General features: G+C 42.7%; 1 protein-coding gene across 1 annotated transcript; it reads left to right on the forward strand.

The window, feature by feature from the left end:
• The first annotated feature begins 15,885 nt into the window (after nucleotides 1-15,885).
• Nucleotides 15,886-44,138, forward strand: LOC120025722 (hamartin-like). The gene is made up of 22 exons (XM_038970307.1): nucleotides 15,886-15,997; nucleotides 25,786-26,032; nucleotides 26,191-26,294; nucleotides 26,471-26,623; nucleotides 26,803-26,947; nucleotides 27,726-27,880; nucleotides 28,032-28,105; nucleotides 28,256-28,434; nucleotides 28,746-28,864; nucleotides 30,007-30,172; nucleotides 31,602-31,717; nucleotides 31,845-31,938; nucleotides 32,089-32,190; nucleotides 32,374-33,001; nucleotides 33,659-33,702; nucleotides 37,247-37,413; nucleotides 37,762-37,944; nucleotides 38,051-38,161; nucleotides 38,364-38,486; nucleotides 39,514-39,701; nucleotides 39,925-40,098; nucleotides 40,466-44,138. Exons 2-22 carry the CDS (start codon nucleotides 25,924-25,926, stop codon nucleotides 41,148-41,150), a joined length of 3,819 nt encoding a protein of 1,272 aa, XP_038826235.1. The 5' UTR covers nucleotides 15,886-15,997; nucleotides 25,786-25,923; the 3' UTR covers nucleotides 41,151-44,138.
• Nucleotides 44,139-72,089: the final 27,951 nt, after the last annotated feature.

Genomic DNA, 72,089 nt, shown 5'->3' on the forward strand with positions numbered 1-72,089 from the left:
ACGGGTCAATGACCCGCCCGTGCACGGTATTTCGGCGTGGTACCTTCGGACGGCAGGGACAGTTATTGGGATCCGGCTCGAAGGACCAAATGTTAGGAGAATTTTGTTCTCATGTTCATTAACCAATTCAATTAAAATACTCTGTCTGTTACTAAGAATTTGTAAGGTTCTTATTAAAATGAAACAGACAGAGGCCAGTATACTTAGTCAGCAGGTTTATTTACGAGAGCTCTGCTTATCATTTCCTGTACATTAATCTATATACCTCACATTTCGTCATAAATGTCCCTCCTCCTCTCAGAAACAATGACAATATAGTTCACATTTCCTCTCCTTCTCATACATTGCCTGTCACCTGTTATACAATCTACTACAAGCCCAAGGTCTCTCCCCTCCCTGGGTGGGGACATAATGTCCTGAAAGGAACACAGTAGCACGGCTTGTCTGTCGATAGCTCCTCTTATCTCATACATTGTCTCACACTTGCACCCTGCTTACATACTAAAAAGGAACAAAAAGTCCTTGTACTAGTTCTGACTAAAACTACACACATCAGATTTAGATTTATGATTCTAATAAATTTCATACAATCATACAGTGACAGGGTAGAATTCTGTTAGTTATAGTTCTACGTTAAATGTATACATCATTTAGTCATTATTCATAAAATTCATAACACAAGTGTGTTTGGGAAGCCCGCAAATTGGGTAGTTGCGTCTGTCAGTGAAAAACATCTAAAATATGAGTGAAGATCATGTGTCTTGAGTATAATTAAAAATGTTGCATCAAGAAGAAGGGGGGGGGGGGTGCAAAGATATGGTGCATCTCTCTCCAGAATGTATATGTAGGAAGGGGCCCATTTGTCAATGTCTCATTTCTGATTGTCTTAACTCACCACGTTCACCACTCATTGGAAACGTCATAAAAATAGCTTTCTGTCCCGAGCTCACTGGTGCAGGAAACTTTGAGAGCCCGGAATAGGCTAGTTGATACAATGTTGCAAGTTCATTAGCAACAGCTTCTGGCTGGACCCTGTGATGATTTGATGCAATGTTGAACTTCACTAGCAATAGCTCAAGTCAAGACAGATAGAAAGGGAGGCGGAGAAGGCGGAAAAGAGAGATGCATGTGATTGAAAGAACCAGAATTTTCATCAGGATATTTTCTACTGTTTTTATTTGTCGGCTTTAGGCCTATGTATTTTAGTTAGTTGATGATGGAAGTTATGAGCCTACTGCTGCATTGGCCTATAGGCTATCTCTGAGTTCTATGCTCTCATTTCTTTAGCCGCCAATGGATCACAGAGGATTAATGCGTTCATATGGCAGAGTCAAGTGCTCTCACCATAGTTGCATTTTTACTTTCGATTTTACTTCAGATCTGTATGATTAACCACGTGACAATGATTTTGAGAAACAAAAATGTGAGGCCCTATTATTGAAATGAAACTGTTCCACGAAAATGTGCATATAAAAATAATCATACCTGGCATGCATGGTAGAAATGGTAGGATAAATCAAATCCCCAAACTTGAAACTCATGAGCTGCCTATTTTCTTGTACTATTATACCCATTTAAAAAACACGTGCACACATAGGAGGTCGCGTGGAAAAATGGGCCCGCCTATGGAAATCAAAGGCACATCCAACTGAATCGTTCTGACGCCGGGTCTGCATGCCTCCCAAACGGTAGGAAGCACATTCCTCCCAGGAGGTAGTTCGGTTAGTCCCTATTTAGTGATTGAGATTGCACATAACTATGATTGCATTTGGAAATCATGAAATAGGTCAGAAAAACAGTCTAGCAACAAATAAACATCTAAGCACTTTATAAAGGCACAGATCTGATACAAATCATATTCTGATTAATAAAGCCATGATTAGATTGTTATAATGATTATAAACTATTGTCAAATATGATACTGTATACTATTTCAATGGTTATGATTTTAATTGAATAGTTCAATATTCAAATATATTACCAATATAAGTAATTACTGGGTTAGTTTAATCTCATATGTATGACATATTGGAAACTCAAAGAACATTTAGCATACTATTTCAAATATGTACTATTTTGAAAATATCACATAGGTAATAATGGAATTTATCCCATATTGGAGACTTAATTAAAGGACATTTTCAAATACTTAGTCAGCAACTACTCATACAACTACTCAATCAATCAATTAATCACATTTATTTTATAAAGCCCTTTTTACATCAGCAGTTGTCACTAAGTGCTTATAAACATACCCAGCCTAAAACTCCAAAGAGCAAGCAATGCAGATGTACAAGCACAGTGGCTAGGAAAAACTTCCTAGAAAATAAGGAACCTAAGAAGAAACCTAGAGAGGAACCAGGCTCTGAGGGGTGACCAGTCCTCTTCTGACTGTGCCAGGAGGAAATTATAAGAGTACATGGTCATTAAGGCCAGATCGTTCTTCAAGATGTTCAAACATTCATAGATGACCAGCAGGGTAAAATAATAATCACAGTGGTTAAAACTTCTTAGAGCTGCAATCCCGTTAACTTCTTATGGCTGCAGGGGCAGTATTGAGTAGCTTGGATGAAAGGTGCACAGAGGTGCCCAGAGTAAACGGCCTGCTCCTCAGTCATAGTTGCTTATATATGCATATTATTATTAGTATTGGATAGAAAACACTCTAAAGTTTCTAAAACTGTTTGAATTATGTCTGTGAGTATAACAGAATTCATATGGCAGGCAAAAACCTGAGAAAAAATCCAAACAGGAAGTGGAAATTCTGAAGCTGGTGGATTTTCAACCAAGATCCCATTGAAATTACAGCGAGATATGAATGGGTTTGCACTTCCTACGGCTCCCACTAGATGTCAACAGTCTGTAGAAATTTGTCTGATGACTCCACTGTGAAGGGGGGTCGAATGAGAGAAGAATTAGTCACCACTGCCATGAGGTGACCATTCTTTGACCATGTGCGTTCACATGAGAGTGAGTTCCGTTCCATCGCTCATCTGAAGTCAATGTAATTCTCCGGTTGGAACGTTATTCAAGATTTATGTTAACAACATTCTAAAGATTGATTCAATACATCGTTTGACATGTTTCTACTGACTGTTATGGAACTTTTGGACATTTCATCACGTTTTAGTGAACGCGCTTCGTGACTTTGGAATTGTTTACCAAACGCGCTAACCAAAGTAGCTAATTGGACATAAATAACGGACATTATCGAACAAATCAAGCATTTATTGTGGACCTGGGAGTCCTGGGAGTGCATTCTGATGAAGATCATCAAAGGTAAGGGAATATTTATCATGTCATTTCTGGTTTCTGTTGACTAAAACATGGCGGCTAATTTGACTATTGTTCTGAGCGCAGTCTCAGATTATTGCATGGTTTGCTTTTTCCGTAAAGTTTTTTTGAAATCTGAAAGTTGGAAGGTTTGGTTTTGCTCTTGCGATAGACTTAAAGTGGAGCTCGGTTTGAGTAGAGGGTAAGTTGCAGGAGGCAGGTTGGTTTGTTGCTAACAAACCTTGTGATATCATTGAGTAATAACGTAAAACTGTGTCATTACGTAGAATACACAATAACGTTACTCAAATTGATTTGACAGTTGTTCGGGTACAGACTCCCACTCTTTTCTGTACTTCTGGCAGTACAATTTTGATTGAGAGATGTTGATTGATGTTGTAAGTTCTGTTCAAGATCAAACATTCATGACCAACTATATTCCTTGGGTTTAGCTTGTCGAACCCGTACTACTGCTGCTGCAGTCAGCCAACAATGATTTGCAATTCGCTGAAATTGCTGCTGCCTGGGCACGGGCTGAGCGCCTACTGCTGACATCACTCACAATGCACTTTTGCAGCCAGGTAATGATGTTGTGACTGAGAGTGGGACAGAGAAAATTGTTTGTGTCATTCAGAGGGAAAAATGCGTGCATTATAGCTTTGAGTCACTTTTCAAAAGTTGCTAAAAGTTCCAAATACAATTTGAAAAAGTAGCTAAATTTGTCGGGGTAGTCGGAAAAGATGCTAAATCTAGCAACAAAATGGCTAGGTGGGCATCACTGGTTGGTTGTGGCTCACTGGTTGGTTGTGGCTCACTATTTGGCTGTAAGCGATTCAGGTCTGGGAAAAGGAATGCTTCATTGTCCTTCTTTGTAAATGTTTTCCGGGGCTGTTATCTTGAAGGGGGCGAGTGAGACAGAGGCATGTTTCTACCAAAATTGCAAAGGCCTGGATATGTTTGTTTTTAGCCTTTGGGTTTGAGGAGATTTCCATTTTCCTAGAGACACGATATCTTAAAGGTGTACACACATGTGGAATATCAGAAGTTTTATTTTCTGAGTCTTAAGTAAACACGTGAATTCTTTTGATAAGGGAAGGTTCTGGGAATCTGGGATACAACATGTAGAAAATGTTGGAGGGGTTTTCTTTAATTTGTATAATATAAATTGAGTAACACGACTGTAAAAGGGTGGTATGACTCTTACATTTACATTTAAGTCATTTAGCAGACGCTCTTATCCAGAGCGACTTACAAATTGGTGCATACACCTAATGATATCCAGTGGAACAACCACTTTACAATAGTGCATCTAAATCAATAGTGCATCTCTTGACCTCTATCATGGCTTTCCCTTGTGGTCTGATCAGCCTCATGGGAAGGCCATTTGGATAATGAATTTGAGGTCATTTGTGATACTGATTTTAAGGTAAATTGAGTAATTGATAATTATGAATGAGTTTATAGTTCTTTGACATAGTTGTAATTTGAACCAATGAGAAGAAAGAAAAGGCATAGCCTTGGATTAATGGTAGACTTAGGTTAAGTATTTAGAACCTAATCCAGACCAACAGGACAGGGATATATGACATCTGTGGTGATTCAGAATTATAGAGAACATCGAGATAAACTTAATCAACCTATGTAATTACTTTAGAGATGGCCATCATAGACAGGTAATTTTTCCAAAATCTATGAGTTCAGACAGTGAGACACTGACTATTATGAGAAAGAGTGACAGACAGATAGGAGAAAGGGCAGACGGAGGAGCCCTCCCTGCACTGCTGAGACCTTGAAGGTTTGGGAGCAGAGAAGAGAAGGTGGGGAAGGGGGGCCAGGAAATCAGCAAGATAGGAGTGACACAGAATGGGTCACGGTTACTGAGTGGAGGCAAAAGGGGAATGAAAGCTTAGTAGGTTTCTGGAAATAAGGTGTTTAACACGGAAGCATTGCCCAGAAATTATTCGGCACAACAGGCCGAAATAGTAGCATTGACTAGGGCCTGTGAAATAAAAAAGGAGAGAAAGGTTACTGGTTACAAAGCAGCACACATAACTCTTAGAGTAGATAAGACACTTGACAGAGAATTGTTTAGATTTGATACAAGGGCGGAGCCATGTATCACAGGGGGGATGGAATAGGACACTTTGTGGCCTATTGGATAATAATAATAAATAAATATTTAAAAAAATATATATATAGCGTTCCCAACTTACTTGGCGGACACAATTATGGTAACTGAAATATTAGGTCAAGATACTATCCCTAGAGTTGGTTTACTAGGATAATAATGGGTGACATTCTAGCTAATCAGATAGAACAAATAGAATGACAGAGTGAGGTTCTAGCAGAACACATGAGAAGACTGTTTATTAACCAAACCCGTATGTCCAAGATTTTATGCTCTACAGGTGAATTACAGGAAAAGGTGATTCACTCAATCCAGTCCCTGAGGAGAACAGGGGAAGCAGCCCCGTTGGGAGGGGCCATACCAAGTACTCCTGGTGACAGCCTTCACAGTGAGAATAGCTGAAAGAGCTACCTGGGGCATATCACACATTGCAGGAGGGTAAGACACACTGACACTGCCGAACAATCACAGTGTTAGAAGAACCGAAACCAATAAGGTTCGGGGGTCACCTCTCTAACGAAGATTCCCTGACCCCGCCCTGTCCTCCCTGTGTGCGTTCATAGAAGTGAAAGTATGGGCTGGCCTCTAGATGATGATATGCTGTTCCCCGGGAAAGGGTGGGGCTTTACAGGAGTGCTGATTGGTCGGAGGTGTCTTATTATGGGAGCAATATTCCTAAATACACCATGACCCATCCGAGAATGCAGAAGGTGGTAACTTGACCCATAGTTTAGACGATGAGGATTTTGTATTAACCAAGCATAAGAGATCACTTGTTCTGGATAAACAGGAAGTTAGAGTGGAGATTGGGAAGGATGTCTCAGTGGAGTTCTATGTAGACCAAATGGGGTCTCTGACTCCTTGGCAGTCTAGGACTATGAGCCATTATGGAATATATCTGTGCAGGTCCCCGTGTAGTTCATGGACACAGGTCATAGCTCACACACAGAGAGAGAGGGCTATATAAATCCACATACCCAGTATGGACGGAGGTGGAGTATAGTGAAGGTGAGGGTTTTTGACTGCAATCCGGAGCAAGAGAAGTATTGCATAAAGGTAATGAAAGAGGATCTAGGGTTATGGTATGTTGGATTTGACCAGGTTTCGGTTGATACCCTAGTGCCATTCCGGGTAGAGGAGGTTAGGGCAGGTGATAGCTCTATAGTAAGCCAGAATACAAGCAGAGCCCCTGACAAAACAGATACTGACAGCAGAGTAGTCCAGAGCCAAGGACCGGTGAGGATATACCAAACAAGATCTTAAGGAAGTGATTGAGGTGGAAACTGGTTATGGGGATTCTAACCTATGGTTAGAATGGATTCAGTATACAGCCAGATCAGTAGCGAAAGAAGACGGTTATGCCTGCGCCACAGCAAAACCTCAGTTGACAACCATTCCCTTTCCATTTGATGGAATTGATACATCCAGGTGAATGGCATGTATGGTAAAGCTGTTCATGAAGGCAGGGAAGCCAGACAATGACAGTTGCATTGATCTGCATTATCTGTATCCCCATGTGCCCATTACATCCAGACTTCCCCCTTTCACAGTTACAGGAAGACACTATTATTGTATGGCTCACTACATCACACACGGATGGGATGTAGAGGAAGTAAGAACATGCAATAGGACAGAGAATGTTACAACTGACAAGACAATGAGGGACCTGACTGGCAGATGAAAAGGCCTAGAGCGGATGTCTGGTGGGTTGTGGAAAGGTGAGGCGGTGGCCTGACCTTCCTACCAATTGGACCGGTAGTTGTGCACTAGTGCAGTTAGGCATGCCCTTCACCCTTATCAAACACTAGAACCTAGAGCCAGGTAGAAGAGAGAGAGAAGGAGTGATCCGTCCGGATCTTTTGACAATAGAATTTACATAGGATAGTATTGGATATGTTACTGGCTGGAAGGGTGGTGTGTGTGATATTCGGAGTAGAATGTTGTACCTTCATCCCAAATAACACATATCAGACGGATCAGTGACCAAGGCCCTGGCTGGTTTAACTAGCAGAAATCTCTGGGGTAGATACTTCTTGGACGAGTTGGTTTGACAGTGTGTTTGGGAAATGGAAAAATGTCATGATCACTGTATTGTGGGCAACCTTCACCTGTGTGACTGTGTTAGTTTTGTGCGGATGTTGCGTGAGAGGTCTCATTTCCAGGACTCTGGAGAAATCGATGACGCAACAGATGGTGAGATACGGACCGATTCCGAGCTCTGACCAGTGGAATGATGAATAAATGACCCCAGACCTAGTAGATGGACCAGGCTCCTGCACTTATGAGGAGCTTATGTTACATGAGACCATTTTTAATGTTTAGGTTTCTTCTTGTTTTTATGTTTAGACTGTTCTTTGATGAAGATTTTAACGAAAATCCTGATAAGAAGAGTTATGATTCTGATGTAGGCTTAGAACAGTCATTGTAAATACATATATTGGTTTGTGTGTGGTTGATTTTGTGGTTGATTATTGATTTAGATTTTTTGGGTATAATTGATATTCCTAATAAAAAATAGATGTGGGATTGTGTGAATAATATTTAGTCATAGGGTGGATTGTTATGAATTTTATGAATAATGACTAAATAATGTATACATTTAACGTAGAACTATAACTAACAGAATTCTACCCTGTCACTGTATGATTGTATGAAATTTATTAGAATCATAAATCTAAATCTGATGTGTGTAGTTTTAGTCAGAACTAGTACAAGGACTTTTTGTTCCTTTTTAGTATGTAAGCAGGGTGCAAGTGTGAGACAATGTATGAGATAAGAGGAGCTATCGACAGACAAGCCGTACTACTGTGTTCCTTTCAGGACATTATGTCCCCACCCGGGGAGGGGAGAGACCTTGGGCTTGTAGTAGATTGTATAACAGGTGACAGGCAATGTATGAGAAGGAGAGGAAATGTGAACTATATTGTCATTGTTTCTGAGAGGAGGGACATTTATGATGAAATGTGAGGTATATAGATTAATGTACAGGAAATGATAAGCAGAGCTCTCGTAAATAAACCTGCTGACTAAGTAGACTGGCCTCTGTCTGTTTCATTTTAATAAGAACCTTACAAATTCTTAGTAACAGACAGAGTATTTTAATTGAATTGGTTAATGAACATGAGAACAAAATTCTCCTAACAACTTGTGATTTGAAACAATCCACAGCTATTTTTTTTAAATAAGCTAATGAACCTCTGTGTCTAAGTCATGCTCCCTGGTGAAGTATTTTTAAAGATTTTATTTAGACAGGAGTAATTATATAATTTTGGCGGAACAATTTATTTTAGGGCATTCCAGCATCCTAACAGGGCACACTGTGCACCCGGCAACTTTCCTTTCTAATTCGCAAGAGGCTGAAACCAGAGATTTTTGTATATAATGACGAGATGCTCATGTATCCGCCCTAACAATGGGAGTCATTGTCCCAAAGGTGGGAAGGCAGGCGACAAGCTTAAGTCTGCGTATTATTCCTATAAAAATGCATTGGGCTTATATTGGACAAATTTTAGCGAGAGTGAGCTCTCTCGCTTTGCCTCTTCCTCTCCGCTGAAACTATATCACCGGAGAAATCGCCTCTTCCTCTCTGCTGAAACTATATCACCGGAGAAAGCATCCAAGCGAACGAAACAGCGCCCCTCTATATGTAGCCCATGTATCTGATGCTGTCTGGTCAGAAATGGTATGACATGCCAAGATATTTTGGTCCAGACCGTATCAGATACAAGGTCTACACATACTGAGACAGCGGGGCACTGTTTCGCTTGTTCGGATGATTTAACTGAGATTGATGCGTCTTTCTGTCTGCGCACGTCTCGGTCAAATAAGTTATCAATATTTGAATATTTTATTTCGATGGGCAAGGAGGTACGGTAGGGCGGGCCAGGAACCCTAAAGCCCGCCCTTAAATCCGACACTGGAGGCATGTGCTTCCAGGGATGATGCATGATACTACCAAACTGAAATCAAAAGAGTTTGAATAAAGTCAATACAATTTGCCTCACTTTTTGAATGAAGTTACTGGGTATAAACATCACATCATCATCATCACACAATTCACTGCTGTCAATTATAAATTACTCCTGTCAAGCTTATTCCCCGTGATACCATAATGTGCAGTGCATGCGCGCACACTAATTCTACAGTGCGGATGGCTTGATCGATCATTTTCGTTTGCAGGATAGGTTGACCGCTGTTGGCTATTGTTGAGGGTAAAACAGATATTTGCTTGCAAACATTTGAGTCTGCTTTATTGCTCTGTGTATAGACTATTGAATTGGTTACAGAGCAATAGGCCTATAAATCAATCCATAAAAGTGAACTCATAGTTTTAAGAGGCTTGATGACTAGTAGCCTACAATTTTGAGTTAGTTGCAGGGTGGTTTGACTGACACAATGTCTGAAGAATGTTGGGGAAGGAAGCATTGTGAGATTAGGCCTTCATCAAGAGAAATAGGCCCAGCCTACATGACGTCTTAGGTGCCTTGTATTTCTATTGCCATGCTCAGTTAGGACATGTCATGGGAACAACAATTATCCTGGGTGGTTGATTGTAAAGGTGACCAAGTCCCAAGGGGAAGTGTAGGCTATCACAGTATATTACTGCTTAATGCAGGGTTCTACATAATTGAAGCATAGGGTAATTGTGGATGTGTAACCTTATTTTTTAAATAAGATTCCATGCTTAAACCAGATAATTATTGATTGGTTAATAATGGTATGGTCCTATTGATTGAGTGTTCCAGCTATGCTATTAACCCCAGGTCATTCCCTTTCTGATGATACAGGGGTAACGTTGCCATACACAGGGTATGTTTCAGGCATGATTGAAGCCTGTTTGATTTATTGACTGGTCAACTTGTTTTTTAGTTTATCTTGAGTGTACTCTGTGTCCTTTCATAGTCCTGTTTGTTATTTTTGTTTTAAACGTGTGTAGTTTGTCGCCTTTAATTCTTCACTAATAAAAGTGATGGTGCTATCCCATACAAGTCATTAAAATCCAGACGGAAAATATTTACACAAGAAGCAAATCATTAAAAATCATTAAAATCCAGACGGAAAATATTTACACAAGAAGCAACCTAATATCACACAGTCAAACTCTTCAGTCATTTAGTAAGTTCACCATTCTGCGATTCTCACCGTTAAACATCGCACGGTGTTTCAACACAACGGCTCTTTATGTCATCATTTTATCACTGGATCCATCCATTTGTATGCCTCCACTGAAACCTCCACCGCCAACAGTGCCTCTGTCACAGAGTCAATGTTTTTATTGACAATATCTTCATCATCTTGGGATATTTTTTGGTCCCAGAAGAGGGCAGTGCAAGCGTATTGAATGGTTTGACTGGGTTTATCAAGGGGCATTTTGGGGCAGTAGCGCCCCAATGTGCAAGCCAATAATGTACTATTGGGTTTTGGTATCTCCTGTATTATTTTAAGCTTCTTTTTAAATCTACAAATTCATAAACAATATAAACAACATTATGCTGCCATTATTTGTTCACTAATACATGTAGCCCTTGCCTACTGTGCACTTTTCACGACAACATTTAGTTAATCAAATGTAATGTCCATAGAAAGCTACTAATAGGCTAGAAAGAAGGGAGGCATGGTTTTATAGTGAGGCAACATCTGATGGAACAGTTAAACAATGCCTCCCATAAAACCATGTCTCCCCTCTCTCCAGCAAAACCTGGGATCTCCTACATTAGGTTTATGTTCACAAATCTTTCTTTATCTAAACTAATAGCTGTGGTCAAGGAAATCATATTGATAGTTAAACTGCTTTGAGTGGTAAATAAGTTAAGAGATGCTTGGTTTGTATAATGTAATAACACCATCAGCTAACATTTAGAAAATATTTCTGTGTTGCACATTTCAATTTGTGAGCACAAGAATCGGCTATGATTCATTGATTGGATAATATTCCAGAAATGTTTTAAAAATAAGAAAGTTTGACCTGCCTATTATTATGATTATGGTCTTTCCGGGATCCTTGGGATAGCGCCATACCCTAAACCCTAACCTTATCCTAACCATAACCATAACTTTAACCATTTTACATTTCTACTTCAATGGGAATCGGAACTAGGAAACTCGTACATTTCCGACTTGCTAACTGCTTGTTATTATACACGTGCGGCGTTCAATCAGTTAGCAAGTCTGGAATTTCCGAGTTTCGACTAGCTAGAGACCCCGGCATTACTGAGGGGATTCTTTTAATGTAGCCCGGGAGTGTTTTGCAACGGGTGAACATTGATTGTATTTATTTTGTAACCGGGTGTCACGCCCTGGCCATAGAGAGGCTTTTATTCTCTATTTTGATTAGGCCATGGTGTGACTAGGGTGGGAATTCTAGTTTCTTTATTTCTATGTTTCTATGTTCTATGTATGGTTCTCAATCAGGGACAGCTGTCTATCGTTGTCTCTGATTGGGAATCATACTTAGGCAGACTTTTTCCCTTTGGTGTTTGTGGGTAGTTATCTTTGTTAGTGGCACTAATGCCCTGTTAAGCTTCACGGTCGGTTCTTTGTTTTCTTGTTTTGTTGGCGACATTTACTATAATAAAAGAAAATGTACGCTCACCACACTGCACCTTGGTCTCCTTCTGACGACGGCCGTGACAGAACTACCCACCACAAACGGACCAAGCAGCATGGTAAGGAGGAATGGACGTGGGAGGACATTTTGAATGGGAAAGGATCCTGGACGTGGGAGGAGATCCTGGCGGGGAGGGATCGCCTGCCCTGGGAGCAGGTGGAAGCAGCGTGTCACGGCCGTCAAAGAGAGGAGACCAAAGCGCAGCGTGGGATGCGTACATACTAATTTATTTAAAGAACGAACACTAAACAAACTAACAAAATAACAAGCGAACTGTGAAGCTATACAAAAATGAGTGCTGACAGGCAACAACACATAGACAACTACCCACAAATACAGGTGGGAAAAGGCAACCTAAGTATGGTTCTCAATCAGAGACAACGATAGCCAGCTGCCTCTGATTAAGAACCACACCCGGCCAAACACACAGAAATACAAATCATAGAAAAAGGAACATAGAATGCCCACCCAAATCACACCCTGACCAAACCAAAATAGAGACATAAAAAGCTCTCTACGGTCAGGGCGTGACACAGCGAGGAAAGCGGAGGCAGCTAGAAAAAGGGCCCAGGATTACACAGGGTCACGGCTGGCACTAAAGACCGAGAGGCCACTCCCCACTTTTTTTTGGGGGGGGCACATGAATAGATTGGCTGAGTCAGGTTGGAGACCTGAGCCAACTCCTCGTGCTTACCGTAGGGAGCGTGGTACTGGTCAGGCACCGTGTTATGCGGTGGAGCGCACAGTGTCTCCAGTGCGCGTTCACAGCCCGGTGCGCTATATTCCAGCTCCCCGCATCGGCCGGGCCAGAGTGGGCATCCAGCCAGGACGGATGGTGCTGGCTCAGCGCATCTGGCCGCCAGTGCGTCTCTACGGCCCAGGATATCCTGCGTCGGCTCCTCGCACTGTGTCTCGGGTGCGTCTGCACAGCCCAGTGCGTCCTGTGCCAGCGCCTTGCCTTTGCCGGGCGAAGGTAACCATCCAGCCAGAACGGGTTGTGCAGGCTCTACGCTCGAGACCTCCAGTGCGCCTCCACGGCCCAGTGTATCCGGTGCCTGCTCCAAGAACCAGGCCTCCAGTATGTCTCCCCAGCCTGGTGAGTCCTGTGCCTGCTCCCAGAACCAGGCCTCCAGTATGTCTCCCCAGCCTGGTGAGTTCTGTGCCTGCTCCCAGTACCAGGCCTCCTGTATGTCTCCCCAGCCTGGTAAGCCCAGTGGCAGCTCCACGCACCAGGCTGTCCATACGTCTCCTCACTCCAGTGATGATCCATGGCACGAAGCCTCCAGCGATGATCCATGGCACGAAGCCTCCAGTGGTGATCCATGGCACGAAGCCTCCAGCGATGATCCATGGCATGAAGCCTCCAACGATGATCCATGGCACGAAGCCTCCAGCGATGATTCATGGCACGAAGCCTCCAGCGATGATCCATGGCCCGGAGCCTGCAGCAAGGATCCATGGCACGAAGCCTCCAGCAACGGTCCCCTGTCCGGAGCCTCCAGCGACGGTCCCCAGTCCGGAGCCTCCAGCGGCGGTCCCCAGTCCGGAGCCTCCAGCGACGGTCCCCAGTCCGGGGCCTCCAGCGACGGTCCCCAGTCCGGGGCCTGCAACGAGGGTCCCCAGTCCGGGGCCTGCAACGAGGGTCTCCAGTCCGGGGTCTGCAACGAGGGTCCCCAGTCCGGGGCCTGCAGCGAGGGTCCCCAGTCCGGGGTCGGCGACGAGAGTCCCCGCACCAGAGGCGCCACCAAAGTGGGGGGAGCCAGAGGTGGAGCGGGGTCTACGTCCCACACCGGAGCCGCCGCCGTGAATAGATGCCCACTCGGACCCTCCCCCATAGAGTCAGGTTTTGCGGCCGGAGTTTACACCTTTGGGGGGGGGGGGGGGGGGGGGGCCATAGAGAGGCTTTAATTCTCTATTTTGGTTAGGCCAGGGTGTGACTAGGGTGGGCATTCTAGTTTCTTTATTTCTATGTTTTGTATTTCTATGTTTTGGCCGGGTATGGTTCTCAATCAGGGACAGCTGTCTATCGTTGTCTCTGATTGGGAATCATATTTAGGCAGCCTTTTTTCCTTTGGTGTTTGTGGGTAGTTATCTTTGTTAGTGGCACTAATGCCCTGTTAAGCTTCACGGTCGGTTCTTTGTTTTCTTGGCGACATTTACTATAATAAAAGAAAATGTACGCTCACCACGCTGCACCTTGGTCTCCTTCCGACGACGGCCGTGACACCGGGCTGCCTCCCGGGTGTGAACCAGGTGCCCCGTTCAAATCCCATGGCGAAATTGACTCAAACAAAAGTGGCGTAGTTAAGAACATGGAGTACCCTAATTAGTAGGATTCTGTGTTTTCACATGCATGTGATTGCTTTTTATAAAACACGTTATCTGCCTTCCTAACGAAAATTTAGTTGAAAATTCAAACATGGATTTTATGGACAAGAGATGTTTCAGGACGATGCACCATGCTGCCTTTTTGACGGAGATACGCAGATTAGAGATCGGTGCTCCTCCTTCACCGCTTTTGCCCGTTCACGTCACGGGCCATTGAACGGTGCCATGAAGGATTGGGTTTTTCTCCAAACAGATATTGTATATGGAATAATGGGGACATATTGTAAAAAAAATACTTCTTCGTTTTTAGAATATTGGTTCTGAAATGATATCCTATTGGTGAGCCAACTGGTAAATGCAGAGGGTCTTTTACTTCATTATAGGGCATTCTTATCACTTCACAAGATCCTTGCAACACCTAAAGATTTTGCAATTGTTTTAGATGCCATTCCCTCAGGTGCAACCCTGTTGACTCATCAGTAGGAAAGATTTAGTTTTTCTTTAAGTCCATTCAACAACAATAGAGCTATACCAGCCTTGTTTCAACAGGATGTTGTATCTATCAATACATTATGTCATGCCTTATTGGAATGGTTTTATTGATAATATCTGTTGGGGAAAAGTGTGGATGTTGCCACACACATACCTACTTTTTAAACAAATGAAGGAAGTTTCCTTTAAAATTATTCATAAATATTATCCTGCCAACCACTACATGAAGATGTTTAAAAAAAACACAAATTAAAATTGTACCTTTTGTGATGACCACACAGAAACAGTGTTTCATCTTTTTTGGCATTGTATTAATGTAAGGAATCTGTGGCATGACATCAGTACATTTATAATTGAATACATTTATGAAGATTTTACAATATTATGGAAAGATGTAGTGATTGGATTCTTTACTTACGATAGAAATAAGTTGAAACAATCTTATGTAATTAATTTCATTATTCTTTTGGACAAATTTCATATTCACTAATGTACATTTACAAACAATTCACCACATTTTGTTATCTTGCAAAAATACATTTAACTATATTTTAAGACAATGAAATACTCTGCCAACAAAAAAGCTGTTAGAATTATAAATGTGTGTATGTCCCTTAAGGTCCTTGTGTAATGGGATATTGTACCCCCTAGCACAGATGTCCTTTGTATATTCTTTATACATACTTGTGTTCCCCATGTACTTTTTGTATTGATTTGTTGTTAATAAAAAATAAAAGGTTTGGAAACTATTTCAAACTGGGAAGATTTTTAAATGAGACTGTGTTTTAGCATAATCGAATCCGGCCATTCTTAGAAAGTTGCCATTCTATTCAGCGCATGCGCTCATTACCTGACTCATGCCCGTCACGCGAAAACCGCAGTACACATACATTCATCCCTCCACCTATGAGAAAAACAATGGCAAGTTTCTCGTGGAGTGAGGACATGAGGAGTGCGGTGCACTGAAATATGATTGAAGCAGAATGGAAGTATTTAAATGAGCCTAGCTGTAGCATTATTTAGGTAAATAGACTAGTCAGTGTCAGATTCTGAATGGCTCGCTAATAAGGGATTACTTTGCGTGCAAGTCAGCGGAGGTTGATTAAAGAGGGATGGGCTGTGATGTGTTCAAGATGGCGGCGCCCTGTGGAGTGTAGAGACTCTAACAGGTAAACAGGTCCATTTATTGATATATAGAAATATATACTGGTGAATTTCAAACGGGGAAAAAATCGTTAGTGTAAGGTGTGTGCATTATTAGGAATTGCTGATGCTCTTTCATGACTGTCAAATATATATATATTTTTTCTCCTGGTAGTGGTCGGTAATGACTTGTTTTTCTGAATGACAGCTACCGTTAGCTATATAACGGGTATTATATTTCTACAGACACTGACAATAATGGTTTGAGTCATCGCTACTTTCATGAACATGCATCTGTTGAAATCGTTTTCAATTTACCAATAATAATTCCTGTAAAACAATCGGCTAAAACAACAAAAACCCTGCCCATTGTTCCCCTGAGTTGTTTACGACAGTCAGTGGTCATTCCAGATAGCTAGCCTGCTTGCTGGCGACACAGCCAGCTAGCTAGCATTTGACTGTCATAGTGAGCTTAGTTACAGTGAATTATGTAACTAACCATTTTGTATTCAGCTGCAACTTCTTGAAATGTTGCAGCTGCTTTCTGCGTCACCTCCTGAGCACATATTGAGGCGTAACGTAGCTACATCTCACATCAAGCTAGGCTAAAGCTAACACATTCATAGACGCTAGCTTACTACCTTCAGCGCCCATTGAAGATAACTTCTCCGGCCAGAAGATACTTTAAGAGCCCGACGTTCGTTCTGAACGTCAAAACGCATTGAATTCGTACAGTTTTGGAAACATAAGGAACGTATTTTTCATATCAGCAATACTTTTTCTCTCGTAACTGTGCTAATTGGCTATCTGCGTCTTCGAACACCTGTGTTAACGAGGACGGATGCCGACTTGTCCCTGAAAAATACTGTGTTAAAACGGTGTACGGCACAGTAGTTTGCTGAGGGGAGGATTGCTCATATTAGTGGCTGGAATGGAATTGTATCAACCAAATGGAAACCATGTTAATGTATTTGATACCGTTCCATTATTCCAGCCATTACTATGAGCCCGTATTCCCCAATTAAGGTGTCACCAACCTCTGGCTGTACAGTAAGTGTATATTTTGTATTTGTGAAATTATTTTTATGTAATATGGAAGTAGAGTGCTTTGTTTCTAGAACAGTACCGCAATTGACAGTCGATTCACGTTTAGAAGGAGTATTAGCCTGTTTTGGCTGTCAAAGCCAATTCACCTCTAAGCAGAACATGTAAGGTCCTTGGACTATAAAGAGTAATGTTAGGCTCCTTTAGTCCATTATTAGGCTAAAGCTACTGCAATCCTAATTTTACTAAGCATCTTCTGTTACCATACCAAAATTGTGACTTCGATACCAGGTTTAGCACTAGGATACTTAATACCGTCACAATACTCGATACCACTGCAAAAAAAGAAGGCATATTAGCCGAAGTCACACAATATTAGTTAAATATCATTACATTCAAATGTTTTTATGTCAACATTTCAGAGGCATGTATGCATTAATCAATCAATTAAACAACCAATTTGACTTTGTTTTTAGTAATCTGACTACTGAACACCCAATGGTAATAATTTATTTGAATGGTAAATCTTTGTCAAACTGGATTAATCAAGATGTAGCCTAGGCCTATTCACAGTACAGGTGAATGCATATTTAATAGTAGTGTGTGCATGTATTGAGTTATTGAGCTTGTTTTGGCTTATTTCATGGGGATACAGATGACAATCTGTTTCCCTTCCTTTTGGGTCTTTTATTGTACTGATCAACAACATTTGCATAGATTTTACAAAAGTGTATGCTGTCTCTTTAACCAGTAATGACGTCATTCACGAGGTAAGAGGGGGTGGCCCATCTGAGACTTCTTCTCACACACACACACACACAGTCTTGTACAGCTAAACTTGTGGGGACACACAATTCCATCCCATTTAAAATCTTATTTTCCCTAACCATAAACCTAAGCTGTACTCTTACCCTAGCTCCTAACCCTAAAACTAACCCTAGCTCCTAACCCCAAAACCCAACCCTAGCTCCTAACCCTAATTCTAACCTTAACCCTTTAGAAATAGCATTTGACCTTGTGGGGACAAACAAAATGTCCCCAGTTGATCAAATTTTAGTTTGTTTACTATTCTTGAGGACTTCTGGTCCCCACAAGAATAGTTAAACACGTCCACACACACAGGAATCATATTGCATACGCAAAATTAGCTGATTTTAAAGCTGATGCCACCAAAACCATATTAATTTGCAGTTGCTCTCTCACGTCTCTTCCAAAGATGATCTATTGTCTCAGCGAACTGACAGAGGATCTCAATTGCATTCAACTCCTCTTCTCGCCTCCTTAAAACCCATTGGAGGAGGTCAGAGGAGAGGGACCTCTGTCCTCCTCAAAACCCATTGTTTGAGAAAGTCAGAGGAGAGGAGTTGAATGCAATTGAGATCCTCTGTCAGTTCGCTGAAACAATAGATCATCTTTGGAAGAGACGTGAGAGCAACTGCAAATGAATATGGTTTTAGTGGCATCAGCTTTAAAATCAGCTAATTTTGCGTTATGGTATCACAAAGTACTAGGATAGTGAATATATGTTTTAGCTACAGCTGTGAGCTAGCAAGGAAAGTTACCAGTAGCTTCCAGCTTTGTAGGCTGGATTCTTGCATTGTAAAGTGACAAATTCTAGTACCAAACTGTTTTTTATGTTCTAGTATTGAAAAAGTACCGAAATGTCAGTATACTGTGCAACACTACTAGCTACAGTAGATGACCATACTATAGCTAATTAATTTATTGCATTCAACTGTAAATAAAAAGGCTTAGCTAGCTACCATAACATAATCATTATTTATTTTCTTTCTGTATTTGGGATTGACAGTGCCTTCAGAAAGTATTCATAACCCTTGACTTATTCCACATTTTGTTGTTACAGCCTCAATTCAAAATGGATAAATACATTTTTTTTCACCCATCTACTCACAAAATACCCCATAATGACAAAATGAAAACATTTTTATAGAAATTCTAGTGAATTTATTGAAATTAATACAGATCTAATTTACATAAGCATTAACACCCCTGAGTCAATACTTTGTAGAAGCACCTTTGGTGCCTGGATTGTGCAACATTTTCCCATTATTCTTGAGAAAATTCTTCTAATTCTGTCAAATTGATTGTTGATCATTGCTAGACAACCATTTTCAGGTCTTGCCATTGATTTTCAAGTAGATTTAAGTCAAAACGGTAACTCGACCACTCAGGAACATTCACTGCCTTTTTGGTAAGCAACTCCAGTATAGATTTGGCCTTGTGTTTTAAGTTATTGTTCTGCTGAAAGGGGAATTAATCTCCCAGTGTCTGGTGCAAAGCAGGCTGAAACATTGTTTTTGCTTGTGCTTAGCGCCATTACGTATATATATTTTTTACCCTGAAAAACTCCCCTGTCCTTAATGATTACAAGCATACCCATAACATGATGTAGCCACTGCTGTGCTTGAAAATATGGAGAGTGGTACGGTAATGCGTGTCATTGGAATTGCCCCAAACATAATACTTTGTATTAAGGACAAAAAGGGAATTGCTTTGCCAGATATTTTTGCAGTATTACTTTAGTGCCTTGTTGCAAACAGGATGCATGTTTTGGAATATTTTTATTCTATGTAGGCTTCTTTCTTTTCACTATGTCAATTAGGTTTATATTGTGGAGTAACTACAATGTTGTTGATTCATCCTCAGTTTTCTCCAATCAAATCTGTTATTTGTCACATGCGCCAAATACAAACAGGTGAGGTAGACCTTACAGTGAAATGCTTACAAGCCCTTAACCTGTTTGGGGTGCAGCCCGACACCGGTACACTTATGACAACATCCAGCTCAAGTGCAGGGCGCGAAATTCAAAAGATATTTTTTTTAAATATTTAACTTTCACACATTAACAAGTCCAATACAGCATATGAAAGGTACACATCTTGTGAATCAAGCCAACATGTCCGATTTTTAAAATGTTTTACAGGGAAGACAAAATATGTAAATCTATTAGCTAACCACGTTAGCAAAAGACACCACTTTTCTTACTCCATCAGTTCTTTACTCCATCAGTAGCTATCACAAATTCGACCAAATAAAGATATAAATAGCCACTAACCAAGAAACAACTTCATCAGATGACAGTCTGATAACATATTTATTGTATAGCATATGTTTTGTTTGAAAAATGTTCATATTTCTGGTATAAATTTCAGGTATAAATCATAGTTCAGCTACAATCAGAAATTGCACCGAAAGCAGCCATAATATTTACAGACACCAACGTCAAATACCTATTTACTCATCATAAAACATTTCTGAAAAATACATAGTGTACAGCAATTGAAAGACAGGCATCTTGTGATTCCAGACAATATTTCCGATTTATTAAATGTTTTACAGCGAAAACAAAATGTAGCGTTATATTAGCATAGCCACAATTGCCAGAAACACTTGGGCGCCGACGACCAGTTCACATGCACGACAGATATTAGAAATAGCATCATAAAATGTTTCTTACTTTTGGTGATCTTCCGTCAGAATGTTGGACAAGGTGTCCTTTGTCCAGAACAGTCGTTGTTTGGATCTGGAACGGCAAATTTCCCTCTTAATTTAGCATGGGCACTTGCCAAGTGCTACGGATCTCTCCAACGTCAACAAAGTCAGAGAACGGAACACGGCAAAACTCCCGAAAAAATTTAAATAATCTGATTAAACTATATTGAAAAAACATACTTTACGATGATATGGTCACATGTATCAAATAAAATCTAAGACGGAGATGTTAGTGGTCCATAACGAGAGCAAAACAGAAGGCAAATCCATGTCCTCTTTCGCGCGCTCCAGAAACAGGAAGTGGACGGTCACGTCAAACAAAGAGCTTTAATTCCACCTCAGACCAAGATAAACACGAAATTTTTTCTCTCACCGCCTCTTGACAACCAGGGGAAGGTGTATGAAGTGTATGTAGACTCTTACGTATCATGCCCATGTATAGGCAGGAAGTTGAACAGAGCATCGATTTCTGACATTCCACTTCCTGGTCAGGAAGTGTGCTGCAGAATGACTTCTGTTTCACTCAGAGAAATAATTCAAACGGTTTTAGAAACTAGAGTGTTTTCTATCCAATAGTAATAATAATATGCATATTGTACGAGCAAGAATTGAGTACGAGGCCGTTTGAAATGGGCACGATTTAACTGGCTACTCAATACTGCCCCTTGCAGCCATAACAGGTTAACCAACAAGGCAGTTTTACAAAGAAATAACTGTTAAGTAAAACAATAACAGTAGCAAATAATTAAAGAGCAGCAGTAAAACAACAATAGCGAGGCTATATACAGGGGGTACCGGTACGGTGTCAATGTGCGGGGGCACTGGTTAGTCGAGGGGGGATGGGGCAATGCAAATAGTCTGGGTAGCCATTTGATTAGATTAGATGCCCCTTGGACCTATACTTGGTGCTCCGGTACCGTTTGCCATGCGGTAGATGGAGAGAACAGTCTATGACTAGGGTGGCTGGAGTCTTTTTGACATTTTTTCTGGCCTTCCTCTGAAACTGCCTGGTTTTGAGGTGCTGGATGGCAGGAAGCTTGGCCCCAGTGATGTACTGGGCCGTACGCACTACCCTCTGTAGTGCCTTGCGGTCGGAGGCCGAGCAGTTGCCATACCAGGCAGTGATGCAACCAGTCAGGATGCTCTTGATGGTGCAACTGTAGAACCTTTTGAGGATCTGAGGACACATGCCAAATCTTTTCAGTCTCCTGAGGGGGAATAGGTTTTGTCGTGCCCTCTTCACGACTGTCTTGGTGTGCTTGGACCATGTTAGTTTGTTGGTGATGTGGACACCAAGGAACTTGAAGCTCTCAACCTGCTCCACTACAGCCCCGTCGATGAGAATGGGGCGTGCTCGGCCCTCCTTTTCCTGTAGTCCACAATCATCTCCTTTGTCTTGATCACGTTGATGGAGGGGTTGTTGTCCTGGCACCACACGGCCAAGTCTCTGTTGGTGATCAGTGTTGTCATCGGCAAATTGAATGATGGTGTTGGAGTCGTGCCTGGCTATTCAGTCATGAGTGTACAGGGAGTACAGGAGGGGACTGAGCCAGCACCCCTGCGGGGCCCCCGTTTGAGGATCAGCGTGACGGATGTTGTTACTATCACAGCCATTATTAAACTCTGTAACTGTTTTAAAGTCACAATTGACGTCATTGAGAAATCCTTAAGCTGTTTACTTCCTCTCTAGCAACTGAGTTATGAAGGACGCCTGTATCGTTGTAGTGACTAAGTGTATTTGTACACCATCCAAAGTGTAATTAGGGATATACCTCAAAGGGATACTCAATTTCTGTTTTTATTTTACCCATCTACCAATAGGTGCCCTTCTTTGTGAGGCATTAGAAAACCTCTCTGGTCTTTGTGGTTGAATCTGCTTGAAATTCACTGCCTGACCTGAGGGACCTTTAAATACTTTTTTGCCCCATTGTATAATTGTAGTCAGCCACCAATTGTGCAAGGTCTCCCACTTAAAAAGATGAGAGAGGCCTGTAATTTTCATCATAGGTACACTTCAACTATGACAGACAAAATGAGGGGAAAAAATCCAGAAAATCACATTGTAGGATTTTTAATACATTTATTTGCAAATTATGGTGGAAAATAAGTATTTGGTCACCTACAAACAAGCAAGATTTCTGGCTCTCACAGACCTGTAACTTCTTCTTTAAGAGGCTCCTCTGTCCTCCACTCGTTACCTGTATTAATGGCACCTGTTTGAACTTGTTATCAGTATAAAAGACACCTGTCCACAACCTCAAACAGTCACACTCCAAACTCCACTATGGCCAAGACCAAAGAGCTGTCAAAGGACACCAGAAACAAAATTGTAGACCTGCACCAGGCTGGGAAGACTGAATCTGCAATAGGTAAGCAGCTTGGTTTGAAGAAATTAGGAAATGGAAGACATACAAGACCACTGATAATCTCCCTCGATCTGGGGCTCCACGCAAGATCTCACCCCGTGGGGTCAAAATGATCACAAGAACGGTGAGCAAAAATCCCAGAACCACACGGGGGGACCTAGTGAATGACCTGCAGAGAGCTGGGACCAAAGTAACAAAGCCTACCATCAGTAACACACTACGCCGCCAGGGACTCAAATCCTGCAGTGCCAGTAGCTATTTTGTATTGTCAATTATTTATTTTTTTACTCTATTTAAACGGCACTTTAAATTTATACATGATACTGCAACAAAATTTCCCCACTGTGATAGTGAAGTACTCAGTGCTACAGAGTTCAGACGCTAGCTCGGTAGCTAGCTCAAGCTGGCTAATGTTAGCCACTAGCCGTGCTAGCATGTAATTGCATTTCAGACCAAGTGTTTGTGGTGAGTTACAATCCACCAATCACGAGGAAGTGTGACGTAAACAAGGAGCAGATGGGGCACGTGCGGCCATGCAGCATGCTCTTCACGGACCTTATGGTTGTGTTATCTAGTGGGGACCCGTTAGAACGGCAGGCTATGATGGCTTTTTGCCGTGGGCTCACAACGGAGAAAATCATACCTGCTTGCTATAATTGTGTAGTACCTGTTCTGTTCTCCTTTTTGTTTTGACTTTTTCCACCTTGGTTTAGCACGGACATCTGGAATCTATCTATTTTGGTTTTCCCATACTCCTTCAGCCCGGTGTGGCGCCCACCTCCCTGCAGTGGTAGCTAACTCAACCTGTGCTCCTTTAAACGTTTTGCCATGGGATAGGCCCCAGCCATCAATCTGTAAGTCTCTGTTCTCTCTTTGCTTTTAATCTGCGGTTATGTTTTGGTTGTGTTCTAGCTGGTCTCCAGTAGTTGGGCTCTAGATTGCTGACCATAACTGTGGTGGTTGGCTAGGCTAAGATGCTGGCTAAGATAACTGCATATTGCTAACACTCTTTGATAACTGGTAAGATGGAGTTATGCATTTCCAAAACGTTGTTTTACTTTAATGTAGCTGTAAGCTAGGGGTTGATAGCGACTGTCTGACTCATGCACTGCTAACATATCGCTAGTAGGCTAGTTGGTTAGTGACTTTGCAAGTTGTAACAATAAATTAATTTATTGAAACCAGTAGTCATGAGTGAAGTTACATATTTGAAGTTATTTCTATTTGAGTTTATATTATAGGGAATAGGCTTTTGACATTTTCCGACACATGACTTAGGCGTTCTTCGGAATAAAGATCAGTTTTATGTAGTAACTTGAAAAATAGAAAAGTGAGATGTAACTTTGCATTGGGACTTTTGATGTGTATGCTAATTCCAATCCACATGTTACATGTGGTTATGTTTGTGCTACCTACCCTAACAGCTTGTACACAGCCAAATGTAATTTCCGGTGTTTATATGGAAGTTCATGGGGCTGCATCAAGGCTCTTCCTGAGTGTCCCGCAGCTGCTGCTGCTCATGTCACTGGAGTGGGAATACGAGTTAATAGTAATGCTTGCCGTTTTGTCCAAAATATTGAGACCAGGGGTGTGACCCGATTTGAGAATAAAGCTTCAATGAACATAGTATGCACTACTGATTTCTAGTTTATTTCTGCTCCTGTTAGTTGTGTTGTGGCTTGCCTTCATTAGACTGTGTAGGCTAGGCTAGATGTTGAGGGGAGAGCGGTGTTAAGACCTCTATGGCTGATTCATTACTCCTTATAAAGCATAAGCAGGGCTGTTGGACACCCTGGTGATAATGACCTGTCTATTACGATTATTTATGGCCTCTTTTCCTTTGAAAGGTTGAGTCACTGGGAGGAGAAGTTCTGTGAAAACACTCACAGAATGTTATGACAAACCGCTGTGGTAGATGGTGGGTGCAGATATCATAGAGATTATTAATATTATGGTTTTGTCTGTTTCAGTGGGCCAAATGTGGTCAGAGCAAATTTCTTCGAATTTGTCACTGTTTCACTGCTTTAGAACTAGTGTGGTAGATTTCACATGGCGTTATCAAAACTTCCATTGGTACCTACCGGTTTCCTTATTTATACAATGCAGTTCCTAAGTGCAAAGGGTAACAAGCCTAATAATACCAATATGTATGTAGCTAGTCTAAATGCCATTTAGAACATTGCTCATGTCCTACATTTTGTCAGTACACTGTATGACTTTTTAGATTAGGATATGTGAGGGTCATAATCATGTGGTATTGGGCTGCAATTGATGCTTTTCTAGAATGTTTTATCTAATAGCCTAGATACACTACATGGCCAAGAGGATGTGGACACCCCTTCAAATGAGTGGATTTGGCTATTTCAGCCATACCTGTTGCTGACAGGTGTATAACATTGAGCACACAGCCATGCAATCTCCATTGTTAGGCCATTGTACTGCCAATGTCTAACTGAAGAGCTCAGTTGTGCACAAAGCGAGGTTCATACAAATGGTTTGTCGAGATCGGTGTGAAAGAAATTACTTGCCTGCACAGAGCCTTGACCTTAACCCCATCAAACACCTTTGGGATGAATTGGAACGTCAACTGCGAGCCAGGCCTAATCTCTCAACATCAGTGCCCGATCTCGCTAATGTGCTTGTGGCTGAATAGAAGCAAGTCCCCGCAGCAATGTTCCCACATCTATTGGAAAGCCTTCCCAGAAGAGTGGAGGCTGTTTTAGCAGCAAAGGGGGGACCAACTCCATATTAATGCCCATGATTTTGGAATGAGATGTTCGACTAGCAGCTGTCCACATGCACTACATGACCAAAAGTATCACTGAAGTTCTCTGACTTGTGCTGAGTCAGGTTTGACCCTTTACTGTCCTGTTGCTTGCCCTGTCCTGTAGTGGTGCCTGGGGACTGTATTGGCCGGAGGCCCAGTGAGCCCTCCAGGCAGGACGCTGTGAGAGAGACGACTGGGACACCCCCTGCCCTCCAGGCCTTGACGGAGACTGTCTGCCACCACCTCACCCTCCGCTGTCAACATGGCCAGAGAGCAGCCCAACGTTGGGGACCTCCTCCCTCTCCTGGAGTCCTCTGACATCCGCCAACTGGAGGAGATCAAAGGCCTTATCAATGAGCACCTCAGCACTGGTGAGAACTCTGCTTTTTAATACGGTGTTTTTGGACTTGGTCAGTCATCCTTTTTTCCTGTACTCTGTAATAGAGGGCTATGGCAAATGCTTTTTTGCAGCCATATTGTGGGCCTTAATGTGGATGTTGGTACTATGTTCATTCTCCCCTCTGTGCAGAGCGAGGGTCAATGCTGCTGAATGGACTGGTGGACTACTTCTTGGAGACTAACTCGGCCCAGGCCATGCATATCCTCTCGTCAGTCAGAGAGCCACATGATAAGGTGAGACCTGCCTTACACCCCCATCCCCTTTATCTGAAGAAAGTAATGTACTCCCATTTTTCATCCGTTGTTAATTAAATAACTTTAACTCTCCATAATTGATCAAAACAAATCATAAAACATTAAGTAACAATGAATAGAATGAGTGTCTTAAAGCCCTAATTTGCCCACCACAGCACCTACTGGACAAGATGAATGAGTGTATGACCAAACAGGCCTGCCGGCTGCCCACCCTCACTCTGCTTGGCCACGTGGTCCGCAAGCAGCCATCCTGGATCCACAAGATCGCCCGCTACCCGCTGCTGCTCTCGCTGCTCAAATGCCTCAAGGTATTAAAAAAAATGAAAAATACTGAAAATGTTTTATTGTAGGTAGGAGGGAAAGATTGCCACAGAGGTCTGTTTTTTGTTCTAGGAATACATGGAAGCACAGGCGTATTATATCAAGTGTCTTGGACCTCTTTAATTTGTATCCTTATGTTAAATGTTTCTCTTTCCTTGGTGTCCAGACGGATTCAGACGTTGTGGTCCTCATAACTGGAGTCCTGGTGTTGATCACTTTGCTACCCATGATCCCCCAGGCTGGCAAACAACACCTGTATGAGTTCTTTGACATCTTTGGACGCCTGGCTTCCTGGAACCTGAAGAACCCAGGTAATCAAAAAATGACTGAGGAGCTGTTTTATTAAGTCTAAGCCAGGGATACTACTGAGCTATATGGAATTATTTTAAGAACGTCATACCAAGGATAATTTTTCTATTTGATTTTTAAGTTATTTGAAAAATAGTTTTTGGCCTTACTGCTATTGGACCATACAAACTCATTGAATAACAGATTCACTATATGGAACAACAGATAGTCTCCCCCCCAAAAATCTAAAGGAAGTTTGTTCTGAACTGTCTATCCTATATCTGAGCGATATAAGACAAATCAGTATTTTTTTTTTGTATTTAACCCCCTATTCTTTTTCACTAAACAGTCACCATATATACTGTACTTCCATAAATGTTTTCAACTGGTTCCGGGGGACCTTCAGACAAGTCTTGTCATATTTCCATAAAGGGGTCATAATAGTTTGTAGGCCAAACTGTTCGGAGGCTACCGACGATTTTGTGAGAAGACCGATTATCGGGATGTCTCATAGTCTGACATACACCGCTCTATCTCTGACACCTTTCACCGCAGATGCGGAAATGTTACATTGGCAGATGTAGTGGTTTGAGACCCATCCAATGCCAAAAAACCCACCTCTAGCTTAAACCGGCTGATTTTTGTATTATGCAAATTAATTATTTCATAGAGAATTTTTCTCTTTATTAGAATATTGGAAATGGTAGAGTCAGGTGTGGTTTTAGATGGACTGTTTTGTTCACATTGCTGCCCCTGACCTGACATCATGTACTCTCCTTCTGTTCTTCTTGCCTGCACCAGGCCACATCTCCGAGGTGTACCTCATCCACTTGCACGCCAGCGTCTACTCGCTCTTCCACCGCCTCTACGGCATGTACCCCTGCAACTTTGTGTCCTACCTGCGCTCCCACTACAGCATGAAGGAGAACGTGGACACCTTTGAGGAAGTGGTGAAGGTGAGAGATCACAGCTGTTTCATTTGATCAATCTTCAATTTATTATGTTGATTTGTCTTCAGGAAGAGATTCTACCCATAGAAATATAATACGAATGTGTATCTAAATGGTTCTGTAATTATTTTTTGTTCTTTCCCATTTTATTTTGCAGCCAATGCTGGAACACGTCCGTATACACCCGGAACTAGTGACTGGAACTAAGGACCATGAGCTTGATCCCACCAGGTCAGTCAATCACAGCTCTCAAGCTTCACTCTCTTGTTTCTATAAAAAAAAAATGTCAACCAAATCAAGAGCTTATCTGCTGTATTCACAAATGAGAAAATATTATTACATTGTTTTCTTAATTGGATTGACCATTCTGTCCCTCTGCAGATGGAAAAGATTTGAGATCCATGACATCGTCATAGAATGCGCCAAAGTGTCTCTGGACCCCAAGGAAGCGTCGTGTGAGGAGGGCTATGCGACCATGCCCGAGAACCTCTACCCCCAGATGCAGCTTTGTCCACAAGACTCAGCCTCTAGGCCCTACACAGACTTCCACAGCAGCTACGGTGAGATCACCCGCCCCCCCACACCTCTCACCTCCCTTTGATGGACAGGAATGACATAAGTTTGTTTGGTGTTTTGGTGTTTGGAGTATTGTTCATGTTCATAATTTGTTTCCAGTTTTTTACCTCAGTCGTGTGAATTCTAACTATCAATCATCTGAAAAAATGTGTTTCTAGCGTTGTTTGGCTGCCGGACGGCATAGTTGGTTTGTAATGATTTGTCATGAGGTGATTATGGTCTTGTTGATAAGTGGAGAATGAATGGAGATTTATTTAACACATCAATGTAAGAGTGAGTCCTCTTCTCCCCACAGGAAGCTCCTCTTTGACCCCCTTCTCTACCCCACGCCAGCCCCAACCACCACCCCTGTCCCTGCCCCCTCTGTCAGGGACCCAGTCCTCCTATCGCAGCCCCCAGACCTCCAGACGTCAGGTAACACACACACACGCAGCATTTCTGTTGCACAAATTTTCACTGCACTGACCCATAGCAAATGTGTCCAGATTAGTTCCTAGATAGAAAGTGTTGGTTGGAGGCCAGTGTCAGCCAGAGTGAGCAGCTGCTGATTGCTGCTGCTGCTTCTTCTCTATGCATTTCTTGTTGTTTTGCAGAGGGTGTTTACACTTGATATATTGGCTGTGTCAGATGTTCTTAGTCAATCGCTTATCCCTGAACCCACTGGCCCCCCCCTCTCCCTTCCGAGCCTATGAATCGCCCCCTTGTTTTTGGAGAGAAGGGAGGGAGTGCTTTAGCAAGGAGAGATGAGGGAGGAGAGGCTTTGAGTCATCAGTGGGCAAGACTGGCGGGCGGTGGTGTCAGGCCTTAGAAAACAGAAAACATGCCCTTACGCCCCCGTCCTGCCATCCCAATATGGTCTGTCACATGTGCTGGTTGCCTTGGCGACGCTGTCTGTCCCTCTATTTGTGAGTGGCCCACGCAGGGGGTCCTGGTGTTGTTCAGCACTCAGTCTGTCTGTCTGTCTGTCTGGCTGAGGATTTGTCTGTAGAAACCTGAAATCCTGTAAAAAATATTGCAGCCTTATTTCCACTTACTATTAATAGTATACCACATCATTATCAACAATTTGAAATTAATTCTTAAAGCCCTGTGTAGTCAACATGATTTTCTTGCGTTTTTATATGTATTTCCACAATATGAGGTTGGAATGAAATTGTGAACATTTTGATAATGCCATTTTAGTGTAAGACCTGTTTGAAAAGACCACCTGAAATGTCAGCCTGTTTTGGTGGGATGGAGTTTTGGCCTGCCTGGTGGCATCACCAGGTGGTAAATTAGTTAATAGACCAATAGAAAGAGAGTTCCAAACCTCTATGCCAATAACAGCTAGTTTTCAGTTTTCACTCAGACCACTTCGACAGTCCTAGTAACATTCTTACATGAGAAAATGCTCTTTGCTAAGAAGCTATTGGAACTATGCTTTTTATTTTTGACCATTTTAATTGAAAGCAATCCCAGTAAGATGCCTAATTGTTACCCAGACAAGATTTGATATCGGGATAAAAATGGCTGCATTGGAACTTTAACTGGTAACATTGTGAATGTCTTCCTTTCAGAACTCTAGCTGTGAATTCAACTCCACCTGTGGGGGAAAAGAACTGTGGAGCCCCTCCTCCCTGTGTGGAATGGCCACACCCCCTTCCTCCAGGGGCATGTCACCCAACTCAGAGCTCTCCCATAGTGCCTCTTACCTCTCAGGCCACCGCGTCCACAGCACATCAGGTGAAAAGAGATAATTAATCTATACAACATACTGAACAAAAATATAAACGCAACATGCAATAATTTCAACTATTTTACAGAGTTACAGTTCGTATAAGGAAATCAGTCAATTGAAATAAATAAATTAGGCCCTAATCTAATGGATTTATGACTGAGCAGGGGCACAGCAATGGGTGGGCTTGGGAGGGAATAGGCCCACCCACTGGGAAGCCAGGCCCAACCAATAAAAATGAGTTTTTCCCCACAAAAGGGCTTTATTACAGACACAAATACTCAGTTTCATCTGCTGTCCGAGTGACTGGTCTGACGATCCCACAGGTGAAGAAGCTGGTTGTGGAGGTCCTGAGCTGGCGTGGTTACATGTGGTCTGCGGTTGTGGGGCCGCTCTAAAATGACGTTGGAGGCAGCTTATGGTAGAGAAATGAACCTTCAATTCTCTGGCAACAGCTCTGGTGGACATTCCTACAGTCAGCATGCCAATTGGACATCTGTGGCATTGTCTTGTGACAAAACGTCACATTTTAGAGTAGCCTTTTTATTGCCCCCAGCACAAGGTGCACCTGTGTAATGAGCATACTGTTTAATCAGCTTCTTGATAGGCCACACCTTTCAGGTCGATGGATTACCTTGGCAAAGGAGAAATCCTCACTAACAAGGATGTAACCAAATTTGTGCACAACATTTGAGAGAATTAAGCTTTTTGTGCATATGGAACATTTCTGGGATCTTTAATTGCACCTCATGAAACATGGGACCAACATGTTGCGTTTTTGTTCAGTATAGATTTCATAAACAATATGGACTTGTATGATATAACCAACATGCTTTAGAAACCTTTAAAATATGTGAAGCACTATTTGTCTTTCTTCAACATCAGATATTAAACAGATCTTTTTGCACTCCTTACATAGCTTCATGTGTGTCTGCACCATAGAAATAGAATGGTGTTGGAAAACCATTGTCAGAGGGGGTTATGTAGTGTAGAAGTGTGTCTCCCAAACTACGTCCAGATGTGGCTTGGGAAAGTCGGATTGGAAACCAGATCTTTACACTGTAAAAATGTCGGTGTTTAACTGTGGGCTGTCTGTGTAATCTTTTTTTAACAAATTGGTCTTTTGACAATTCAGATCAGCTCTTTTGCCAATAATTGGGCATAAAAGTCAGAATTGGACTGCCTGTGTATATGTAGCATATGTGTCGTGGAACCAGTTTCTCTATGAAAACGGTTTCAAACCGGTGTAGTGTAAAAAGGCATATTACAATATCTTGTGTTTTAATATGGATTTGATAAACAATATTGATTCATATGATATAACGATCATGCTTTAGAAACTGATCCCTACATGTGTTGGTGAGGTTTTGCCATGTGATTAATCCTACATGACATTTCCGTTGGTATTTGTTCCTAATTGCTGTCTTCTGTAAGCAGGAGGGAAAGGAACGCCTGCCTCAAGTACTCCTGCCACCACCTCCCCGCCCCCCACCCTCTCTGATGAGTTCCCCACCATCCCCCTGACATCCAACACCGCTAGTCCACCACGGAAGGTACAGTATGACATCCATGCCCACGATGGGCATTATTGGCCTTTGTAGTGTAGTAAGAAGAGAACTTGGGACTTCCTGCTTAAATAAAGGTTTAATACAAATTACAATAAAAACTGTTCACTTTCAGCATGGCTGCCCTGTAGAAGCATCCAAACCCAGCCTGGTGAGGCAAGAACCAATTAGAGATCCTGAGAAAGGTGGAGAGGTCATCAACAACAGAGGTCAGTCATCATCAAAAATGTGGAGTTGGATATTACATTTGTATGCTTTTTACCAAGTCGTTGGTTCTTAAGCTTTGTCGATCCATGTTCTCTGGTGGAAGATTGTTTTATGTAAAACTGTATGTTTATTGTCTGTCTTCTGTTTACTAGATACAAGTGGTGGTGGGACCATTTCCATGACGCTGACAGAACTTTCAGTCTTTATGAAGGAGCAGGAGCTTCAGCTGAGGACAGAGAAGGAGAGGGAAGAGGGTGAGTACACTGTCTGAGAATAGGAGTGTGCTGGTCTAAATGAGGCTGACATAAAATGTCAGTTGAATGAGAGGGAACCATATACATTTCACAGCAAATGTCTTAATGCACCAATGACTCAAAAGCCTGTTTCACTGCAAGCGTCCTCATGTCCCCTGTTTTACCTCTCCAAAAACACACCAGCTGCCATCACAGAGGAGCTCCTGGAGATCACGGAGGACAAGCGAGACTTGGCTGCCCTGAGGGGCTTTGACTCCCCGTTCTACCGCACCACTGAGACCCTGACGGGTACCCAGGAGAAGGCCCTGCCCAACCCCCCACTGGGTGGCCTCATGCTGCTCTGGGACCCCCACCATGCGGTGTCCACCCCAGACAAGGCACTGGAGAATGCCCAGGGCGCTAATGGTGGTGGGGACAATAGTAGGGGCTCGGCCCTAGAGCAGTCCTGGTCTTTCCAACCCATGTGTCCCTTCAGCCCCATCGAACACCCACTCCACCAGAGCCCCTCTGCCCCGGAGTACGAGATGGCCAAGTTCGGTGGCCTGTTCTCCCCCAGCCCCTCCATCAAGAACCCCTCCCTGCCCTATGAGGCCCTGTTTGACCTGGCTCTGCCCCGGGCCGCATCCCTCTTCGTGGGGAGGAGGACATCAGAGGCCCTGGGCCGGGCTGCTCTCGAGAGGCTGTGCCAGCGGCAGGAGGGGCTGGAGGACAGGGAGGAGGAGGGCCAGGGGAGGGTGTCGGCTTCCCCCCTGGAGGTGCTGGATCGTCTCGTTCAGCAGGGAAGCGACGCCCACGACAAGGTGCTCAACAGGTGAGGGGTCCAGCTTTTAATATCTGTGTGAGATCACAACTGTCTGACCAACTTTATGCTTATCAGTCTCCATCAAAACCATCTGATTATGGGTTGTCTTAGTACCTAGTCCAAGAACATGGCTTTCAGTGTGCTGTAAGTGTTGAAGGCAAAGGAAAGCCAGAGTATGTGATTTGAGCTCACTGTGTAGAACTGGGCTGGGTCCTTTCCAGTCCATTGCCCTGGCCCACGGGTAAAACTCAGTTGAACAACTACAGGCATTGTCTGACCCCCCCCCCCCCCCACCCCACACACACACACTGTCCTCGCTCCTAAGCCAATAATACAACAACAGAAGGGACCAGTGTCAGCAGAGTTGGAGCTCTGCACAAAACAATCTGGCTCTGCTCATTTCATCCCCCACCGCCCCGACCTCTTTAGTATCTTCCCCAAAGCTCAATAGCAGGCCATGCCCTGCTTGAGGGATATAATTGACTGGGACAGAGGCCCAGTACACAGAAAGGTGTCTCCAAGCCCAGATGGGTCCAGAAGACTGGGATCTACCATTCAGATTTTTCTATGGGGGTGTCTGAGTCTGATGTACTGACCCAATGCTGACTCTGTTGAACTGACCCAGTTTTTTAAATAGTCATGACTCTCCCTCTCTCTCTCTTACAGATTACCTTTGCCAAGCAAGTCAGCTGACTGGACGCATTTTGGAGGTAAACAACCACCACCAGAGTACAGCAGCAGCACTGTACTTTCAGCTAGTGCAACAGTGGAACACTGATAAAACTTTCAGGACATTTAGGCCTCATGATGTGTTTACCCTACACTGACTATAATGTCGTTTTCCAACATCAGGCAGAAACTGAGGCTATTTGACAGTGTTCTCCCACTCATAAGTGCCTTTGGAGGTAGAATTAGTGATGCACCGATATGACATTTTTGGCCGATACTGATATCTAATATTTTCCTAACCAAAAAAAAACAAAACCGATACTTTAAATTTTAGCAGCATTTTAAGCATTCTAGTACAGTTAAATAGTTAACACACAGACATGGACGCAGCGGTCTAAGGCACTGCATCTCAGTGTAAGAGGCGTCACTACAGTCTCTGATTCGAATCCAGGCTGTATCACATCGGGTCATGATTGGTAGTTCCATAGGGCGGCGCACAATAGGCCCAGCGTCGTCCGGGCTAGGCCGTCATTGTAAATAAGAATTTGTTCTTAACTGACTTGCCAAGTTCAATTTAAAGGTTACACACACACACACACACACACACACACACACACACACACACACACACACACACACCACTGACCAAAAAGTTATTTTGTTGGCATTTACGTATGTCCCCAAACATAATCAAAACCTATTTCTTTCACTTACTTGCTGTGCTGTTTCGTTGTTCAGTCGTTTCATTCTCAACCAGGATTTCTCTTACTATGGTACGCCGTTTGGGTCTTTGAGTGTCAATAACACTATTTGACGTGTCAAATAAGCTTGTTGACCAATCAGGATCTGAATATGACTGCACATCACATAATAATGTAACTCGTTCATTAATTTGATGTAGTTATTACACATTGATTACACTACCACTCGTATTTCACAACGATTCATCGATACGTATGCTATGGTGCTGGTAAAGTTGTCTCGTGAATCTACAGTGCTGGTCATAAAAATAAATAAAAAAGCTAGCTAGCTCATGGATGCAAACAATGTTCTTCCCCAAAAACAGCAAAAATACATCTTTCAGTAGCTATAGTTAGCTAGCTAACTATATAGCTAGGTGTCATCTAAAATAAACCCTAATTTATAAGACAGTTCTTATTTGATTAATGGTGGGCGGACCCATCTGTGACGCTAGCCACAATAGTGAACTTTGCAGTTAGCCTTCAAAATAAAAGTGTGACAGTGATGCAAATGAATACAAATAGTAGAATTGTGCTATAATTGAATATATCATGCTAAACGAGGTTGGAATGTTATATAAAATCAAAAAAATACAATAATTTGTTAATTTGACATCTGTTGAAATCATACATAAGTATTCCCCCAATGCAATTCTAATTTCACTGTACAGCTTTACCTATGGATTGTAGATCAATGACATTGGGTATCAGTCTACTCCGTGACACCCAGAGAACATTAGCGTCGTAGGTCTTATTGCGGGACTCTGAAACAATTGTGAATTGAGCCACATTTATTGTCAACCAATGTGTATTGAACACGATTCCTGAGGAAAAACAATACTGTGTGGATGTTTTGGAGTCTAACTCGGCGGAGGATGTTGGGAAAAAATATCTTGGGTATTGAGTAGACTGATACCCCATTTGATCCCAAATCCTTAGGTAAAGCTGTACAGTGCGTTATGAATGTCAATACACACAATAGCCTGACTGGGGAGGCCACAACACATAACCCGTTCCAGTCAAGCCTTCCTAGCCAGATGAAGCTAGCTGGCTGCTTATAACGTTTGCTTTGGGCAACAGGGTTAAGTAGCTGGCTAGCTATTTTCATGAACTGAAGTTCAATTTCAATAGGCGAACAACAAGTGACAACCTAGCTAATACTTACTCACAAGGCTTCCTATATCATTGCTAATAATAATCAAAATGACTGCAGTTTCTACTGGTCATTGTTTTCAGGCTGGTTGTATTGGTGCTAGCTAAGTACCAAGCTAAAGCTAGCTACCCCAGAAGTTGCGGTCAAACAAATAATGCTTTATTACCAACACGGTATTGTAAACACATCGTTCGTGGCCGGTGTTTGTAGACTTTTTGTACAGCTTTGACAGTGCTACTTATAGTAGTGGTGGCGCCTGGCTTGCACGTGCAAATTCAGCCCACACAACATTCGATAATAGAACTGTGTTATTTGACGTGTCAAATTAAAAGCTTATTTAATGCGTCAAATAGTGTTAATTGACCAATCTTTTTTTGACACGCAAAGACACAAACGCCGTTCCATAGTATGTATGTATGTCGTGACGCTAATAGCAGTGACGCTATTACTGTGTAACTCCGGTAGGGCAACATTTGTACTGGTGCTCAACCAGTCGGCGAAAGCCAACATCACCCGTGACAGAGAACAGTTGATTGTCAAGGGCAATGAATTCCATTATCTTGGCTTTAATGGATTTTGCCTTTTGAGTTGTCTGAATGATATGTTCTTACTCTTTCAAATGACTGCTCGACTTGTTGACTGCTCGATCCACACAGCAGATATTGTGGGCTAGGTTAGGAATGCTGTGTGGCACATGTAGCGCAAAATTTTAAGTGGCGTCATTACGTCATGTACCTACGTTATACAGGTATGCACGTCAGCTTTGACATCGGTTTTGCACATCGCCGTTAAACTAGACATCGGGCTGATGCCGATGTTGGCATTTTTAGCTAATATCGGCTGATTCCGATATATTCACCGATTTTATATCATGCATCCCTAGGTAGAATAGTATTAAAAAGGTACAGAAGCAGTTGAGATGATCCTAGCTGCTATGTGACATCTTCCCTAGATGGGAACAAAAGTCTCTGTCTTAACCATCTCCAGCTGCTGATCACTGTATAACAGCCTTGTGTATGGGCCAAGCCTCCCTCTCCGCCTGCCAAGTTAGAGCATTGGAATTGAATACGTTTATATAAGTCATGTATTTTTAATTGTGTGTGTGAAACCAACTCCACAAAGAGCTTGTGGTTAACTTATGTAAGTTCCCTCATGACTCTGAGGCCTTGGTGTAAAGTTCTCATAGATTTTATCTGCCAGTTTTATTTTATATACACCTACTCAGTTCCCTTTTTTCTGTGTTAGTGTGACTACATACAGTGAACTAGTCATACCACTTTCATACATAACTAAAGGATTATGAATAATCAATTTTCAATATATTACTTTATGTAGGTGTTATGTACTGTGTATGTGAGCCTGATGAAATTAGAGCTAATGAACCATAGAAACAAAGCTATATCTACGTAATGAACAGTACTACTGTTTGAGCCCAGAATAGCATTAGGAGAGGGTCAGAAATACAATCAATCCATCATAAACTTCACATCTACCCAGTGAAATAAACCACAACTTGTACAATGTGGAGTTAACAGTTAACTCCCGCAAACGATGTGCTCAAAGTTCCTTGTTGACATTGCATGAGAAGAACCAAATACATTTTCATTATTATCCTGATAATTATCATTTTATGACGGTCATCATTTTCCTGGTTGTTGTTAATCTGCTGTGTGCCTGTCCTCCCTCCCCCAGGCTCTGCTCCGCTGGACGAGCTGCACACGTTGCGTAGCCAGCTGCTCCTGCTGCACAGCCAGCTGCTGTACGAACGCTACAAGCGAGAGCAGCACGCCGTCCGCAACCGACGCCTACTGCGACGCGTCATCAACGCCACCGCACTGGAGGAACAGAACAACGCCATGGTAATAAATGCAGCAGATCCTCCCCTCCTGGATTTGTCCTGTAGCTTCTCAGAACTAGTGTGAATTGGTTGAGAGGTAGTGGTGTTGGAATCGTGGCTTTCTAAGACGGTTATCTTTGAAAGTATCACAAAGTAGATGTTTTGATAAGTATCACAAAACAGGAGCCTGCTCTTGATCCATTTCACTCACCGACTTTGTTGCGTCTAGTGACTCAGTAGAGTAGGTTTTCCTCTTGCATATGGTGAAAAAAAGTTTCACAAATTAACTGTTTTATTAAATCCTATGCCGTTGTAGATTTCGTCAAATGGTGAGCGGTCTGTCATCCTCTCTCACTGTATCTGCCTGCAGAAGGACCAGTTGAACCTCCAGAGTGTGGACATCGTGTCTCTGAAGGAGAGTCTGCAGGTGGAGCAGCAGCGCTGCAGACAGCTGTGGGACGACCGAGAGACCGTGGTCACCAGACTACACTGCCAGGTCCGCCAACTACAACAGGGCCGGGACGACTACTACACCAAGAACCAGGAGCTGCAGGTAGATGCATGACTACATTTACACACGCACACACACACATGCATAGAATAATGTATATCAAATCTTCCATACACTGTATTGTACCCTCTCTGATGATCTTTTCCAGAGTCAGTTGAATGAGTATCAGAAGAAGATGAATGAGCTGGAGGCAGATCTGCAGAGGTCCAACAACAAGGTGTGTCACACGGGGCACCTTCTCAACCAGATGACTACCAAGGTGAGGCACCTCATCTAGTTCTACTTGCTCTGCTGCTGTAAAATCAATCAACATGGATAATCTGCTTGCCACTTGTAGTAAATCAGATGCTGTATGTGCGAAGATAAAAGGACTAAGAACATAGTGTGTCCATAAATAAACCAAACCGAGGGCTTTGTGGGGTTTGTCTCCATTCTGATTGGTTGTCTCATGTGTCCTTCAGCTGAGCACCAGTGAGCGCACCCAGCAGCAGATGAGCTTCCTGAACAAGCAGCTGCTGCTCCTGGGGGAGGCCCACAAGCTGGCTGTACAGCGGCAGCAGCACACAGGCTCAGACAATGCCATGGTAAGGGACCAAGGGCCACTGAGAACATATAGGCAGAACTTAGGGGGAAAAGAGGAACAGAATCAGTACTACTGCATGGGTAAAAGCTGTATTAATAAAAAGTTGCTATCGATGTCCCCGCCATGACCTGTCTTCCATATTGTGTTCCATTGCATTGTGGTAAAAGTTGTCAGGGACGTATGTATTTGGATAGGAACAACAACCTATAAAGCCCCACAGTGGATGTGTCATAGTATGTGTGGTAATAAAACCTAGCAGTCAAACAGGGAAATGGTTCCAATAGTTTTTCTACCTTTAATTTTTCCATTGGGGATTTTTGATAACTGTATAAATCTCTCTGACAAGGTGACTTTTTTATATATATATATATATATATATATGGCTCTATTTACTCTTAGGTTTGAAAATGCTCATTAGCATCAAAGTAGACATCATGCAAGACTACAAATCCCTACAAGCTCCTGCATGTCATCTTTAGCTGACACCTTTGCTAAACAGGTATTGTGTAATTTTAAAACGTACCCAAGACAGTTCACAGAATTGTACATTTTATAGAAATGTTGCAATTTATTAATTACTACATTTAGCTAACATTAGATAGTTAACCCAGAGATTCTTACCTTTTCCACGATTCGGCAGTCTCATCCAGACATCATGGCATTTGTAGTTCTGTATGATGGCCACATTAGCAGCTAATTAGCATTAAAACATTTTGGAGCGGTGTAAATGCAGGCAAATATATTGACATAAGTCACCTTGTCTGAGAGAGATTTACACGGTTATCAAAACACCACGCCAGGGTAAGCCTACACGAAATACAGCCCTTATTTTAAGTGTTTATAAAATCCGCTATGGAAAAATTAATGGTGGAAAAGAATTGGAACTATTTCCCTGTTTGACCGTTAGGTTTTATGGGTACTATGACTCTATGCGTACCAGACGATACCTCTCATGGAGGCCACTGGCCAAACCCTGGCCAGACTAGTTTAACAGTTCCCACACCACCACCCTCTCTTTCTCACTGTAGGAGGCCCAGATGGTGCAGGTGTCCTGGGGGAAGGAGGTGGAGAGGCTGAGGCAGAGCCTGCTGCAGCAGGGCCAGAAGCTGGAGGCAGCGCAACAGAGGGTGGGTGAGCTGGAGAACCAGCTCACCAAGAAGGAACACCTCATCGTGGAGCAGAAGAAGTTTCTGGAGGACGTCAAGGGCCGGGCCAAGTATGAGCATTCCGGGTTTAGAGGTGGAAAAGGCCTCTAGACTTATTTAGAAGCTCCTTTAGAATGGGGATTTAGGTTCATTGTGTTGTTTTAAGGTGTCGACCTTTGGATCAACGCAGTTGGTTTGTGGGTTTTTATGCACAACTGTGTGTTAGCACAGCAGCTAGCTCTGTTTTTGTCTCTTAAGTGTGTAATATGATCATGTCCATCTGTCTCTGTGTAGGGGCGAGCTGCAGGCGTCTGACAGCAGGTACCAGGCCCAGAGGAGAGTGACCCAGCTCCTGCAGATTGAGCTGCTGCAGCTCTACAGTAGACTGGAGATGGAGGGTCATGCCACCCTGACCACAGCCTCCGCAGGGGGCAGCAGTACCGATCCTGGCCCTCCTATAGACTCTAGGTGAGATGGCAGTCAAACTGTTGAGGTTTATGGAATGCACATGCAGAATGGTGTATGTGCCATTAGAAGCTAAATGTATATTTAAGCAATAAGTCCCGAGGAGGTGTGGTATGTGGCCAATATACCACGACTAAGGGCTGTTGTTATGCACGCTTCAAGTGCCTGGATACAGCCCTTAGCCGTGGTATATTGGTCATATACCACAAACCCCTGAGGTGCCTTTTTGCTATTATAAACTGGTTACCAATGTAATTAGAGCAGTATACGTTCTGATATGACACCAGTATTCAGGGCTTGAACCACCCAGTTTATAATTGAAAGTAATCCCCTTCCATGTTTTCCTCCCCTGTCTCTATGGTAATGGTAGTATCATGGAGCCAGATGGACCAGTCACATCAGGAATCAATGAGTGGTCAGATAACGGCAGACCACCTCAGTCCCCACGACGCAACGGCAGCACTTTATTTCCAGGGCAACCTAAGGCGAACAACCCCCCTAAGACGCCCCCTGTCAACTCGGTCAACGGCACCCAGGACGTCCCCAAGCCTCTCCTTGTGGAGCCTTCCTGTACCCATACCCCCCTGGCCCCCCCACTGCCTCCCGACGCCACACCCCTCACTGTTGGCTCCTACCCCAGCGCCAAGAGCTTCCTGGGCATGCGGGCGCGAGAGCTGTTCCGGAACAAGAGCGAGAGCCAGTGTGACGAGGAGCCGCCACCCCCCCGCCTGGCCGGCCTTTCACAGGGCCTGAAGACTGAGCTGTGTGTGGAGCCCTCATTTCCCCCACTGGGGAATTCTCTGACGTGTCCTGTCTCTAACCCTGTCCTTAACCTTACCTTTTCCCCTGCCCTTGCCTCTATACTGGGTGCCCCTCTCACTGTGCCTGCGAAGGAGCACCTGCCTGAAACCAAGCAGAGAGCTACCAAGCAGGAGAGTACCAGACGGAAGATGGGAGGAGCAAGGGGAGGGGGAGTGGTGGCGGCCAGTTCAGCACGACCCAGACAGCAACTAAGGATCATGGACTACAACGAAACGCATCACAAGCACAGTTAAAATACAAGAACTGAGAGAGGATGGAGAGTAGGAGAGTAGAATGAGTGGTTGGCTGGAGCAAGAGCTCCAAACAGTAAGAGGTTCAAGACAAAGCTCTTTTTTAAATTCAGTGTTATTTATCCCATTCCCTCAAGTGGACAACAGGATTTGAACCACTGATTTGATTTACTCCCTTATCAAATGTAAAGATTAGAAGGAAGGTTTAAATAAGAACGTAATGTTACAATATACCACATTATCTTTATCTGCTTTGATTTCACTTATACATTTGGGATTTTTCAAACTATTTCATATAGAGACACCCTATTTCCAAATCCATTACTTGACGTTATAAAAAACCCACATCAATACAAATTAGAGTCTTGTAGGGTGTGTCAGAAAGGATGTTTCTGAAAGCCCGGTTTTGGTTGACTAATGTCCCTCTTGAGCACCTGTACTGAGGTTGTGTGAGGAGGGGGGTGGGGTGATCCTCAAGGCTTGGATAGTAGATGTACCAAGCATGGGATTGTTGTTCGTAATTCCAACTCCTCTGCTATTCTTGGGGAGGAATCAGGGATTTTGACTGTTGCTACAGTATAGTTTATATACAATGCAAGAGGATTGCTTTTCCATGCAAATTTCATTAGGCCTGCATTCCTGACAGAAATGTCATTTAGTATGTGGTTTGTTCCACCAATTCGGTGTAACCATGCCAAAAAAACTTTGGATTTCACCTAATTTTAACATTGTCATAAAGAGCACATGTTAAATTAAAGAGATAAAATAATTACTATTGTAAGTGCCTATTAAGTGCCAAATAAAGTAACAGGATTGACTATTTCATCTTAAATCAGCCATAAATCCCCTTGTGACAGGAGGAATGGAAGCTTGTTGTGTGCAACAGAGTAGTAATTGAATACAAGCTTCACATTTTTCCTTTTTGTTGAAACATTTCTAGCCTGTCTATCTAAGGGTGACAGGGTTGATGTGTTATGCTTGACCCACTCAATTTTCCACCACAAAAAAACAGAAAATGACAGAACCAATTCAACTGCTTTTACACTGTATTGACTTTGAAATGTTGAAATTTGAATTTGAAACATTGAAATGTTCAATGTTTCTAGTGAAAAAAGGAATAGTTTCATATTAAAATGAGAGTTCAGTTCACATAACAGGGTTGACCTTAAAATGCGGGACAGACGTAAATGAATCACCAATCACATTAAATAAATAATGATCTTCAGAAATGACTTTGTCAAAGCAACAAAATAACTAGGGCTTTACAATGATGGTGAAATTTGAGAAATGTTGGGATTTAGTGGATTAAAATCTTCCTAGAAGTCACAAGGTGCACGGAGGGACATGTCATAATGCTGAAAAACCTTTATTCATATAAAAAATGGGATTTATTGAATTCTCCATGTGGTCTATAATAAAGGGCACTTCATTTAATATAACAGGCTTTTGAAATTCAATATCGGTGCAAAAGAATGTCTACTTAAAATATCAAAGGGCAGCCTTTGCAGAACAACCCATGTGTTGAAGACAGAGACTGAGTGTGTTTGTGCCGAGTTTGTGTGTATGTTGTTTAAGTCAAGTTGCAATAAGAAAAATTTGCAACATTTAGAAATGCTTTTTTATAAGTAGAGTTTTTTTAAACGATTTATTATTTCATGATCACTCCCTTCCCCAAGTAGTCTTAGCCTTGCAAGGGGCTTTGCAACCTGTAAGGAGAAGGATTTTGGGGATATATTCAATTTACATTCCTGTTAGTGTTGATGAAGTTACTGAAACTTTCAATAACATTTATTATCAAACTGGAATATTGATATGACAACAGCATTTTGTTAACAGAGTTAAAAATACCTGCAAGGTTCTGCAACTTATGTTGCTCACGATATCTACATCTTGAATTTAGGTCACACTCATGCTATGTTCGTTTCAACAAATAATTTGCAATACATCTCCCTGTATAAAGCAGTGTATTCTGTTCGAGTTCACTTACAGAAAGACACTTTGAACGTGCCAAACATTTTAATCAGATACTAAATACAACCATTTCAGAATGACACGTTCACCTGAAGAGTTTCTATTCTAGTTGATACATTATGTATCTGGGTAGGTTCCTTTCTAAATGTAATCCGTTACTAGTCACCTGTTCAAAATTGTAATCAGTAATGTATTTTTTGGATAACCCAAACTCAGTAACATAATCTGATTACTTTCCCCATAAGAGGCATAAGAAGAATACAAAACGTATCCATCGAACGCATTTGATGTGTCATAGTGGTCTCTGACTTGTGGTCAGATTTGCTCCAGAGGAACAAACTTTAAATTGCGCCTTTTTTCAATGCTGAATTGAATGTCGTTGAGAAACAGAAAGATGTTAATGTTTTTCACAACATCCTTTTTAATGTAATCCACAAAGTAATAATCTAGTTTTTTAAAGTATCTGTAATCTGATTACAGCATTTTCGCCGGTAACGTAACTGATTACAGTTCATTTTAAATCAGTTACTCCCCAACCCTGTGTCTCGGTGTCTCTCGAATGCTGCATAAAAGGTTTACATGTGTCATCTGTTTTCTGAGAACAGAACAAAAACAGAAGTCTCTGCCAATTGATTCTTATTGGTCCTACTGACCTATGGCAGTCAGAATTACCTATTTTTTAAAAATTTAAATTCAGTAAAAAGTGGAAGAATTTTACTTTGATGTGGACATTGAAATGGTCATAAATCCTGTTGTCCACTGAACTTCAGCTGCCTTGCTATCTAAAGCATGTTCAACAATCCACTTTAATGCCAACAGTACAGTATAGTAGTAGGAACTACAACAAACCAAGAGATGGTACAATCAAGCGTGAACTGAATGGAAAGCTTGAGTTGGCACTCCTTTTGGAGTTGGAGATTTTGAAAAAAGGCAAAAAACAAAGTTATTTAAAGCAGTTGCTTGTGTTTTAACTGTGAACAATAAAAAAAATTAAAATCGTCTTCAATGTTTTGCACTACAGATCCTCTTAATGTTTCTCTTTTTCATTAAATGTTCTATAATCATAAAACTAAGGGACAGATTGCAAGTTACTGGGGGGTGGGGATGTATTTAAAAAAAAAAATATTGGGCACAGGGGAGGTTAGTGTTAATTTTTACATTTTTTCCCCTTGTTTACATTCGCTCTTTTGCAGGGTTTACCATATAATTTCTCCCATCCTAGCCACATTTTTGAATTTGCTTACATGCGCCTCCCCTATATCAAGGTGTTTTGGTACTTCCCTTATGCACTATGCTTTACCATGTGCTAACTTTTTTACTACACTAATGGTCAATATAGTCTAATAGTCCATCCTGCCCTCTTTACACCATTCATAGTGGCAATTGTGGTAGGTGGATTGTTTGTCCAGATCTGCAATAGGCTACCTAGCAGTCATACCACACAACATTCAAAGCTGCATCATTTTTTTATATTAATCGACAAGAACAAATAGGAATAACTGATAGGCAGCGGAGAGGCCAAGTGCACCATTGCATGAAAGAACAGTGAAGACATGAGACACACAGCTCAAAAAATCTAGACTAGCCTACAACACCATAATGCAATGATTAATTGCATTATTGCTTTCAAGTGAGTACACCATTCTATCCTACTCTAGGCTCCAGTGAAAATGTCAATTGCCCTGTGATTTGAATATTTCATTCAATTAGGATCAGTCGTTGATCTACTCACAACATTTTATAAGGACTATAGAAAGGCACAGTAGCAGGCCAGTCTGACTATTTTTACTTCTGATACTGAATGTTCTGTCTTGCAGATCATTCTCCCAAGTTGTCCTATAATAATGTGGCCACATATGCTCCCGGCAGGCCCAGTTATTCAGGAAAGCTTAACACATGCTCTGCCTCCGCTCCAATCAAAGCGTCTATTCGTAACGCTTCATTATAGCCTACATATTTAACATTTCACTTTAATGTTAACCTTTTATATGTGGCAAAAACTCAACCAGTCACAATGTTTGAATCTGATAAGGCTACTTAAAAAGTCTCCTGTAGCCATGAACCTGTTCATCCAAAATGTAATTCCAGCGTCCTCAAAATGGCTTGACATTAACCAGGTTTCAATCAAACCTTTATGTGAGTAAAGTAACCTACATGTCTGATAAATGTCACCACATCTTGGGAAGCATGCAGTTTATTAGGGTACAGATGAAATAAGTTGTTAACGTCACAGGGTGGCGAAAGTGCACAGTGATAATGTTGATTCTCCTTTCAATAAATATCAAGGGTCTTATTCTGGTGACATGATGATCAATGCTTGGCTGCCTATTGACATAATAATCTCGCACTTTTGTCTATCATTTTGTAAATAATTTAATGTAGTAGGCTATACCTGTACTACAGTGCATTTGGAAAGTATTCAGACCCTTTGACTTTATAGCATACGATACATACTTATTCTAAAATGTATTAAATAGTATTTCTCAATCTACACACTACCCCATAATGACAAAGCAAAAAGTTGAAATTTTGGCAGATGTATAAAAAACTATATTACATTTACATAAGTATTCAGGCCCTTTACTCAGTACTTTGTTGAAGCACCTTTTGGCAGCAATTACAGCCTCAAGTCTTCTTGGGGATAACGCTACAAGCTTGGCACACCTGTATTTGGGGAGTTTCTCCCATTCTCCGCAGATCCTCTCAAGCTCTGTAAGGTTGGATAGGGAGCGTCGCTGCACAGCTGTTTTCAGGTCTCTCCAGAGATGTTCGATCGGATTAAAGTCCGGGCACTGGCTGGGCCGTTTCAAGGAAATTCAAAGACTTGTCCCGAAGCCACTCCTGCATTGTCTTGGCTGTGTGTTTAGGGTCTTTGTCCTGTTGGAATGTGAACCTTCACCTCAGTCTGAGCGCTCTGGAGCAGGTTTTCATCAAGAATATCCCCTGTACTCCGTTCATCTTTGCCTCGATCCTGACTAGTCTCCCAGTCCCTGCTGCTGAAAAATCATCCCCACAGCATGATGCTGCCACCACCATGCTTCACCATAGGGATGGTGCCAGATTTCCTTCAGACGTGATGCTTGGCATTCAGGCCAAAGAGTTCAATCTTGGTTTCATCAGACCAGAGAATCTTGTTTCTCATGGTCTGAGAGTCTTAAGGTACCTTTTGGCAAACTCCAAGCGGGCTGTCATGTGCCTTTTACTGAGAAGTGGCTTCCGTCTGTCCACTACCATAAAAGCCTGATTGATGGAGTGCTGCAGAGATGGTTGTCTGTCTCGAAGGTTCTCCCATCTCCACAGAGGAACTTTAGAGCTCTTTCAGAGTGACCATCGGGTTCTTGGTCACCTCCCTGACCAAGGCCTCTCTCCCCAACTGCTCAGTTTGGGCTGGTGACCAGCTCTAGGAAGAGTCTTGGTGGTTCCAAACTTCTTCTTTTTAAGAATGATATGTTCTTGGGGACCTTCAATGCTGCAGACATTTTTGGTACCCTTCCCTAGATCTGTGCCTTGACACAATCCTGTCTCGGAGCTCTACGGTCAATTCCTTGGCTTGGTTTTTGCTCTGACATGCACTGTCAACTGTGGGACCTTATATAGACAGGTGTTTGCCTTTCCAAATCATGTCCAATAAATTCAATTTACCACAGGTGGTCTCCAAGTTTTAGAAGCATCTCACCTGATTTTGCTTTGTCATTATGGGGTATTGTGTGTAGATTGCTAAGGATGATTTTATTAAAATTCATTTTAGAATAAGGCTGTAACGTAACAAAGTGGAGAAAGTCAAGGGGTCTGAATATTTTCCGAAGGCACTATCTTTAAAAAAAATATTACATTTAAGTCATTTAGCAGACGCTCTTATCCATTAATATTTTTTATTTAACTGGGCAAGTCAGTTAAGAACAAATTCTTATTTTCAATGACGGCCTAGGAACAGTGGGTTAACTGTCTGTTCAAGGGCAGAACGACAGATTGTACCTTGTCAGCTCGGGGATTCGAACTTGCAACCTTTCGGTTACTAGTCCAACGCTTTAACCACTAGGCTACCGTGCTGCCCTGTCATACAGTGGACAGCTAAACCTATAGGCCTATGCATGCAATGCCCTGATACATTTAGAGCTCAAATCTCTGACAGCTGAACCGGACAATTACTGTTTTAGGAATGTAGCCTAAAAACAATTAAAAAAAATGTCTGGTCAATTTTAAATCTTCCCGGGCACGTTGTCCGGCACTAAATGTTCCTAAAGGAAACCCTGAAATGTGCATATTGTTTTAATGCAGATTTTAGAATATTCGCATTAAATCTTTTGCCCATTGGATGGAAACCTATAGACACCCTAAAGACTCTGGCAAATGTGCTAGTCCAGTGTCACCTTGATTAGGCCTGCACATCATGGTTCACCAGCAGCCCCAAACATCTAAAGAATAAGCTACAGACTAGGGTTGAATATTTTCCTGGTATTTTACAAATGTTCCATCCCGAGAATAATCACTTTTCCCCCGGGTAACCCGGTATTTCCTACCCGACCAACAAACCTACTTTTGTTTTTGCCTTAAGTAACCATCTGTTTTATGTAACTTTACCAAACGTAACATATCATACTAAATGGAGTGTCTCGGATTTACGTACAGAATAATACGAAATGCTCGGAGACCAGGTTGGGCTACCGCACATTATTCATGACAGAAAAACATAATAACTCATAGATTTAACTCTGATAAAAAAAGGTGACCCCCGAAAGCCAGATGGAGATGTGTAAATTAGATGCATTCAGTCCTGGAAATGGAAATACTTTTGTATATTTAGTGTATATGGACACCCCTTCAAATTAGTGGATTCGGATATTTCAGCCACACCCATTGCTGACAGGTGTATAAAATCGAGCACACAGCCATGCAATCTCCATAGACAAACATTGGCATTAGAATTGCCTTACTGAAGAGTAGAGTGACTTTCAATGTGGCACCGTAATAGAATGCCACCTTTCCAACAAGCTAGTAAGTCACATTTCTGCCCTGCTAGAGCTGCACCCAGTCAACTGTATGTTCTGTTATTGCGAAGTGGAAACATCTAGAAGCAACAATGGCTCAGCTGCAAAGTGGTAGGCCACATAAGCTCACAGAACGGGACCGCAGAGTGCTGATGCGCATAAAAATCGTCTGTCCTTAGTTGCAAGACTCACTACCGAGTTCCCAATGTCAGCACAAGAACTGTTTGTCGGGAGCTTCATGAAATGGGTTTCCATGGCCGAGTAGCCACACACAAGCCTAAGATCTCCATGCACAATGCGAATCGTCAGCTGGAGTGGTGTAAAGCTTGCCACCATTGGACTCTGGAGCAGTGGAAATGCATTTTCTGCAGTGATAAATCACACTTCACCATCTGGCAGTCCGATGGACGAATCTGGGTTGGCGGATGCCAGGAGAATGCTACCTGCCCAGATGCATAGTGCCAACTGTAAATTTTGCGGAATAATGGTCTGGGGCTGTTTTTCATGGTTCGGGCTAGGCCCCTTAGTTCCAGTTAAGGGAAATCTTAACACTACAGCATACAATGGCATTCTAGACGCTTCTGGGCTTTCAACTTTGTGGCAACAGTTTGGGGAAGGCCCTTTCCTGATTCAGCATGACAATGCCCCTGTGCACAAAGTGAGGTCCATACAGAAATGGTTTGTCGAGATCAGTGTGGAAGAACGTGACTGGCCTGCACAGAGCCCTGACCTCAACCTCATCGAATGCCATCAACCTCACTAATGCTCTTGTGGCTAAATGTAAGCAAGTCCCCGCAGCAATGTTCCAACATCTAGTGGAAAGCCTTCCCAGAAGAGTTGAGGCTGTTATAGCAGTAAAGGGGGGACCAACTCCATATTAATAACCATGATTTTGGAATGAGATGTTCGACCAGCGCGTGTCCACATACTTTTGGTCATGTAGTGTAAGTCTCTGACTTTATTGTGCAATCCCAGTTATTTCTGTATGTGTATTTTTTTTTTTACTGACAAATACAATTAATCATTCCAGGCTTTGCAGAGGCATTTTGATGAATGGAAAGAGACCTCTGTTACAAAACACAAAGTTCAATGACATTCCGAGATTTCAAGCCAAGCCTTCAATACTGGGTAAGCCTACAAGGTAGGGAGGGATGTGTTTTCTGATTGTCAAGATTGACTTATTTTGGTGTTGAAACCATGTCGGTATGTTTTGTTTATTGGTGGTGTGATGCATTGGAACAGAAACCTGTTGGTGGAAAATGTGTTGCATATATTTTATATAATTATAAATATAGCATCAAAATGTTAAATCAGATTTCCCCTTAGCTGATCATTGTTTGCATCCGGCTCTAATCATCCATTAATGAAACAGAGAGGGAGAGTGAGCCCCTCTGTGGTGGTTGGCAAACCCTCAACCTTCTGGCCCATAGCCCTACGTGGCATCGACTGTTCCACAAAAGCAAAGTAGATATCCATGTTTATAAACACAGGGTCGCTATAGTTATTGTTATTTGTGGTCGTAAACATTATTTGGAGTTAAGTCTATGAGTGGGGAGAGTGTTCAATTTATTTTACAGTACAAGGGGAGAGTCATGTGAAAATATTTATGTTGGACCAGCCCCCCACCCCCAGTAAATTTAGATATGTCTCTAACTTCAACCAAGGGTAAAAGTGACCATTAAACATCATTCTCTATCTTATTCCCCACTAGAGAGCACTGTTGTTCCAAACACTTAGCCTTTTCCTGCAGTGGTTCAATCAACAGGTAAGCCGGGTCTGGTAGATGTGATGTATAGTTGATGATTGGAGCTAACAAGTCCTTAGACAATTATTGCCAAGTTCAAAATACTGTCAGTGGTAGCTACAGGATATATTTAAAATGTTTGATTCTGTTATTTAGCTGTTGCATTATTCCTGGTCTAATCTATGGTGATGGTTAGTGGTACAAAAAGACAGCATAGAACGTAATAGCCATGTATCAAATTAGCTCAATTCTATAACACTTCAACCTAAATAGTTTAATGGCTGCCTATTTTCAGCCTATTACATATTTCTAAATTTCTCTCCTTCCTATTACCCGAAACAGTTTTTTATTTTGTACATTTCTAGTCCATATTTTAACATATTGGGCAAAGAGATTAACTGAATAATGAATAGTGACAGTTGTTGTATGCAGATATTCACTGTGTGTGTGTCGTCGACAAAGCTCAGTTTTATGGGTTAATGCTACGGTCCTATGTGTATATCGTTTCGGGAAAGGAAAGGAATCATTGTGGGTATAACTGAGCAAGTACGATTCGTTTATCAAACGTGTGCCTATGTATTTCATGAGTGAATAAAAAAAAAATTGTATGATTAATTTACCAGTACTCGGCGGGGTCAGGCAAATTGATGCAGGATAATTGGGCACAGAGGGAATCCTTGGCAATTTGTGATTTCAGACTGTACTCAAGAAATTAGATGTCAGTGCAAATGTGAAATTGCTCCTCAATGTTCTCAAAGATTTCATGAAAATTTAAATATAAATCTTAAGTATTTCCAGCAAAGGGATTCTTCTCTTTTTGCCAACTTGAAATGAGCCCTGTATGAACGATCTGAATGAGGAAAAGGGTTGCAGAGAAACAGACAGCAGGCTATGCAAAGTAAGGATTGGGCTCCAAGGAGAATGTCTATCTCTTGGCAACAGTGAAGTCCTGTGGTTTCAATCCTTTTAAGATAATGATTTGGAAATTATTTCATAATTTTCAGAAATATACACCTGTAATGCAGTGTACTGTATGTCTGTGACTTTGCTACATTTCCTATAACACATAGTTGATTTTCAAACCTTAATTTTACACAAAATTGCAGATTTTTCTTAAAAGGTTCAAACACAGGTGCTTGAGCAACAGAAAACATTGATGTATAAAATTGCAGGCAGACAATGAATCTTTAAATACGGGACGACATCTCTCTTTTTACAGAAACTATCTCATGCATTATATCCACATTTTCAAATGAACTGGTGAATCTATTAGATTCATGTGGTTAGTGAAGTTTACAACTTAGCAATACTTAAATTCCTCCTTTTCCTAATGATATCATAATGGCATATTTAATGACCAGGAAAGATTATTTGAAGCAGTCCAGAAGAAGGGTTTCCTCAAGTAAGACTGTTAGAACTTTGTCAAGTGCCTATAGACTTTTCAAACTTATTATAGTAATGAATTTGAGGTGGTTCATTCCCTCAATTGCACTGGACATCAAACTCAGTTGTACTAATTCTAGCTTTTTTCTTAAATTATTGAAATAATCTACATTCATAGAATGTAATTAAAAGACAGAAAATACAGTGCAGCGGTAAGTATCATGATTAGAGCCGGATCAGAATTTCTAGGGAAATTTTGAAGATAAGGAATTTATGCAGGATCAAGTTAAAATCATGAATGTTTTAAGTCTCCCTCCAAAAGTCTAGTTATATTTAAATGTTTGTGTTTATTCCACATGGACACACACGGGAAGAAAAATGCTAAACAAGAACATTTTTGGTAAGCATACTACATTCTGACACTGTGGAAAACGACTTCATTTGTCCTCATTAAAAGCTTAAAAGCCCATGAATAAATAATCATTAAAGAGGATACTTTTTCATTTTTTTAAAGCGAGGCCTTATGCAAAACACACTACAATAGACTAAATAAATATGCACTATGAAGTTATTTTTTATTACACATGCCTTTCCTCCACTAGCACATCTAGACAGCTGACATGCACCTCTGCATCAGACTCTACATTGGTTGCTGTTTTTGGTGGAAAAAATTGGACCTCTGAGAGGAGAGTTAATGCAATTAAATGAGGGTGGTGAGGCTCTCCCTTTCTCTCTCTCTCTCTCGAATCAGTAAGCAAAGCAGATTCAAAACTTAAAAAAGGAGAGAAGAAAAGAAAAAAGAGGGAGAGAAGAGAAGCATGCACAGGCCAATCCCTATGGTTTAATTATTTTAATTATCTTTCTTCTTTCAGCTTTCCTAAAAAAGAGGCCATTAAAGGATGCCCGTTTGGGTTAATGTGATTAAAAAAACAAGATGGAGGGGAAGATGAAAGGCTGCAGATGTCAGAGCTAATCAGGGGAGTTAAAACTGCTATTTGTGAACTGGGACGGTTTTTAAAGTGGGTAGAAAGTGTTTTTTTCCTTCACTTCAAAACACCTATTTCCTCATTCTCTGTTAAAACTTCAGTCAAACAGAGAAGCTCTCTTCACTCTCCCCACAGCACACTGCCAGTGTATTGACTGACATAGTGCTTGATATTCTGGTGTGTTCTAGAACACTGAGTCTTGGCAGGAGGGACATGGGAAGATTGCTGAAAGATTGAGTTTTTCCCATAATGATACTGAGTTTTCATTTAAAAAAGCAATTATATGGGCAAGTGAGTAATATTAGCTTAGCAGTTAGCATCACTGAAATATATTACATTTATGACAGCAGCATTATCAAATGGAGTGTGCATCCCTTAATTCAAGTTCTCTCCAACTAATGAGTAAGTTTTCCAGGCCGTAATGTTGCCTCTGCAGCCAAGTTACATGTTTGGTTCAAGCCCACTACCAAGTTTTTGTAGACATACTGTTCATCTAGTAATCAGAGCATAAACATCTAGTCAAATTAACTATTTGCTGTTATGCTGCATAATATTAGGTCTTACTAAAGATATTCTGTTTTGAGAGCTTGACATTTGTTATTGCCAGAGTGAACACAAAACCAGCACAGGTGTTGAGCCACAGCACAGAGAGGAGAAAAAACCCAAAGATCTACTTTCAAACTAAATCAAGCATAAGGAATGTCCTGTGTGTGTAGAGAGATGGACGGGAGCCCATGTAATATTAAAACGCCGTGTCTGGCAATGCCAACAGTGCCACTCCTTTCCACGGCTCCCGCCCTCCCTGCTTCCCGGCCATCGGCTCTTCCCTCAAGGTGACACTTCAAAGCAGGCACACAGACGTGGCAGGCCTTGCTGCCGGCATGGAGCCAGCCCCCACCCTTCGCCTCACTCCCTCCTGCCCCCCTCTATCCCCTCCTCTCCTCAAAGACGCAGCGCATACCCCCGCTGGGCCAGGTCAGCGCCAAGATCCACACCGATTGCCACTCGGGAGCCGCTGTCAAAAACTACCCACAACCTTAATTAATAACAGCCTATTCCTATTGCAAACACTTGGAATCTAGCTGCATTTTTTGTGGGATGGTTTGTGGGATGGATACAAACCATTAGAATTTTGATGATTAGATTCTATAGAGTATGCATTATTCTCAGTGTTTCCATGGCCTACAGTATTTTACATGTCTGTGCCTTTAGTTGTTCTCTTTGGGGTGTCCTCTGGATGATTGGAACATATTGGGTAGCAGCATCTGAGATTGAATAAAAGAATAAGGACTGCCCTCCTAGGCTTCTCTTTCTGACACAAGGAACTTCAGATTGTCATTGCATGCACACACACACACACACACGCACACATACGTACACACACACTCACCACTTTCTGCATCAGCTGGGCTTGGGCCTATAATCACCTCTCAAACCTGGAGGGAGAATTTTACGGAGCACACCATGATCGATATTTGACGATCCGTCCTCCCACATCAACCCCAAATAAAAGGAGAGAGCAGGAGACAAGGCAGTGGAGGGAGGTCGCAGGGAGGTCTGCCGCGGCCTGTTTGATGTTTGTGGAAGTGCTCATCAGTGTGTAGAGTGGGCCTCACCTCTGCTGTGAAGGAAACAGCAGGTCACTCCTGTCTCACCCCGCGCAGCGCACGGCTGATTGTCTCACTGTTGGGGCGTGTGGATTGGTTTTTCCACGACGAGAAGACATGCATTCTTACGGCAAGCTGGGCTCCAGTTTTAATAGGGCCTGGGCTCCAGCACCTTGGTTCTTGCTCAGACCTGCAGGTTGATGAGGGGGAGAGCTCGTACAGTTTTGGCTGACTCCCTCCTCGGTGCCTGGAATCTGTATTTTCATTCACTGCATGTGGCGCAGCTACCTAGAAATTCTTATTTCATTTTGCCTTTTTTAGGCTCCATTGAAAGGCTCAATGGAAATGGTGCTCATGTGAATCAATAGTCATGGTTAATTATGACCTATAGAGGCTACCTTTTCACATGACAACCAAAAGGTTGGCCATGAGAATATTTACGTTAGTTAGGGCAGGATGTTGGACATTTAGACACCTTATGTTGAATTAGGTTGTAATAAGTGTGGCAATATCAGCTCAGCTAATGGAGAACCTCCACCTGATAAGGACTCTCTGTCCCAATTCCAAAGCCATTCAGCCTATCAGGCTGCATTCTCAGCTCGCCCACTAGCTAGTGCACTGCAAACAAACTGGGGAGACTGTAGTAGGCCCAAATCATTGCAATTAGTACACTTACTGCACAGCTAGGTCTGGCATGACAGAGACAGATGCACCCCTGCGCTCCAGTGTCTTTTATACTAGGTCCATTTTAGCCAGCATGAACACTAAGGAAACTATTGACTTAATTAGCTTTTGGCATGGTCTGTTTGGAATGTATGCCTTGTTATAAGAAATAGTGTACAGTATTTACAGTATCATTTCACACATGTTCTCTGTCATTATCTCACGTTAGGCGGCCTAACAAATCAGCTATGGCGTTTTAATGAACAGAGCTTTACCCACAGACATCCATCCATCATTGGCACCCATGTTGAACAAGAGACCTAAAGCACAGCCATTGATTCCTTGGGCTCAGCCCATATCAGAGGGAATGAGGGGAGGCCATAGACTTATGATCAAGCGTGGTGACAAAGGGAGGACGAGAGCATGCATATGTTAATCCTCTGGCTGAACGTTGATCAAAGGCTGGAACAAGCCTGGCCCTGCTGATTGCCTCGGGGCAAATGATGCTCCTCTCCTGCACTGGGATGGAGTGGAGGCAGACGAGGAGTAAACAGAATCAATACATGACGTTTGGGGCCGCAGCACGGGTGAAGGTCAAAGGGGGAGGACGGCGGAGGCATGTGGCGAGGGCTGGAGACCCAGGGTAATTTGACGGCCAATTTAAGGGAAGCTTCAACTTATGGAAGAGTTGAAGCTTTATTGGTCAGTTCATTGAGAAAAAAGATATACAGTACCAGTCAAAAGATTGGACAAACTTTTTCTATTTACTATTTTCTACATTGTAGAATAATAGTGAAGACATCAAAACTAGGAAATAACACATATGGAATAATGTAGTAACCTTAAAAGTGTTAAACAAAATCAAAATGATTTTTCAAAGTAGCCACCCTTTTCCTTGATGACAGCTTTGCACACTCTTGGCATTCTCTCAACCAGCTTCACCTGGAATGCTTTTCCAACAGTCTTGAAGGAGTTCCCACATGTGCTGAGCACTTGCTGGCTGATTTTCCTTCACTCTGCGGTCCAGCTCATCCCAAACCATCTGAACTGGGTTGAGGTCGGGTGATTGTGGAGGCCAGGTGATCTGATGCAGCACTCCATCACTCTCCTTCTTGGTCAAATAGCAATTACACAGCCTGAAGGTGTGTTTTGGGTCATTGTACTGTTGAAAACAAATGATAGTGCCACTAAGTGCAAACCAGATATGATGGCGTATTGCTGCAGAATGCTGTGGTAGCCATGCTGGTTAAGTCTGCCTTGAATTATAAATAAATCACAGACAATGTCACCAGCAAAGCACCCCCACACCCTCACACCTCCTCCTCCATGCTTCACAGTGGGAACCACACATGTGGAGATCATCCGTTCACCTACTCTGCGTCTCACAAAGACATGTCGGTTTGAACCAAAAATCTCAAAATTGGACTCATCAGACCAAAGGACAGATTTCCACCGGTCTATTGTCAATTGGTCATGTTTCTTGGCCCAAGCAAACCTCTTCTTATTGGTGTCCTTTAGTAGTGGCTTCTTTGCAGCAATTTGACCACAAAGGCCTGATTCACGCAGTCTCCTCTGAACAGTTGATGTTGAGATGTGTCTGTTACTTGAACTCTGGAGCATTTGGGCTGCAATTTCTGAGGCTAACTCTAACAAACTTATCCTCCGCATCAGAGGGAACTCTGGGTCTTCCTTTCCTGTGGTGGTCCTCATGAGAGCCAGTTTCATCATAGCGCTTGGTGGTTTTTGCGACTACACTTTTAAAAACCATAAAGTTCTTGAAATTTTCTGTATTGACTGACCTTCATGTTTTAAAGTAATGATGGACTGTCATTTGTCTTTGCTTATTTGAGCTTTTCTTGCCATAATATGGACTTGGTCTTTTACCAAATAGGGCTAAATCAACGACTCCTACCTTGTTACAACACAACTGATTGGCTCAAATGCATTAAGAAGGAAAGAAATTCCACAAATTAACTTAACAAGGCACGCCTGTTAATTGAAATGCATTCCAGGTGACTACCTCATGAAGCTGGTTGAGAGACTTCCAAGAGTGTGCAAAGCTGTCATCAAGGCACAGGGTGGCTACTTTGAAGAATCTCAAATGTATTTAGATTTGTTTAACACTTTTTAGGTTACTACATGATTCCATATGTGTTATTTCATAGTTTTGATGTCTTCACTATTATTCTACAATGTAGTAAATAGTAAAAATATAGAAAAACCCTTGAATGAGTAGGTGTGTCCAAACTTTTGACTGGTACTGTAGCTATAACGACACAGGATGAGACTCAGATGCAGACACGAGGCAGATGGTTCGAGTCTCAGAGATGTATTATATACAAGGGGTAGACAAATGGCAGGTCCAGGACAGGCAGAGATCAGTAATCCTAATAAGAGTCAGGCAGGCGTAGAACGGCAGGCAGGCTCGGGGTCAGGGCAGGCAAAAACAAGTCGTAACCGGGAAGATTAGAACACAAACTAGAGAGAAGGAAGAACACACTGGGACGACTTGACAAGACAAGAGACAAAGGGCTGTGAGAGAGGTTTAATTTTAGACACATGAAAAGTGGGATGTATATGGAGGGTGCAGGGAAACAAAAGACAAATAGCAGTGTGGCTAAGGATTTAGAGATAGGGAACAGGGCCGATAAAGCGGGGGGACAGTTTATGGGGCTCCACCCTGATGGGCAGGTCCCGAGTGGAGAGCCATATCCTCTGCCCGAGAAAATCGCCGGAAGCCAGGGTCCGGTGGCGGTCCGCCTGTCGCCGATACCTGTAGGTGGTCTTAAGAAGAGCGGAACGGGCTCTCTTCCACGTACACCGACATTCAGCGGACGAACATCTGGGACGAGGGTATGCTGACTTATTCATCTTGCTCAGGGAAGAGCGGAGGCTGGTAACCCAAGGAACACTCGAAGGGCGAGAGACCAGTGGCCGAGCAGGGAAGGGTGTTGCGGGCATACTTCACCTACACGAGTTGCTGGCTCCAGGTGGGGTGGTGGGGTTGGCAGAGACGAGGCAATGACGAGTCGTCTCCAGGTCTTGATTGGCTCACTCCGACTAGCCGTTAGATTGGGGATGAAACCCGGAGGACAGACTGGCCGATGACCCAATCAGGGTGCAGAATGCCTTCCAGAACCTGGACGAGAACTGAAGACCACGATCGGAGACCATGTCGACCGGAAGTCCATGGATCCGGAAGACGTGCTGCACCATAAGCTGGGCCGTCTCCTTGGCTGAGGGCAACTTGAGAAGGGGAATGAAATGTGCGGCGTTGGAAAACCTATCCATAACCGTAAGGATGGTGGTGTTGCCGTCTGACATGGGGAGAGAGTGACAAAGTCCAGGGATATATGGGACCAGGGGCGGTGAGAAGCAGGGAGTGGTTGAAGGAGGCCAGCTGGAGCTTGCCGCTGAGTCTTATTCTGTGCGCACACACTGCAGGTGGCGACGAATGCAGAGACATCAGGAACCATGGTGGGCCACCAAAAACGTTGTCGGATGAAAGTCAGGGTAGGATGGGAGCCGGGATGACAGGTAAGTTTAGTGGAATGATCCCATTGATCCTTATGGTCAGGGCTATGAGGGGGTTGAGGTCCATAGGTAACTTCTGAGCTGCGAGCTCGCCTTTAATTTCCTCTGATAATCCATGAAGGAAGGTGTCTATCAGGAACTCCATGTTCCAGGCACACGTGGTAAAGTCTACCGCGTAGTCTGCCACACTATGGAATTCTTGACATAGTTAAAGTAGCTTCCGAGCCGCGCCTCTCCCGGACACCGGAGAATCGAACCCCTTTCTCACCTCCTCTACGAAATCCTCCAGACGAAGGCAAATGGTGGATTGTTGCTCCCACTTCACCGTAGCCCAAGCGAGAGCCCTTCCAGACATCAGCGTTATGAGATAAGCTATCTACGAACGATCTAAAAGAAACGAAGAGGGCTGCAGCTCAAAGATGAGCACTGGGAGAGCACTGGGAGAGAAACACCAAGGCAGGTTCCAGGATCCCCAACGTAGCGCTCTGGAGGAGGTAAGTGGGGTTCTCGGGAAGCTGGGGAAAAGCACCGCTGGTTGCGGGGTTACTGAGCATCCGGGAGGTTTCTGTTGTGGCTTGCTGCCCGATAGATAGTCCGCGGAATTGCTCCAATAATAAGTTGAAACCCTGGTCATGGCATTCCACCAAGGTATAGAGTCCTTCCATCAGGTTCTGAAGTAGCGCTTTGTGTCTTCCAATGGTGGCTCCTTGCAGGCAGACTGCATTGCGGAGCTGGTCCTAGTCTGCTGGGCCAGTTTGTACTATAAAGACACAGGATGAGACCCAGATGCAGATGGTTCGAGTCTCAGAGATGTATTATATACAAGGGGCAGGCAAACGGCAGGTCCAGGACAAGGAGAGAACAGTAATCCTAAAAAAAGTCAGGCAGGCGTAGAATGGCAGGCGGTCTCGGGGTCAGGGCAAGCAAAAACAGGTCGGAACCGGGAAGACTAGAACACAAACTAGAGAGAAGGAAAAACACGCTGGGACAACTTGACAAGACAAACTGGCAACAGACAGATATAAATACACAGGTATAATGGGGAAATAGGAGACACCTGGTGGTGAGTGGAGACAAGCACAAGACAGGTGACACAGATCAAGTTGTGACAATAGCCTCATTATTGTTATTTTATTGCTGCTCTTAAATTTGTTTTACTTTAGTTTATTTTTCTTAAAACTGCATTGTTGGTTAAGGGCTTGTAAGTAAGCATTTCACGGTAAGGTCTCCACCTGTTGTATTCAGCGCATGTGACAAGTAACATTTGATTTGGCAAACATTGTATGGGGCCCATTTATTCATTGTCTGTTTTTTGTTGCATTCTTCTGTGGACTGACCTTAAATATTCCCTCCAGACTACTACCTCTGGTCTCTTCAATGGCAGACTGCTCAGGGAGTAAGGGCTGTTCCAGTAGGGAGGTTTTGTAGTCCACCCACCAATGTTGCACCTGAAACCACAGTAAAGGCATGATGGATATAAGGTCTGTCAGTAGCACTCGTCTGTCGTCAAGAATATTCATCATCTGTCTGGTGTCTAACTCTCTCTGTTTAAAGAATTAGCTGTCATTTAATTTTACCCATGTTGCTTTTCGTGGTTACATAATGAAATCAGGGCATCGTTCTCACAGAGTTAAATAATTAAGACAAAGACGATTTACCCCTAAGCTTGGCAACTTTTGATGAGATTGCTTTGTTTTTACTTATTTTGTTTAGTCTGGTAATGATGCTATCGCCTCAGGATATGAACTTGATAGTAGGTATCCTTTTATTTAATTTTAAATTGTTTATCTACATAACAACATGGAGCTCCCACAGAATGATTCTCTGATGTCTCTTTGTACCTGGCAATCACAACAGGCAACTCTCAGCGCAATGGCTACATCTTCCCTGTTCTCACCCTATCAGAGCAGAGGTCAGTCTGTCAGACCCCACCTCTCCTCCCTTTCTTATCACACACCGAGGGAGAGACACACTGAAGGAGAGATGGACACACCATTGATTGTCTACCTTTTTGTCATTATCACATTAAATCAACCTTACAGTATTTACAGAATCAAAGAGATGTTCAGCTCAGAGAATTGACTGATTGAGTAAAGGCATCAAACTTCAGACAGACATGAGTAGTGAGGAGAATTTACAATAGCCTACATTGCATTAAATGTAACTAACTAGCCCTCCTTTCTGACAAGCAGCCTAGTCATTAGTTAATCCCCAAGATGTTGTCAGAAACCTGCTATTTATTGTGGCGCTGCTTGCCGCTAGCCCCTACAGCTGGCCTCTGGTTATTTCATGTACATTTTTCCAAATGAAATGAATGGGAAATAGAAACAGCCTCTGACTAATTGCGACTGATAAAAAATGCATGGGGTGATGGATTGACTTGCTTTGCGCTTGCTACCTCCGTGGTGCGAAAGTTATCTCTCATTACCCACACTGTGATAATGTGCTGTAGCGCCTTCCCCAGCTACTGTATACTGTATGTTGCTGTATCTAATAAAGGTTGCTGCCCACAATACACATACACTGGCACTTGTGCACCATATGTGCTGGTTTGTTATTGAGGAGAAAGAAAGTAAGGGACTAATTCTCTCTCTCTCTCTGGGGTTTGATGCTTGTCTTGATAGTTAAGAATCACTGCATATGAAGTATGAATGTTTTATTCATGGTTCATGGTGAAATGTAATATATATACAAATGTGTACGCATATAGCCTCCTACTGTATGTCAAGCTTTCCTAATTACACCACCTCTGAAACAATGTTTTTTGACAGACAACCACCATGCTTTCCACCATGACTTTACTAATGAGCATTGTGCTCTGTCCTCTTGTTGATATGTTACCTCATCTGTGCAAATGCTAGACCTCTGTCCTCCTCCTATCCCTCTCCTCTGTGTCAGAAGAACAAGCCCTTATTTATTCTGTCATGGAAAACAGCTGTTGGGAGTCAGGGCTCCATTGTGTGGCAAAATAAATGGTAATGAGGACAACACAACGGCTGTCTCTGCGTGCACCGCGGAGGGCCACAACTCCACCAGATAAGTACCGAAAACAAAACGAACGGAAACAGGCGAGAAGGATGAAGGATGGTGTTGTGGCATAGTTGAATGTGCTATGTAATTTCATCCAGCTCCCTGCTGCAGTAGGAGTCTGTGGAGGAGCGATGGAGGGATGGAGGGAAGAGAAGGGAAGGGGGGATATTTGGCTGGTCTCTCTGGCTCAGACCTTTGGGGAAAGGTCAGTCAAGCAGGTTTGCCCTTCATGCCCATTGAGCAGCCTGACCAGGCCTTCCCAAACTTTCAGGATTAGATACAGTAGCCTACTTTCCTCTGTAAACAAGTGAGCTCAGAGCCTAAGCACTCCCGTCATGAGTCCAGAAATGGTAGCCACAAAATATAAACTGAATCACGTAGCATGATTTAGTTTGGATTTAGGCTACAAAAGTGGTGTACATTTTGAGAACTCTGTAGAAGAAACAAAACCTCACTCCAGACCAGTCTTGTGGTTATTTTTGAGCAGCGTTGGGGAGATTACTTTCTAAATGTGATTGGTTACAGTTACTAGTTACTTGTCCACAATTGTAATCAGTAACGTAACTTTTGGTATCCCAAACTCATTAACGGAATCTGATTACTTTCCGTTACTTTTGGATTACTTTCCCCTTAAGTGTCATTAGAAGAAGATAAAAAGGATCCATCAATCTCATTTGTTTTTTTTTATCATAGAGGTCTCTGACTCGTGGTCAGACTCGCTCTGGTGGAGTAAACTTAGACTTGTCTTTTTTTTTAATGCTGAATTGAATGTCATTGAGAAAACAGAAATGTACGTGTGTCATAATGTATTTTTTTCCGCAAACCTCCTTTCTGAATTTAAAAGTAATCCAATAAGTAATCATCTAGTTTTTCAAAAGTATCTGTAATCTGCCTACAATATTTTTGCTGGTAACATAACTGCTTATCAGTTACTCCCAACCCTGCTTTTGAGAATAATAACCCCCTACGAGGGGTCGGCTCCTGCTCATCCCAGGAAGAGCTTTTCTCTGTCCTGGCCGCCAAATAGGGAAACAAGCTTCCCCCTAACGTCAGGACAGCTGAGTCCCTGTCCATCTACCAAAACATCTGAAAAAGTATCTTGAGTAATCCGACAGCGGCTTTATTGAGAAAAATGTTTTACTTAGGTGAGAGTGGGGAAAGTCATGCCGAAGGGTTAGTTGAGCCACCCCTTGTTTCTAGGAAACCATGAGCTCCCAAGTGGCACAGCAGTCAAAGGCACTGCATCTCAGTGCTAGAAGTGTCACTACAGACCCTGGTTTGATTCCAGGCTGTATCACAACCGGCTGTGATTGGGAGTCCCATAGGGCGGCGCTCAATTGGCCCATTGTCGTCCGGGTTAGGGTTTGACCGGGGTAAGCCGTCATTGTAAATAAGAATTTGTTCTTAACTGACTTGCCTAGTAAAATAAAATAAAATAAATATCATAGGAAGAGGTCGTCATTTCATGGAGTCTGTGAAGGAAGAAACCACATGGAAAAAGTGGTAAGCAATTTAGGTCCAAAAAACAGATTTTCACAAAATTATAGTGTATAGGTTTCATGATACTTGTATCTAAAACAAAGCAGATAGTTTTAAGACATCAGTTGTGGTCTCTATAAGCTACAATATGAGGTCCTGAACCATTTTGTCAGTTTTATGCATAATATGCATAGTATTTTTGTAATTTGTCAAGCATTTGAACTCAAGATAGTGCATTTTTATTTTTACAGAGCAGACATCATCATGCCCTGTGTATACAAATGTAAGCAGGGGACTAGCCCACCTTGAGGTTCTTGAAAGAGCAGCCAAGGAAAGAGAAAGGAAGTCCATTTGAGCAGCAGCAAGGGATGAAAAATCTGACCGAATGACACTGAATAGGTGCATTGATTAAAAAAAAGAAAATGAACATGTACATGTGCGAAATAGCTATGAAACTTTAACCCTATCCTTAACCTTAACCCTAACCCCTAGCCTAGTCTAATATTAGCCACCTAGGTAACATTAGCCACAACAAAGTTGAATTCGTAACATATCATACGTATTACAAATTTGTGACATATTGTTGGGGAGACCGGGGTTGGTTGTGTCAGTAATTATTACTCAAAATCCAGCATCATAATCTAGCATCATAATCAGAGTTAGGGGGTGGTTGGGGATGGTTGTCACATTGATGTTGGGGTTGCTTGTCACAATCTGTCAACCCTCCCCATTGTAACAATGTACCCAGTAAGCTAAATGATGTTGACGTTGAAAAGACGTCTATGTTTCACAAGTTTGGACAGCACAGTACAGCACAGTACAGCACAGCACAGTACAGTCCAGTAGAGTTTAATTCAGCAGAGTGCAGTGCAGTGCAGTGCAGTATAGTATATTGGAATAAAGTACAGTAGAGCAAAGTAGAGTACAGTACAGTTGAGTTGAATTCAGTAGAGTACAGTATATTCAAGTACAGTAGAGCAAAGTCGAGTACAGTATAGTATAGTTGAGTTGAGTTTAATTCAGTAGAATACAGTAGGATACAATACAGTACATTATACTGTATTCTATACTACTGTGCTGTACTCTATAATGTACTGTACTGAGATATACTTTACTGTAGTACTGTACTGTACACTGCAGTGGTCTACTGTATACTATGCTGTCCAAACGTGTAAAAAATAGACGTCTCTGACTGGTTCAGATTTGGTCCAGTCCGAACCTGCTTGTCAAATCTGTGAGTCATATGACTCCAACTGAGAGTGAACAACATTCACGCACGCACGCACGCACGCACGCACGCACGCACGCACGCACGCACGCACGCACGCACGCACGCACGCACGCACGCACGCACGCACACACACACACACACCAGTTCCTCTTTGAAAAGCCTTGTTAAAAAATAACAGCTTTACTTTTTCCACTTTCACTTCTATTTTCATCCAAATATCAGATGGTTACTGTTGTTTGTTTTAGAAATCATATCACGATTTGAGTGGAGTAAGAACTACAACGTCAAAGCAAATATTCAACAACTATATGTTGATTTTTTTTTTTAAAGTGCTTTTTTGAATTATGTTCGATAGAAATACTGTTCAATAATTAAAGGCTTTACATTTTCTAATACTTAGTAAATTGCTTCAATTGTTGCTGAAAAACAAATGGCAGACACTGTGACAACCAACCCCATACCGTGAGACAATCATTCCCAGGATGGGGTTGGTTGTCACAAGTGGACAGAGTGTGTTTAATGGCTTTTACCTCCATATTGGTAGAAGATATGAGGATAAAATGGATCCTCATTTCAATCCAAGACCTTATTTTTTCTCCTAATATTGAAAATAGTTTTATAAGATATACTGGTGTGGAGAAATACATGAATTAGTCAAAAGTGTGACAACCAACCCCGGTCTCCCCTACAAATTGCAATTCGTAACATGTCATACAAATTGCAATTTGTAACAAGCATATGAAACGTAACATATCATACTAAATGGAGGAAGACGGATTTACATGTACATCTATCCCTGAGTCCAGGTTAAATTGGCACATCAAAAGGTGGCTCAACTTACCCTTTCCCTATGCTCAATTTACTCCATTCCTGAGATAAGCTATATTTTCAAAACTGTTATGTTTACATGAATTATGATTATTTCCAGGGACACACAACTTCCTGAAATATATTTAGATATCTTTGTTAGAAAGAATACTATATTTCCTTGATTTAGTGATGCTGAATGTAAAACATTTCTCAACATAGCCTCCTTCTATGACTGTGATCTGTGGTTGTCCCGCCTAGCTACCATAAGATGAATGTACTAACTGTAAGTCGCACTGGATGAGAGAGTCTGCTAAATGATTAAAATGTAATGTAAAAATGAGATGGGACCATTTCAGAAGGGAGTGTTGATGCATTTGCCTGCATTTATTGTAAGTGACATTTTAATGTTGTAGGCCCATGCTGTGTCTTTTGTAAAGATGCAACATGCTTCACCTGGTGTTAACACTAGTGGAATCGTTGACGTCAACCACTACTTTTAACAGAGCTCTTTGAAGACTCATTGACAGCGGGGAAATGCCAGTGTTGCACAGGAGGGCAGATCATAGTGAACTCACCTTCAGCTCTGGGGCTGCCAGCCAGGACAGACAGTGATGACGAAACAGTCCTGGTGTTAATGGATGTGAGAGCCACTCTGACCCTCTTCAAAGAGGAGTATCTTTGTCTCCATTAAAGGGTGGCCTTTCTGTGTGCCGGTGGATCAGTGTTGGCTCTGTGCCACAGGGAATGCTGAGACAAAGGCCCTGAGTACGTCTATCTCTGCTCCGCCACCTCTATGTCCCCAGTCTCCCCTCAGCCCAGCTCTGTGACAGGATCCCCACCACCTCTATGTCCCCACAGCGCAGCTCCGTGACAGGATCCCCACCACCTCTGTGTCCTCACAGCGCAGCTCTGCGACAGGACCCCTACCCTCAGGGAGCGCCCACGGAGGACAAGGCTTTTGTAATAAAAAAAACCACACAGATAATGATTAGTGCCAGGGTGACTAATTACCTAATTGTACTGTCAAAGAGGGTAGAGGGACGGGGGCCTTGCTGGTGGGCCGGGAGGGGTGTGTGTGACAGGACTGGGGGGTCTGCCCCCCCCCCCCCCCCCCTCTCTCTCTCTCTCTAGAATTGGCTTGAGGTGGGTGGGTGGTGACACAGTCTCTCTCTCTCTCCCTGTGGCCTTTCCCCAACCTGCTGTTCAGGTCCCAATGACATCTGCTCTGCACTCGGCGTGTCTCCCCCCCACCCCCTTCAGAGGCCGGTGTCCCACACTCACCTCCCTGTGCAGATGTTGCAGTCCCTGGGTCCTGACCGCATGGCGCGGAGAGCATCAGGCCTGTTTGATGTGTGATGAAACGGAATGGAGCGAGCCGCTCAGGGGCTCAGGGAGATGTGTGTGTGTGTGTGTGTGGGGGGGGGGGGGGGTCGGTTGGGAACGGTGCGGTAGGGACTGGGGTACAAGGAGATGTAGAGAGGATAGTAAAACTGGCTCATTACAATACCAATCAGACCCCAGGCTTAGGGCTCAGGGCTGGGACATCCCTGCACTGCAGGTCAAGATCCTGGGTCCCCCTGGAGAAGAGGAGAGAGAGGTGTGAGGAGGAGAGGAGCTAGCCACCACTCTACTCTCTCTGTCCATCTCTCACTGTCTGTCTCTTCGCAGTCATTTCTCTTCCATTTCTCTCCACTCTTTCTCCATTCTCTACAACTCTTCTATCGCTGCGTACAGTATCTCCACTGGTTCCCCATGCAGCATGTTAATGATTGTTGAGGAAGCAAGCAAGGAAAATAATTATGTTAATGATGATGATTACCATTTAGCACGGGCAGTGCCATTGCACACTAAAAAGTGTGATATAGGAGGAAGTGGGTGAAGCGTTAGCAGGGGATCAGGTGAAGCGATGGATAGGTAGGTTAGCAGTTAAAGATCAAAGTGAAAAACAAAGGCAGATTTCAAACGGCCCGGAGAGCTTGGCAACAACCCGCAGCTCCTCTGATAATACTTAGATCTATAAATGTTTCCTTTTTTATTTATTTATTTCCTTATTTATTTTTAAAATTATTCATCGCCATAATAATTTGGGCCTAACAAGCACTTGAGGGAGAAGGCTTCCTTTTGCATCTTTCTCCCCCATTTCTTTATTTCCCGCTCCATGTTGCAGGGAGCTTGGGGATTTGGGGGCACTATTAGAGAGAATTTCTTTTATTTGCTGCTAATGAATGATATGCATGCTATTTTCTTTTTTCTTGTGAAGTTTGTGGGGGTAACTGCAAGGATTTGGGGCAGGAGCTAGAGAATTAGACTCTTTTTCAAGGTTTTGTTTAACCCTCTTCCTGCCTTTCCTGCGAGACTCAATGTTGTTATCATCACTTTATTATCACTGCAAATGTTTTATTTTCTTTATTTTGACGTGGGTAATATGTTACAGTTTGTCATTATTTATCTTCATGTTTTTCTATATTATTATTGGAGTTGTAAATAATTCTGAGATATTAAACCCACGGGTCTTCAAGAGGAGGACATTATTTGTCACTATATACTACATTGAAGGTATTTGATTATAGTCTAATGCGATAAATAAGCCATTTGAAGTGACTTGTTGAATAATTTATCTATTTAATTGCTGCCAATTATCTGTACCAGTATGTAGCAGCCCTAACCAAGCCATGCTACCCTACATGCATTTCATTCTATAGGGTGATTAGTATGATTATAGTATCATTCTATAGTGTGATTAGTATGATTATAGTATCATTCTATAGTGTGATTCATTCTATAGTGTGATTAGTATGATTATAGTATCATTCTATAGTATGATTCATTCTATAGTGTGATTAGTATGATTATAGTATCATTCTACAGTACATTGAGTGGTCTTATTCTCACTAACGTTTGAAACATTTAGCCTGACTCTCAACAGACACTCTGCTCTGCAGGAGATAAAATCACAATAATCTCTCACATGGTCATCCCCTGTGTCTACTGTGTCTCTCTCATTACTACCAACAAAAACCACAGCTATAGCAACAACACACACACACACCACCACATAACGTAGTTTGGCTGCGGTGGATGCATGCAGCAGCAGCAAATTCCAAATGTTAAAACAGCAACAGACATCAGTGGTTGGACGTAAACATGGCCCCGTAATGACCTCCCAGCTGAATAGAGAGTGCTGCTCCCGTGGTGTCCCTCCACTGTGATATGTGTGGATCTGGACCCCGGGCCCTAACTTTGAAGTTTCCTCCCTGCCATCTCTGTGTAAATAGGGTGCTTTAGTGAGAGTCTGAGAGCTGGAGAGGCTGGAGAGGCAGCATTGTCTCCCTTTGGAACACGCTGCAGGAGAGCTGTGTAATGAATGTTTGAGCAGCGTTGATAAAGCTGCATTTTCCCCCTGCTGAGAGTCATACCAGAGGCTCCACACACAGACCCAAGCCTCGGTCAGGAGGAGAAAGCTGGGTCTACCCGCCCTGATCTACACCTCCTAGGGTTGTAGGGGTGGAGAGGTTAGAGGGCAGCAGTGTGCAAGTCCAAAACTGACATGGTAGTGGACTTCATAAATGTGTGTGTGTAAATACACGACTGTTGGGCTGACCACACACATAAATGCTATACTTTAAACATGCATTCGAGTTAGGAGGTAGACGCAAATTCATTTTTTATTCATGTCGATAAATAACCATAAATTATTTGATATGAATTTATTAATATGAACACTAAACTTCAAAGTCCTCTCCATGTTGCATGAGAAAACATTACACATTTAATCTTGCAGGGCGAGCGTAAACACATGCTTAAAATGTGAATTAAAACATACTAGAGCTCAAGGCATGTAATTTTGTTACATAAAAATATTGCACTTGTTTACTTGGGAACAATATACAATATAATAATTATGTTAGTGCCAAAAGTGTGATTGTACATACTGTCTCTCAGTTCTTTCTATTTTGATGTCTTCCATTGAAAATGAATGTCGGGCAAATCACACTGTCTTTGTTAGTACACACCACAGCTTGTTGCTCCCCATACCATAACATCTGTGTGGCGGAGGAGGGAGGGGGTTGATGGCAGCCCTCATGGGGCGGGCCCCTCTGCCTCCCTCAAGTCTGTCAGCCCACCTGACTGCTGCTGTGGCAGGCCTGCCCAAGGCAAGACCACAGGCTAGGAGAGGAGGGCCTCCTGTGGGCCTCCAACAGGCCCTGGCAGCCTCCCCAAGCCCATTAGAGCACCCCCTCCTACCCCTACACCTCCCTGACACCCCCTTCCTCCAGCCCTCTGCCCCGGGATGCCACCGCTCAATCCCACTCCGCACCAGAATAACTCTATTGTTTCCAGTGAGCATATTATCCCGTTAGGAGGGTTTGGGGGGCATAGTCCTCAGGCAGCGTGGTTTGAGATGGGTTCCTGGGTGGCTCTTCTTGGTGTAAAGAGTATTTTTAGGGAACAAATCCCAAGTATGCGGTTTTCCAGTCATTGTGCTAACGTGGTGTGACTGTCACACTTTCCTTATGTGGCTCCTGGTCCCCCGCGGTCGCCTGCGAGGCTGGGAGGCACGGAACCTGGTTTCCCCCCCTCTCTCTCTGTCCTGGGCAAAGAGGAGAAATCTGGGGATGTTGTTGTATTTTCTCTCACTTCATTTTTCTCCCCCTCTGTTATTTTTTCTGTCATTCGAGGATCAGCTTTAATGAGATGTGCTCGGCACGGGGCTCGGGTAGAATTTTCAAAGGCAAGGTGAGGCGGAAACTATCAGATATGCTGGAAATCATCTGATTCTCCGTCTATTGGAGTCTTATTTTAAAATCTAAATTCAACTACAGGGTGCTGTTGAATCAGAATGGCCCCTGCATGTGAATAAGCCAGGCCCAGAGAACCCTGCTCCGCTCTGGAAGCAGAACTACCAGGCGATCACATCTATCTGCAACCCCAGTTATGGATGCAATTTGTGAACGTGAGGTTCTGAAGCACGCTGCTATAATAGTTTAATTTATAATTAATCATATCTGATTTGCCTGATTACCGTAAACTTGGGGAATATACATTTGGGGGGGGGGGGTGGGGCAGCAGACTTTTTTAAAGCATTAAGTATTTATGATGCTTGATAGACGTATAAACTGCGATAAAACCATCGCCTTGAGTATTGATTATCACTAATTAAATATGCAGTTTGATAAGGAGGTTAATATCCAACAGCTTCCTCTGGACAGCCCTCCTTTTCACAACTCTCCTATTCATTTTTTTCTCTGCCTCCTCGTGGCTTTTCTCTGCTTGTGGTTCAGTTTAGCAATTAGCTGTGGAGAGCTTAACGAGACAGTCATTAGTTCTAATTAGGAAGTGGTTAATTGTGATGCATTAAAGGCGAGGACCATCACGGTGAAAGATGGTTGTTGTCACCCCTAAAGCTGACTGGAAACAGCTGTTAACTTTCCTGAGAGGGTCACGCTCACAACAAATACTCCCCTGGTGCAGCAGAGACACAGAGAGAGAGGGGAAGTACCTGTGATAAAGTGCTACTACTTTCTGCCTTTGTTTCTATAGTGGCTTCTCTCCCTCTTTGTCATGTTAGGGCCTCAGTTTTTTTATTAACTTCTACCTGATCTCTCCTGTGGTAGAAACCCTCTCTAGCACAGTCATTGAGCCTCCACAGATGGGAGATGCAGTATCATTAGACTGAGGCTGGAGTCTAGAACATTGGCCATACATCTGCTTAACAGGGGCACAGGGTGGAAGAAGGGTACACATGCAACAGAGACTGAAATCATTCAGTGAGTCTCTCCACGTGGGATCGGGGCTCTGCATCACCTTGTGCTCAGTCTCTAGTGTGCTGTGGTACGGTGGAGCACGTCAGACAAAGACATTAAAGATGGCAGTTAACAGGGAAACACCGACTTCTCTGGGTAACACAGCCCTAAGAGAATTTGACAAATTGATTTAAAAGGATGAAATAAGTACCCCAACCCACAAACGTTCCCTTCACCTTTTAAAACATATTTATCTCATTGTCTCTCTCCATCTGACTCTTTGGAGTGTGCATGCTGTGTGTGTGTGTGTGTGTGTGTGTGTGTGTGTGTGTGTGTGTGTGTGTGTGTGTGTGTGTGTGTGTGTGTGTGTGTGTGTGTGTGTGTGTGTGTGTGTGTGTGTGTGTTGATGTATTCAGTATTACTCCATGCATTTTTAATGTCGCAACAGCACTTTCATCAACTGCTGCTATCAATCTGTATATTTTTTTGAATTTTTTGCACTGGCATGTTTGTGTGAGTGTGTGTTACTAAATTGCTCCGTCCCACATGTACAAAGTGTGTGTTTCCAAACGGGAGACTGTGGCTGTTCCTTTGTTGCTCTTCGCTGCCCCACATTAGGAATCAGCATTTATTCCCCAGGCAGCCCACGGTTTCAGAGGCCCCACTAATTGGCTGTAATCTCCTTTAAAACTTGAAAGCCTGCTAGCCTCCAGTCTCACAGTTTACAAGCAATTAATGTGTGGAACACCAATGTCGCTGGTCGCACCTGTTGTCTCGCTATTCCTGGACTTCCCTGTGATCTGATCCCTGCCCATTTCTGGGGCGGTCGACTCTTTCAACATCATGGACCTAGTGTAAACAGACAGTTAGTGGGGGCTGGTGGGGGAGAAGTTAGGTGGAGGGATTTGGTCGGAATCTTCAAGTGTCCGTGGGGACTTGGGCTTTTGGAACAGAGGGACTCTTCCTAGGCGCTGATGAAATAATAATGCACACAGAGTTTGGCGGGGCTGAAATTTGCACATGGAAATCGTCTCCCTTCGCGCTCCTTGCGTCTAATGTGCCGCCGATGACAATCCCTGCCTCTCACAGTTTATATGCAAATGACTTCCCTCTCTGCTTCTCCTCCTCAGAGATTCATCAGCCAAAAGAGATAGAAGAGAAATAGAGATAAATTGGAAGAGACAGAAGAGAAGGGCTTTTTTGTTGTGTTTTGTTTTTGTTTGTCTTGTTTATTTTTAAAAGGATATTTAAGAGATTATAATATATTTAAATTTTTCCCTTTGTTTTTCCTGAAAGGAGATGAAAATATGCAGATTCTCTCTAGATTTTAGGAACGCAATACTTTTTCTTTGTGTTTAATTGGAACATATCGCTGGACAAAAAAAACAAAACAGATCTGTTGTGTAAAGTAACTGTTAAATAATGATAATATTAATTTAGGCTACAAACAAGTCTCATCACCACTGTTTTTTTGTCTTTCTTCCTCTTCTGTCCACTTGTACTTTGTCTCACCCTCTCTGGTCTCTCCAGTGTCTCTTCTCCTTCCTCTGTCCCTCCATCCACCGCCATCAGCCTCCCACTAGGCCTTCCTGTAGAGTTCTAAAGCCTACTCTCCTCAGTCACAGTTAGTTAGTTAAAGCAAACACGGATGGGCCCCCGAGAGACCGCGGGGCGGAGGAGAGTGCCAACCACGACCATTCTCAGAGCATTCCCAAGCAGCACTCCCTTGAGCAACTTTTATTAATTTATTAAACATCCCAGAGCGATGGCCT

Source organism: Salvelinus namaycush, chromosome 31 (assembly GCF_016432855.1).
Source record: "Salvelinus namaycush isolate Seneca chromosome 31, SaNama_1.0, whole genome shotgun sequence".
Taxonomy (NCBI): domain Eukaryota; kingdom Metazoa; phylum Chordata; class Actinopteri; order Salmoniformes; family Salmonidae; genus Salvelinus; species Salvelinus namaycush.

Bases quoted from the DNA above. Each gene is read 5' to 3' on its own strand.
- LOC120025722 (XM_038970307.1), top strand. From the start codon at position 25,924: ATGGCCAGAGAGCAGCCCAACGTTGGGGACCTCCTCCCTCTCCTGGAG. The intron at 27,881-28,031 runs GTGAGAGATCAC...TTTATTTTGCAG, and splicing joins CCTTTGAGGAAGTGGTGAAG to CCAATGCTGGAACACGTCCG. The intron at 37,414-37,761 runs GTAATAAATGCA...ATCTGCCTGCAG, and splicing joins AGGAACAGAACAACGCCATG to AAGGACCAGTTGAACCTCCA.